The sequence below is a fragment of the Maylandia zebra genome, linkage group LG22 (genome assembly GCF_041146795.1).
Source record: "Maylandia zebra isolate NMK-2024a linkage group LG22, Mzebra_GT3a, whole genome shotgun sequence".
Lineage (NCBI taxonomy): Eukaryota > Metazoa > Chordata > Actinopteri > Cichliformes > Cichlidae > Maylandia > Maylandia zebra.
Window position 1 is genome coordinate 26,998,490 of NC_135187.1, and position 71,237 is coordinate 27,069,726.

General features: G+C 40.3%; 3 protein-coding genes, 1 long non-coding RNA gene and 4 other non-coding genes across 10 annotated transcripts; 4 read left to right on the forward strand and 4 right to left on the reverse strand.

Annotated features, from left to right (window-relative positions):
- The first annotated feature begins 11,685 nt into the window (after positions 1-11,685).
- Positions 11,686-21,671, forward strand: ctps1a (CTP synthase 1a). 2 transcript variants are annotated; one of them, XM_004564406.5, is made up of 18 exons: positions 11,686-11,879; positions 14,431-14,613; positions 14,692-14,862; positions 14,954-15,054; positions 16,325-16,441; positions 16,724-16,807; positions 17,723-17,803; positions 17,887-18,038; positions 18,138-18,270; positions 18,591-18,679; positions 18,783-18,877; positions 18,990-19,052; positions 19,928-19,971; positions 20,061-20,157; positions 20,237-20,292; positions 20,480-20,576; positions 20,675-20,819; positions 20,898-21,671. In XM_004564406.5, the coding sequence occupies exons 2-18, from the start codon at positions 14,445-14,447 to the stop codon at positions 20,980-20,982; spliced, it is 1,779 nt and encodes a 592-aa protein (XP_004564463.1). In that variant the 5' UTR covers positions 11,686-11,879; positions 14,431-14,444; the 3' UTR covers positions 20,983-21,671. The 2 variants fall into 2 exon arrangements, with proteins under 2 accessions (XP_004564463.1, XP_004564464.1); XM_004564407.6 differs by lacking the exon at positions 11,686-11,879 and adding an exon at positions 13,920-14,346.
- Positions 21,672-21,700: 29 nt separating this feature from the next.
- Positions 21,701-23,871, reverse strand: LOC105941216 (uncharacterized). Its single transcript, XR_001167841.5, has 6 exons — positions 23,762-23,871; positions 23,074-23,124; positions 22,768-22,826; positions 22,549-22,592; positions 22,222-22,290; positions 21,701-22,055 (listed from the first exon to the last, which is right to left on the reverse strand). It is a non-coding gene; the product is annotated as an uncharacterized LOC105941216 (long non-coding RNA).
- LOC111500805 (small nucleolar RNA SNORD99) lies at positions 22,118-22,189 on the reverse strand. Its single transcript, XR_002721256.1, has one exon. It is a non-coding gene; the product is annotated as a small nucleolar RNA SNORD99 (small nucleolar RNA).
- LOC111500803 (small nucleolar RNA SNORA44) lies at positions 22,363-22,493 on the reverse strand. Its single transcript, XR_002721254.1, has one exon. It is a non-coding gene; the product is annotated as a small nucleolar RNA SNORA44 (small nucleolar RNA).
- Positions 22,899-23,036, reverse strand: LOC111500802 (small nucleolar RNA SNORA16B/SNORA16A family). The gene has a single exon (XR_002721253.1). It is a non-coding gene; the product is annotated as a small nucleolar RNA SNORA16B/SNORA16A family (small nucleolar RNA).
- A 502-nt stretch (positions 23,872-24,373) lies between the features above and the next one.
- On the forward strand, positions 24,374-31,910 carry rab42a (RAB42, member RAS oncogene family a). The gene is made up of 2 exons (XM_004564405.5): positions 24,374-24,727; positions 26,581-31,910. The coding sequence occupies exons 1-2, from the start codon at positions 24,513-24,515 to the stop codon at positions 27,017-27,019; spliced, it is 654 nt and encodes a 217-aa protein (XP_004564462.2). The 5' UTR covers positions 24,374-24,512; the 3' UTR covers positions 27,020-31,910.
- Positions 31,911-32,787: 877 nt separating this feature from the next.
- LOC111500804 (U11 spliceosomal RNA) lies at positions 32,788-32,920 on the forward strand. The gene has a single exon (XR_002721255.2). It is a non-coding gene; the product is annotated as a U11 spliceosomal RNA (small nuclear RNA).
- Positions 32,921-33,156: 236 nt separating this feature from the next.
- Positions 33,157-49,745, forward strand: gmeb1 (glucocorticoid modulatory element binding protein 1). Of its 2 annotated transcripts, none has more exons than XM_004564404.6 (10): positions 33,157-33,300; positions 36,879-37,078; positions 37,218-37,270; positions 38,309-38,424; positions 39,166-39,269; positions 42,102-42,250; positions 43,468-43,593; positions 43,729-43,866; positions 44,146-44,283; positions 47,213-49,745. In XM_004564404.6, the coding sequence occupies exons 2-10, from the start codon at positions 36,939-36,941 to the stop codon at positions 48,067-48,069; spliced, it is 1,821 nt and encodes a 606-aa protein (XP_004564461.1). In that variant the 5' UTR covers positions 33,157-33,300; positions 36,879-36,938; the 3' UTR covers positions 48,070-49,745. The 2 variants fall into 2 exon arrangements, with proteins under 2 accessions (XP_004564461.1, XP_004564460.1); XM_004564403.5 differs by having other exon boundaries at positions 33,161-33,300; positions 43,462-43,593.
- The last annotated feature ends 21,492 nt before the right edge of the window (positions 49,746-71,237 follow it).

Sequence of the window (71,237 nt, forward strand, 5' to 3'; positions counted from 1 at the left end):
CATTATGACCCAAGCATTTTGGATTTATCTGAATTAGTTAGTATTGTTTCAATTCTTCTATTTTATTGTTTCTATTGTTATTATTGTATTACACTGTAGTTTTTAATTTTATTGTTATTGTTAAGCACTTTGTGCAGCATCGGCTGTTGGAAATGTGCTATATAAATAAATCTGACCTTGACCTTGACCTTGACCTTAACTATTCTCTCAATTTCTTTGAGGTCCTAAAATATAAGAAAAGATAACAAGAGGAGTGCTCACTTTTCCCTTCCCTGGGTCTTAGTTGATGGCAGCAGGAGAGGTTTTGATTTATGATTCCTAGGATTGGTGCTCTAGGAACAACCCCAGCTGTTTCATTGACACAGCTGAGGCCAGGAGAGAGATGAGTAATGTAATTAACAAGTGAATGAACGGAGGAAGATGGAGAAAGATCAGTCTGCATGAGAGGGGGGTATCGTTGCCCACTGATGTTCCCACACGACAGAGCTATATCTCAGTGTGTACTAATGTCCCACTCTGATGTCATCCTCTCAGCATAATTAAATGAGATAAATGTGAAAGAGAAGCAATAAGCCTTAAAGGGCAACAACCGCATCAGTGTGGTGCTGCTCTGTGGCTGGGCTTGTGTTTTCGTGGTACAAATATATTCTGTTACATCTCTGCTAGAGCAGCTCCACAGATTATGCGCATATTAAAGACAGGGATGGAGGAAGAAGAACATCTATATCTCCTTTTACCATGACTCTGGTCACCGTTTCATTTACAGTACTTAAATAAATTAAAGCTGACACAAACATGAAGGTGCAAGCTATGAGACGGACACTGCAAGCCCACGTGTAGCTACACCACAAAATAGCATAAATAAATCTAGTGGAATGACTGAATTTTATTCTCATAGACAGTATAGAATTATTGTGACTTTTAAGCTCAACGTTTCTAGGTTTAACTTTCACACTAGTTTAGATATAACAGTGGATTGTCTTCCAATTTGAAATAACCAGAATGAATAAACTCTGAGAACTTTAACAGCTGATAAATGTAATCACAACTGTTTCTTTACATAGCAATGAAACCGTGATTTTATATAGATAGATAGTAGGGGTGCAACGATACACAAAATTCACGGTTCGGTTCGGTTCGATACTCTGGTGTCACGGTTCGATATTTTTTCGATACAAAAAAAAATGTTCATGCCTTTTTAATTTGTCATTTATTAAATTTTCACGGCACATTCCGCACCACATCTCTGTGCGTTCATCATTTGTTTGAAGCCAGCTCACCTCCTGCAACTACTTTTCCGAGAATACGCGCTTCTTTTGTGGTTCGGACTCCTTCTAACATTTCTTTGGAGGTGGAGGAACACCAAAGTAATTGCTTAAAGGAGCTTCTTCGACATCTTTAAGAGTTCTAAACAAATGTCTGTCCTCCTCCTGAAAATCTTATGTACGCAAACACGCGTTGCAACTTCTTATCTTGTGCGCATTTTTTATTTTGACAGCGAATGCGCACCTGCGGACCACTTATGTGCAGCCCCGGTTATATAGCTCGTCATATTGCAGCCACAGAAATTCTTTTGTCCATGAAACCATAAAGATGCACTTTCTTTTTGCCTTATAGTCTGATTTGTCATAACTTTTCTGTTTTGTGGTAAGCTTTTCTTTGGCTGTCACTTCTTCACCCTGACCTGTCTTATTTGGCTCAGCAGAACTAAAATATATATCCTGCTGCTTTTACACACTCACTCACATAATGCTCAGCGATTCTCTGCGTGATCAACCTCTCACATGTTTAAGCTTGCTGTGGGAGATTTCACTTGTCATGTTTGCATAGTAAGCTAACGATTGATAAGACGATGTCAGAGGAATTGGTGCGCAAATGATCGTCACTCACCAATCAGTGCTGTCACTCTCTATACACAGTTCGCGCGATTGCAAAGTGAAAGCAAAAAAACAAGCGCAAATTCAAACGCGATTTCAATATGTCACATATTGACAGTGGCTCACCGATGCCAATGACATAATTACCCAGCTACATTTCTGAAAGAATGCAAAAGCATTGACATATATTTTTCCTTCCTACGATAGGCCGACGGGCAGGGAAGAGATAGATTTTGGTAGCCCGACTGGAAAAAATTTGCGAGCCCTGTATCTGATTGAGGAATCACTCATCTTTGGAAAAGAGAGTTTATTACAGAGAAATGTCCCTTTCCAAAATAAAAGCTATACTATCCGCTTATTCTGGGCTATATTCTCAGCAGCATATTAAACATATCAGGTCCCCATAAGGAGGATCATGTGCTAACAGCTGTCTAAATGACTCGGGTAAAGTTTGTAGCATGCGTGCTTGTTGTTTTTGTCGGCTTCCACTTGTCTTTGCACTAGGATGATGTCGGAGTAAATGTGCAGTCATATTCGTTGTGTTCCCACTAGTGCTGTCAGCGTAAATCTCGTTGAAATGACGTTAACGCCAAGAAAACAGTCCATAGCCAAGAAAACAGTCCTCATGAACTGGAAAAATAAAAACAATCTTAATTCTAACCAATATAGAAATTATCTATTAGATTACATTAGTCTTGATACAGCCTCTGCCACCACATCAGATCAATTGCTCTGGGCTCCTTTGATCAGCTCCATCACCTAGTGGGGGTGGGGGGTCATAGTTTGGTCCCGCCTTCACTGTTGTGATTGGTGTGGGGGTAGGGACAGGCTTAGGGCGTCGGGGGGTTCCCCGGAGGCATCTTCCTTGGGGGGCTCAACCCGGGGTAGCGGTCATGTCCGGTTAGGGGCTCTGTTGGCTCTCCGGTGACTGTTTCCTCGCGGCTGCGTGCAGCGGGGCTAGGGGAGGGTCTGTGCTGACGGACGTGGGTTACTGACCTGGTAGCCTGGCTGCCCCTGGGTGGGTCCGGGATGGGCGTGAGGTTCTGGGGGCGCTCCGTCTCTGGGCTGGGACCCGGACCGGGCCTCGGGGGCTTGGGTCCTGGTTGGTGTGTTGCCGGGGTTGTGGGCGGGTGGGTGCATGGGGGCCCAGCCCTGGAGCAGGGTGCCGCCGGTGCGTCGAGCCACCTGGGGGGCTCTTCAACTGGTGGGGGAGATTGTCACATCTTGCAGGAGCTTTCCTCTCCTCAGGAGCTGCCTCTGCAGGAGGGGGAGATACAGGAGAGGTGGAGGAAGATCTCAGCCTGGGTGTTTATTGTCTTATGTAGTCTGGAAGATGAGTGGATGGTGGGGTGGGTGCAGTTTTCTCTGTGGTGGGGTTGGGTGGACTGTCCCGGGCTCTGTGGGGCCGGGCGGCGCTGCTGCACTGGGCCCGGTCTGGATGGGCCTGGGCCCCCTTTCCCTGGCGGGTCGCGGAGTATGGGGGTGCCTACTGGGGTCAGCGGGGGAGCTGGCCCCAGGGAGGGGTCACTTGCCCCTCCCTTCCTTCCCTCCCCATCTCCAGCTGCCTCCCTCTTCCCGCTCCACCACAACCACCCACACATGCAGGGCCTTGGAGTAGGGGTATGTCACCAGGGTGCAGAGGAGGCTACCCCCCCCCCCCCCCCCCCCCCCCCCCCTCTGTCCCTTCTGGCTGCCTCTGCCTCAATTTTATCCCACAACTTAGACATTCACATTACTCACACTCTCATTACACATACATATAGGATCTTGGGGGTGGGCACGATACACGGAGTCCAAAGTACCATCAGGGTGTACACCTCACCCCTGGCATCGTTGCCCACCTCTCAATTTTAAATACACGTAGACATTGAGGGCTAGCAGGAGGGACCATGCACTTACCTGCTGCTCTCTGGCAGGTAGCTCCAAGCCCTCCTGGGTTTTAAATGCACCTTAGAACACACATGCATCAACATTACAATGAGCGGGTGGAGGGAGGTTCGGAGTCTTCTCTCACCCCCGTTCTCTGCGACCTGCTGGAGCAGGGGGGCCAGGACTAGGAGGAGGAGTTGGCCGTCCGACTGCGGTCTGGAGTGTGGAGCCTTCCTGCTGCTGCGGAGTCGGGGCGGTCTGCCTCCCCCCACCGCAGGGAAAAGGGAAACACCACCTGGGTCTGGGTGCAGTTCCCCCCTCCAGGGGCAAGGGTACCTAGACCCGGTTTGTAGAGTACGCTTGGGGAGTGTGATCGTGTGTACAACGTCTCTTTATGTCTGTCTCCACTTTGGTTGAGTGTGGAGTAAGTGCATATGAGAGCATGAGGGTGGGAATGGATGTTTGTATCTGTGTGTGCCTGTATGTCTGTGTCTATATGTCAGGTTGGGTGTCAGGCGCCACCTCTCTGGGGACATCTCAGGCCCTCCAAGGTTTGGAGGCCTATCTCCCCCTACCACCACTTCCCCTGCCAGTGGCGGACCCCCTCAGACATCGGTGCGTTGGTGGTTCTTTGTGTCCGGGGATGGGCGTCCAGGTACACACCGGCTCACTCCTTGGCGGCCGCTTATCGGGGCCTGGAGCCTGGGGCTCGCTCGGGCCACTTCGGAGGTGGGGTGCCCCCGGCCTCTCGGCCTGGGGCTCGGTCACTCAGGCGCAGCTGGCTGCCGGCGGAGCTCACGGGCGCGTCACTGCAACTCCCCCTGGCTTCTGCTCCGCGGCTGCTGAGTGAGCCCTCATCTGGGACTCTCCTCAGCTCTTTCCGGGACAGTGGCGCAGCTGCCCCTCTGTTGGTCTTCCTTGGTCTCTTGTGTTCTGGGGGCCTCTGGATGTCTGGAGTTTTGATCTCCTCCACACCTGCTTCACGCCCTGGAGGACGGGGCTGTGGCCCCCCCACACCCTCTAGCAGATTATTACATGAAGGAACCTTTTAAAAAAACAAAAAACAAGCGCGTCCATGCTCACAGGTGTACACACGGGTGATCACACCCACAAACTACACCCTTTTTGGCTCCTACCTCAAAGCACACTGTGTTCTGTTGATCTTATGTGCTGCACAATAATGTTTAACATTTAGTATTTACTGTCATATTCCCATATATCATTGTGATGTTGTTTATTCTATTACTCTTGTTCTCTTCTGCTTGCTTTCTTTTTTCTTTCTCAGCAGGTGATCCAGGTGATTGATATATGCATTTTTTTTTCTCTGCCCGTTCTGTTGGTTTTTGTCTTTTGCCCTTCTCCCCCGTCCCTCTTCTCAGCTGTTTCTCTTTCCCTCTTTCTTTCTCCCCTTCTTTCCCCCAGTCAAGTCTGTCCCGTATTCAGTAAGTGAAAATAAAATAAACAATAAAAGGTGAATCAAATGGACCATTACGGCAAGGCTGGGATGGTCAGTTTGGTAAAGTAAATCCGTTGGGCATCTTTCTTTGCCTTTAGACAACAATTCTGATGGCAAAAGAGCCAAACGGGACAGGCCAAAAAAAAAAGAAAAAAAAAAAAGAAAAAAAAAGAAATGACGTTAACGCCACAACACGGCAAATCTCCGTTAACGAGCTACCGCGGATCGCCCTGAGCGTGGGGCTGGACGGCCAACACGTTAACGAGCTAACTGCGCTAACACACTAGCTCCCACCCATGTAATTGAGCATTGCATGGCACATCCAACATACTGTTTTACTTTAGTCCATGACGCGCTTACCTTCAGGGTCATACGTCACATGAAAACCAAAATAATTCCAAACGCCAGATCTGAATGAGGATGGGGGAGGTTCAATTTGCCATGTTGCAAGGAGAGCTTAACTTCTGTCTCGCTATATATATATAGCGAGATATATATATATATATATATATATATATATATATATATATATATATATATATATCTTTGTTATCATCCGACTACATTTCTCCAGTCGGAATGACATCCCGACGTGCCTCAGGTATGGACAGCTTGCTGTATTTGTTATGCACCTTCTTTGTCGCACCTTTCTGCAACTCTGATAGATGGCTAACCTCCCTCCATGCTACTTTGATCTTGCCCTTATAACGAAATGTGCACAAAAATGTGAGGGCTGTACTAATTTTTGTGATATACTGTATCAGATTGATTGTACATATTTAAATTAGAAATCAGTTATGTGCAAACCCTAATAATAAGAGAGAAAAGTGTAGGACCAACAAGGAAAGTATCGATAGTATGTTAAAATATACACAATAAGTATTAAAAAATTTGCAGACAAAATGTTTTACATTAAACTCTTTGTTAAATTGACTCAAAGTAACTGGGTAATTGCTAAATATCAATTAACTGGTATGAAATTATAAGCTGTAAATGCAACCAAGACAGAACAACCACAGAAAACTGCTTAACCACTGCAAATAGCAGAATAGAAAAGGTTGGTCTTCATAGATAATTCAGAGACACTCCACAATATAACACAGTACAACACACAAAACATGTGATCAGTATTTTAAATTGGCGGTAAATATCTGATTAAATGTTATTGATTTTGTTATGAAAAAATGTTATGTTCTTTGTGCCTCAGTGGACAATGCCTGGGAAACAAGTCAGCAATCAATATACAGTTTAAAATTCAGTGTATTCTAATTGGCAACATGTCTTTGCAAACAATTCAAAACAGTACAATGGAACACTGATCTCTGCAGTGTACACAAACTGGCTTGGAAACAGCCTCCACAGCAAGTCTCCACTGCACCTAAAGCAGTAAATTATTTTGATAATTAATGTTTACTCAATGTGATGGTGACAAATTGCATTAAATAAATAAATACTGCAAATTTACTATTAGTCTTGTTAACCTTAATAAATCACTTTTTAAGTATACACTCACTTCATGGGCACAAGTTGCTAGTGCTGTGTTGGCCCCTATTTTGCCTTGAGAACTCCCTTAATTCCTCATGGCATAGATTCGGCAAGGTGCTGGAAAGCTTCCTCAGAGACACAGGTCCATATTGATATCATAGCATCGCGCAGTTGCTGTAGTTATGTTGGCTGCATATGAGGTGACTCTACTGTTCCACCACAAACTCAAAGTTGTTCTGATGGATTGAGAACTGATGATTGCAGAGGCCATTTGAATGCAATGAAGTTACTTTTGTTATGTTCCAGAAGCCAGTTTAAGATGACTGGAACTTGTGACAAGATACATTATCACCCTGGAAGCACACATCAGAAGATGTGTACACTGTAATAACAAAGGGATGGACACGGTCAGCAACAATACTCAGGTAGGTTGTGGTATTTAAAAGATGCGCAAAGCCTCGATTATACTAAAGCCTTGATTATGCTCCACTGCAGACATAGAAAGCTGGACTTACCTGATGACCAAATAATCATTCCTGTTAGACTGCCATCTGGAGTGCATGCTCAGTTGGTACACTGCAATGTAAATTCTTGGTGGACAAGTCTGGTCTGTGCAGTCAAAAAAAAAAAATGGCCAGATACATGGATGTCCGCACAGATCGTCACACTCACAGCCTGATGGCAAAATTTAAGCCACTCAGACATGGGCACATCCAAGCAGAGTTATCGATGCTGAAAGTATAGTTGAGGCTTAAACAGTTCAAAATGTCCCAAGAAAATATTTCCCACGCCATTACACCATCACTACCAGCTTGAACCATTGATACAAGGCAGGATCAGTCCATGTTTTCATGTTACCAAATTCTACCCCAACCATCCGAATGTTGCAGCAGAAATTTAAAGGACTGGCAACATTTTATAATTTTCTGTTATCTAATTTGATGAGGATGTGTGAATTATGGCCAATGTTTCCTGTTTTAGCTGACTGTTGTGTAGCCCATATGGTTTAATGTTCAATGTGTTTTGCATTATGAAATACATTTCTACATACTTTGTAACAAGTAGTTATTGGAGTTATTGTTGTCATTCTATCAGCTTGAAGTAGTTTGACCATACTCCTCTGACTCCTGACATCAACAATGCATTTTTCCCCCCAATTAACTGCTGTTTACTGAATATTTTCACTTTTTTGAACCACTCTCTGTAAGCCCTAAAGATGGTTGCGCAGGAAAAACCCAATACATCAGCAGTTTCTCAAATATTCAGTCCAGTCCAGCTGACATCAAAAAACAAGTCACTTAAATAAGAATTTTCCATTATTCTAAGGCTCGGATTGAATTTCAGCAGCTCATCTTGACCATGTCTATATTTCTAAAGGCTTGGAGTTGCTGCAATGTGACTGGCTGATCAGATATTTCCATTAACACGCAAATGATCTGGTGTACCCAATAAAGTGACCTGTAATTGGATATATTTGAGGTAATAATCTATTACACGCAAGTGTTTTTTATTTGTTACATCAGATTTTTTCCCCCCATTGTTGAACTAGTCATAGAATGGTTTTTAATTAGCATTTTAACTAATGATTCTTCTTTTCTGAAGTAAAACTGGTTGGAAGGCTCTTAAGATGCTCATGAGTTTCTTAAGCAAAGCAGGAAGCAGAGCAGCAGGAAGATATGAAGTAGGAGAAATATTCTTGTGTGCCGAAAAGCAGTAAGTTAATAAAACATGACAGATTTTGAAAGGATAATGATTACGGCTGACCTTATTTGAGATACCCGGTAATATTGCTATATGGAAGAAATGAAAGTGGACATGGAAAAATTCAGCAGTGGAGCAAAAATAAAGGTGTGTCAACCTTCTATGAAACAAAGTAGTATAGATTTTTATATTTTTTTTCACCACAGACCCTAGTTTTACAGCAGATTCAGTATGACTTAATACTTTTAGTGAAGAAATTTTGTCTAATATTCCCACACTCAAATTTGTCAGCAGAAGAAATATCCCTCTCAGGTATAAGTACACAGTTGTAGGAATCACAACTTTAAAATTAAAGGTCATACATAGCCACGTAGTTTTGACTAGACATCTGTTTAGGTCACACATGAAGGTTAAGCAAAGAAAACACACAGTAATTAGTGATCTTCAATGTGATATACATTTTCACTTTGCACAAAGCAAGGTTGCTTGCCCCTTCTTCTACTCTTTATGTTATGTAATTACTGCTTGTATAACATAAAAATATATATTTCCTTCTTGGTGCAAAATTGCTCCAAGAACGGATGGAAGTCACAAAAAATAGCAAGCTAAACCTTAATATCCACCATCATAGAATAAGTGTGACTATATACATGGAGCACTAAAGAGAGTACAGAGTTGGAGTTTGTGTTGAGGCTAGCCTAGAGAAATGTGAACAGCTAGTCTGACTATGTTGGACTACAAAATACAACTGAAAGCACATTTTAAATGCAATGCTTTGGGCTTTGGGCAAATCAGAGTAGCTGTTAGACATTAAGAATGTGAAACAAGAAGACACAGGTCAGCTCTCTTTCAGTAGAAACATGACCTCCTGGTCTTGGAGAAAAAAATCTAAATGGTTTTAAAATCTATGTATCTGTTCTGCCCTAATTATGTTACTGGTTGTATTTATTTAATTTCAACCACATTTAATTGTACCTGAGAGCAATAGCATGACGCTATTGAAGCTAATTCTGGTTAAGCTAACCTGGGCTAACCTGGGCAATATTTTGACAGAGGTTCAGTGATACATGTGGGGCGAACTAAATATTACAGCACTGTGCAAAAATCTTTAGCTATCTCTCATTTTGAGGTCTGGAGTCTCGAGGAGGCCAGTCCATGACTGATAGTCTCCCATTGTATGTTATGCTAGCTAGGTGTGGTTTTACTATATTTCCAGTGAGTTTTGGATCATTTTCATGCTGACAACTTAAGTTGTTGCCCATCACATTCTTTCCAGATGGTATTGCGTGGTGAATCAAACTCTGATGGTACTTCTCTATGCTCATAATTCCATCAGTTTTGGAAACATGTTTGGAAAGACAGAACTGACTGAAATACAACTCCAAACCATGCTAAGACATGCCAAGTTATAGGCTAACAGCTCTTTGACAGTAACTTTGTTGGTACAAAAATATTATTTTCTGCCTGTAAAAGAGTATAATCTTCAGTATTTTTGTGATTTGAAATGCAAATTATAAGGCATATTGAGAAAATATTAAAAGCTCAAAAAAGAGGGACAAAATTAAAATATTTAATCTTTTAAAAAATTACAAGATTAAAGATTAAAAGACCTTTAGAAAGCCCAGAGAACTATTGCTATTGTCAAACATGAAGATATGAGAGGTGGTTTTAGACTTTTGGACAGTATTGTATATTTAATATAATATTTGTGATGAAAACATTGGTCATTTCTTTTCCCGCATAATGAAAAGGTTCCTTAAAAATGTACAACAGAACACCATGCAGCTGCATCAACACATTAGCAGACCACAAGGTGAAGCTAGCAGCAGACACGTAAGCCCTGTTATATGTTTCCATAAAACACTACCCCCCAAAAAATACAGTCATATCAGACTGACCTGCCTCCCTGCCTGCTGCTTCTGTTACATCTCTAATAGGAGGAAATGGCTTGTGGTGAGGAGAGGATCCAGCCCTTCTGTGGGAGTTTAATTCAATCACAGCGCTGGTCAAAAATGAATTAAAACTCTCATTAAGCCCCCCTCCTGTGTTCCAGAGACTAAGCTGGCTGCTAAGGCTCACAAGTATGATTTGGGTGTTACACAGAAGCATCAGTCAGCTCTGGAGCTATCTGTCTGTGAGTCAGCCATCAGTCACTAAGTCCCTCATTTTTGTTATTTTAATTTGCAGCACTCACCCACACAGTGCACCCAATGAACCTAGTTGTGGATGATCCAAACAAGCTGTGGACATCTTGTTGTTCAACCTGAGTGAGTCACAGTGTGGCAAAATTGAGACTTCATATCTCATTGAGCACAATGAAGATTATACACCACGATTTACACCACAAGATCGTTGACCTTTCTGCAGCACACTGTAACTAACCACTTTGCACTCTGGTCATTTATTGTATAAAGTCTCATTCTGTGTCAGTGGGAGAAGGGGGAGCTGGTGTGCTGTAACCTCAACTCTGCCTCGAGCCATTTATGTGTTTCTGCTCCAGGACCAATTGAGCTTTGCTTTGTTGCTTCTGTGAAACATCCATTATCACTGGATTCACACTGATACACTGTTACGTCTATTGTCAGGACACCATAGCTTATTCTATTATTGAACAATGATTGTGCTGTACTTATTCTGGTGTAGTGTGCACTTAAAAGAATGAATGCGGTGTGAACAAATTTGTTTTCACATAAATTGTGCAAGACATTGAGATTCTCAGCTACTTAAAATATGCACAATGCAAGGGGACTCCAAGCAAGATGATATAAGGCAGATAGATGCCTGGTGTGTGTGAGGGGGGTGGGGGTGCCATCTTTTCCCTCTCCGCCCATTAACCATGAAACATGAGCTCCCCCTGCTGATCTAAAAATACAAACGGTGTTGCCTTCAAGGGCCAATGATATAAAACAACAACAAAGAACAAAAAGGTCATTGTAAATCTGAGGAATTGGACTTAATAAACATAAATACATTTTTTTAATCGCACAAAAAAAAACGACAAAAAAGTGGTTCTATAGACAATGTGATTAACAATTATTCTGTCTGGCCTCTCAGAAATAAAGTCCCCATTTTATTAATTAATTTGCATCAGGTAGGTTTTCTGTTTATTTTTCTTTTTTATTTAAGTATCAGCATTTTTCTATGATAATAGGTGTTTGTCTTTTGTCAGCTAGTCAGATTCCTCTGTGCTGAACTGCATACAGGGATGCATACAGGCTTTTATTTGGTCAACCTCGTGGAAACCAAAAACTCCCCCGAAGGCCGCAGTAGTTTCCGAGGCGTACCTGAAGGTAACATATCGTTGTCGTAAGTGTGTTGAATGACGTAGAACAGCCCTCAGTCGTGCTTCATACACGTGTGGGGCTAGTTTGTGGATAGATAGGATTTTAGGGAATCACAGTACCAAAATTCGAAATTTCGAAAGGTCCTGCTAACTGTTTGCGTCGCTGACGATCCTTTTACAGAGGAGTCTTTGGTTGCGGAATATTTCGGTGAGTTGAAATCTGATAGAGATACAGAGGTTGTGGTTGGCTAGGTAGAAAATTATGTCAAGGTAAACGAATACGTCTCGCTTCCGGTAAGAATAAAACAAAATAAAATTCTACTCGGAATTTCTTCTTAATATTATTGTAGAAATGATTGGTTATATTACGACTCACATTCTCGTAACAAGAAACATAGGGCTTAGTTTAGACTTGGATGGCAACGTTTAGAAATTTGAGAATATAAATTGTTATGTGCGCGTTTTTAAATACCCAACTTCGCTTTTATTTTGAAAGCCTTGTTGGGTATCGTAACAATTTGGCAGGCTTGATAGAAATGGAACATTAGCCACCCTTTGTAGTTAAAGAAACTAACGAAAATTGGTACCTTGTTTAGCAAATCTTAAGCATCTCCTTTGTCTATTTTAGATACTAACGACCGCCTTGGTCTGCTGTAGCTGAAAATAACTCCCGTAACGATGTTGACCATTAGCTAAAAGCTAGTTGTACCGGCTGGTTTTCTTCAATTTGCAACTGTGCCGCGCGGTCTGCTCGTGCTCCCTAAGAGCCATGCTTCATGTATTAAAAAAACCCAAGTTTTTCAGGGTTGTAATACGACACAGTATGTTTTTAGACATACTTTGAAACACATTTAGTTGTCGACCTTCGAGCCTATGTAACGTTACTTTTATTTTTACTTAAGTTCTATTTACCTGAAAACAACAAAAGTGTGTTAGTGTGGGGTCCATTTTTTTGTACAAGGAGGAGGACATACGTGGTCTGGTCTGTTAACTTTACTGAGTTTTTCTTTGCTGAATACTGATTTGTTCATATTTAGCTTTCCTGTTAAACATTTGCACATCATACGTATATTGCAATGTAACGCAGCTCAATAGGCAGTATGACAATGTATGATAATGGCCGCAAAACTTTCTAACTCGAGGTTCACCAAATTCCAAAGCTTTTAACTACTTCATTCTTTAGCAAGTTGGCCTTTCCTTCACAATAAAGTAGAGTTTGGTATGAAAATGAAGAAAATGTTTTAAAATAGTTCTTATTTTTAGCAATGTATCTTGTTTTGACCAGCCACATGTCCCACATGGTTAAAGTTTACCTAAAAAGACAAAACCTTTTTTTTCCACTAAATTATTAGAACACAGACACACAACTGGTCTTATATATCAAAAACATTAAAATGGTACCATTAGATTATTCACTGTCATATATCCCACTGTATTAAGACTCAAGTTGAGGAAGAAAACAAAAAGGATTTTGCCATTAACTTGCAATATGGAAGTGACATCAGTTATTTTCATCCATTTTGCTCTGCATGTGGTATGTAATGTAACAAGTGCTTCAGCGACTCCCAGTGGAGTCATTTGTTTACAATGGGGTTACAATTATAATACACCAGCTACTAGCATCCCAGACTTTGCTGCCTGGTTGCACTTTATGTGTGATTGATGATTTTGCTATACCAATAATTTTTCAATACAACATTGTTATATAGCATAAAAATTTGTACAATATGATACAACACAGCCCTAGGAGGAAGGTAGCAATTTGCTTCACTTTATTTGATATGCTAAAGTTATTCTACAAAGAAGCCACACAGACGCACGCACACAAGTGAAGACACTCAGTGATTTTTTTGTTTTTGGTCATAGACTGAACAAAGGAGAATTTGGCTTGGTCACATGATAACTGTTTAAGGGAAACAAGATTGTAGTCACTCATGCTCAAAAGTAATGGCTAACCGCAACTAGAGGTTGAAGCCAATATATGCTAATACGCTACATCAGAATCAGAATACTTTATTGATCCCTGGGGGAAATTATTTTTTGTTACAGTGCTCCATTTTAAACCAACATTAAGACAAGACAGACAATACGCTAACTAAGAATAGTACAATATATACATATATATACATACATACATACATAAGTCACTTATAAATAAATATTTGGAAAAGAAACATGTGTAGTTGTAGCAGCAAACAGTGTGTTAAGTGGATGCGTTGTACAGGGAGATGGCCACAGGCAGGAATGATTTCCTGTGTCGTTCAGTGGTGCTTTTCGGTAATCTCAGTCTCTCACTGAACGAGCTCCTGTGACTGACCAACATGTCATGGAGTGGGTGGGAGGTGTTATCCAACATTGTCTTTATCTTGGACAGCATCCGCCTCTCCGACACCACCTTGAGGGAGTCCAGCTCCATCCCATACATTGTTATAATCGTATCTTATCTTTGTTTTTGTCTGGCAATTCTGGTATTTCATCTTATCGCATGATATGATAATAGCCTATCTAGGAACCTTTACTTTGATAAGGTCTTAAGAGGAACAATGGTCAGTGAATGCATCAATAAGAACAAAGTGCCTGGAGAAAAGTGAACAGCAACTACAACTGAACAAATATGTTATCACAAACAAAGAATTATTAATTCACATTTAATGTGGGCCAATAAGTTACTGCAGGTAAGCTTCTGAAAATGACTATTTTAAATGTCTGACTAGTTATTAGTGGTTTCTGTTGCTTTCTAATCACTCATTTACCTCCAGGTATCAGAGCAACAATGATGAAGTACATCCTAGTAACTGGAGGAGTCATCTCAGGTATCGGCAAAGGCATCATTGCAAGCAGTGTGGGCACGATCCTCAAGTCATGTGGCCTGCATGTGACTGCAATTAAGATTGACCCTTACATCAACATAGATGCAGGCACTTTTTCGCCCTATGAGCACGGTATGTCAGCAGAGATATTCAGTATAAATGAACACGTGCAGGCTTGTCATCTAATTGTTTACCCCTCACTCTGTCCAGGTGAAGTATTTGTGCTGGATGATGGGGGCGAGGTTGATTTGGATCTGGGGAATTATGAACGCTTCCTCGACATCCGGCTGACAAGAGACAACAACCTAACCACGGGCAAGATCTACCAGTCAGTCATCAACAAGGAGAGGAGGGGAGACTACTTGGGCAAGACTGTGCAGGGTATGCAACGGTCAGGTCATTTAGAGAAGGATGGTAATGTCAAAGATGAGTCATTAACCGAACACGCATTTTATGCTTTGCTCTTTTCCAGTGGTGCCACACATCACAGATGCAATCCAGGAATGGGTTATGAAACAGGCACAAGTGCCAGTTGATGATGACGATATAGAACCTCAAGTGTGTGTAATTGAGGTAGGCTGGCTGCTCGAATGAAGTATGATTATATGAAAAAAGCATTTTTTTTCTATGCTGATTTGATTTCTTAATCCTAAAAACAGGTTTCTTTTCAATAACATGTATTATTACATTTGCATAATTACACGTTAGAATGGCGTGGTGGGTAATGCTAGCTAGCCAGGTAGGATAACCCGTGAAATACAGTGGCTTGCAAAAGTATTCGGCCCCCTTGAACTTTCCCACATTTTGTCACATTACAGCCATAAACATGAATCAATTTTATTGGAATTCCACGTGAAAGACCAATACAAAGTGGTGTTGGTCTTTCACGTTTGCACGTGAAAGCTAAACCAGTTCCACACCACTGAAGCTGCAGCATTTTTACAAACCAATTCTGGTTCATCCGTTTCATTCAACGATCCGCTTTCACTCTTCTCATTCTGCGTGCGTATGTAAACAAAGGCACTGCGCATGCGCATTTTACCCATATTCTATCGCGATATTTCATTTTCCTATCATTGCCCAAAATTACACCGGTATTACCGTGAACGGTATGATATAGCTCAGCCCTACTTCTGAGTATAAAACCACCACAACAACATCCAGTGTATTTTAGGGTTAACAGCTGGGAAGACCTCGTCTGCTACAGAACGTCCAAGAAGAGAAAATAGTAGCCGTGACGCATCAATCAGACTTTATGTTGCTTGGTGTTTGTTTACATAACTGTTTGGCTATACAGAGGGATGGATTGTGGGAATACAACTTGCTCAGGTGGTTGGGGGGGGTTTCAAATAGTTACGCAATCTCCCTCTGTATATCTCTGAGCTTCTGTTCTGGAATGTAAATTAAAATGGCAGTAAAAACTGGCATGATAATACATTCGTGTCTTCAGCCCAGCTACGACAGCTCCAGCCAAATGTGCCAGGTTTCAAAAATCGAGAGGTGCACGACATATGCGTCAGGGATCACACTGTGAGCATAAAAAAAACCACCCTTACTATTCAGTATTGAAAGCCAATTATAGTCCACACCATCAGTCTGCAGGAGGGAAAACTCATGAGTGTGGTAGGATAACCTGCTCTGTTATAGTGTCTCACTTGGTACATTTTCAGGAGTGTGGTATGCCATAAAGCGTAATATCAATAGGCTGTTAAGGGCTGAATAACTGTCATTGATCACCAGAGATTCCCTGTATTTTGATTAAATGTCATTAGGGTCTAGCTCTATTATTTTGTGTAACCCCCCCCCGCCTTGATGGTCACTGCCAGTGTTTGTGTGTTTGTAGCTGGGAGGGACTGTCGGAGACATAGAGAGCATGCCATTCATCGAGGCCTTCAGGCAGTTCCAGTTTAAAGTGAAGAGGGAGAATTTCTGTAACATTCATGTCAGTTTGATACCACAGGTAAGACAGCCATACTTTTATATCTCACCTTACATTTAACGAACATGTGAAACTGCTGCATACCTGAATGTGGCTTTAATGCAAATATGCACTCTTATTCAGCCCTGTTCAAAAAAGGTGAGTATTTAGTAAGAAAAATACTGAAAGTTGTGCCCAGATTTTTGTTCTGCTTTAATGAGGTGTTGCTTAGATACTTCTAAGAAATGAAACTAGCTTTTAGAGGGTGATTGTTGTAGACTGTCTCATTATGTACCGGTTTGTTGTTTGCATGGTTGTGTCCAGCCCAGTGCAACAGGAGAGCAAAAGACCAAACCGACACAGAACAGTGTGAGAGAGCTGAGAGGCCTAGGCTTGTCTCCTGATCTGGTGAGTGAGTTGCTATTACATAAACATGTTTGATGCCTCATTTGCATTTAAATTACATTTCTGAATTAAAATGGATTTTTGAGTGGCATATTTTACATGTTGAAACCCAGATGTTTTATGTGCAAAAGATTCTTTGACTCCTAATTCATAATTTCACTATAGGCAACCAGGGATTGGAGTGCCATGAAAGTATTTGCCCTCTTTCCTGATTATCTGGGGTTTTTTGTTTTGTTTTTTGCATATTTGACACACTTCAGGTGCCTGAACTTTAAATGCTGCTCCAATCTGCTTCTTCAAATGAAAAATGGATTAACCATTTATTACCGCTGTATGGAAAAATTGTGCAAACTCTTTGTACAGTCACCATCAACCAACCACGGACCCTTAACTGTGATTAGTAATTGGAGTGCTAGCATTCTGATAATATTGCAAGCAGTTTTGTGTTTGTACATGATGTATTTGCACTAAAACATGACCCCGTTAAAGGATAAAGCAAGACTATTAGATCACTGGTATAGTGGGGTGATGCGTTCATGCTGGTACTCTGTATTGATGATATGATGGTTTTAACTTCCTGGGAAGCTTTTCTGAAACAGAATGGACATGATCCTGCTGAAACATTAAATCAAGGAAAAATTAAAGCCTCTTTGCCTACAAGTCACAGTACAAAAAAGAGAAATTTAGTCAGAATGGAGATGGAGGCCATTGCCAGCTTGCACATAATCAGGACTGTAAGATTAAGAAAGGTGCTCACACAGATTTCTATAAATTTAAAAAGAGAAGTCATGCAAGAGGACACATATTTTCTTACTTGAACCCAGCCTCATGTGTGCTACATGTGGCGAAGTTCAAATTTGGACAAACTCGGAATTGGATCTTTAAAGGTTTTTCTGATTGTTTGTTTTTCACTGGCAGATCATGTGCCGCTGTACAACTGCGCTGGAGAACTCTGTCAAGGAAAAGATCTCAATGTTCTGCCACGTGGAGCCTCAGCAGGTAGGTGAAGCACCTGTCAGGCTCGATTAAGCCATAAAGCTCTCTCCATAAACATCTAAAATGGATTACCTGTCTTCTTCCAGGTCATCTGTGTGCACGATGTGTCATCTATCTACAGAGTGCCATTACTGCTGGAAGATCAGGGTGTGGTGAGCTACTTGAGCAGGAGACTGAATATGCCAATAGAGACCAGACCAAGGAAGATGCTGACTAAATGGAAGGAGATGTCTGACAGGTGAGTGAGCACCTTTGTGGGTTGAACCTTTCCCATGAGAAGTCATTGTCCTCCAGAGAAGACCGAGAAATAAATGGATGCCCATATTTTTCCTCACAGGTCAGACAGACTGCTAGAGCACTGCTCTATCGCACTGGTGGGGAAGTACACAAAGTTCTCAGACTCCTATGCTTCTGTTATAAAGGCTCTCGAACACTCTGCACTCGCCATCAGCCACAAGTTGGAGGTTAAGGTATGTACACAGAATCATAGTCTTTAGTCTCAAATGATCTAGACATGGTTCAAAGTGAAGCCAGCTCCTCCTAGATTTAGTCCTTCCTCATTGTATTCCATGGCTATGACAGTCTTTGCAGTACCCTGAAGTTTAAAGGTATTACGGCTCTAGAGTAGGGGAAAGTGTTGATAGTTATGATTAGTGATTAAATAGTTGATTTTAGTTTGGGGGTTTTGTTTGGTTGTTTGTTTGTTTTTGGGAGGGGGGGGGTTGTTTTAAACAACTTGACTTGTGCCTTTAGACCAATCATGTAAGCTGTGAACATCTCTTCTTCTCAGTATATAGACTCTGCTAATTTGGAGCCAAGCACTCTGCAGGAGGACCCAGTGAAATACCACGAGGCGTGGCAAAAACTCTGCAGCTCTGAGTGAGTGCCCTGTAGGAGCACAATGTCCTGTCTCACTAGATAATCTAGCCTGAATATTAAAATGGAACTTTTATCAACATGACAATGTTTCCACTGTCCTCAGTGGCATCCTGGTTCCTGGAGGTTTTGGTGTGAGGGGAACTGAAGGAAAGATTCATGCCATCAACTGGGCCAGGAAACAGAAAAAACCCTTCCTCGGTACAAGAGTTTCTGTGGATCACATTACATGTTTTATTATCTTACTCCATATTTAATGTCAGTAAGTAGCAGCATCAGAAACACTACTTGACTGGTGTTCATATTTCTGCAGGTGTGTGTCTTGGAATGCAGCTGGCTGTATGCGAGTTTGCCAGGAACGTGCTCGGCTGGACAGGTAATGTTTTTGATATTATCTTCACAGTAAAGAAGAAGAAACAAAGCAGCATTACCTTTTAATGTGAATGCTGAGTGATGTAGGTAATTAATAAATGATTGAAATTTCATAGATGAAAAGTGTATATTGTTCCATGTATACAATAATTTTGGATGGATAGGTAATGAACATAGGATCTATATCTATGCTAAGTTTCATCATTGAGATTGTTTGTGGGTACGTATAGGTAGATCCAAAGAGGACCATTATAATCTGATTGTGTGTCCTTGTGTGTGGAGGAATAAAAAAGAACCACATTGCCTACTTCGTTTTTCAGTCAAAAGTCCCGATTTTCCTGCAATACCCTCGATCTCAATTGTTAAGGTTCGCCTGGAATTGGGCAAATTTTTTGTGCCAGTTGTGCCTGGAAATGTATTTGGGGGGGGGAAACAAGTACTTGTTTCTTTAGCAGCTTAACCAGCAAAGGTTCAGATGTCTGTTCCCGCTGTGCATCAGTCCAGTTCTTGTACATTTAGTTCTGTAAAGGCGGTTCCTATAATACTTAAACCTAGCCTTCTGATCTTCAAAAACGTTACTGCTAACTTCAATAAATTAATAAACTCACGCCATAAACACTGGTTCCAGCCAGTGTCCGCCTTCTTGTCAACTTTGCAGCAGCCGTAATGCTAACATTGAACCTTGAAAATACAGAAGATAGTCTGTCAAAACGTGTTTGTTACAGCATAGTTATTTGAGAGAGGTGTGGGAATGGGAGCTTTCTTCAAAGCATAGTCAGTTTTCAGCTTGAAATGCATCTCCTACTCATAAAAGGTGGGCACTGGTGGCTGACTGTTGATTAAAATAACTAATGGCATATTGTTCCGTTTCATACTTAGATGCCAACTCGACTGAATTTGACCCGGAAACAAAGCATCCTGTGGTAAGTTTTATGCATTGCACAAACAACCTGACTCCTGCATGCACTGTAACTGTATATTAAAATCCATCCTTTCATTTTAATCTTTGCAGGTGATTGATATGCCAGAACACAACCCCGGACAGATGGGTGGCACCATGAGGCTTGGGAAAAGACGGACCATTTTCCAAACCACCAACAGCACACTGCGTAAGAAAAGCTTTTAGTTCAACCTGGACCAGCCGGTGATGAACTGTTGCTCTGTGCTTACAGCTCTTCTGTATTCCAGGAAAGCTCTATGGAGATGCAGAGTATGTGGATGAAAGGCACAGACATCGATTTGAGGTAATGCTGAACTAATATTTCATCATCATTAAGTGTTCAGTGCAGAAACAGGAAATTGGATAGAGAGTTAGTGGGGGACAGACGTATAAGCAAAGGGCCAATCCGGGGTTGAACCCAAAGCGCCGCATTTAATCTTGGTCACCTGCTCAACCTGTGATCCAAATGTATACCTTGTTTTTGTGAACAGGTCAACCCTGAGCTTAAGAGCCACTTTGATGAGAAGGGCTTCCGGTTCGTAGGTCAGGATGTGGAAGGAGAGAGGATGGAGGTCATTGAGCTTGATGGTACAGAAAAGCAAACAGAATTATTTTCAGTTTTAATATATCAACCTTTTCTGTGAAACCTTCAACAGACTGTTTAAAATTGTTTTCTCCACTTCCAGATCACCCATATTTTATTGGTGTGCAGTACCATCCCGAGTTCACTTCACGTCCCATCAAGCCATCACCCCCCTACCTTGGTTTGTTGCTTGCTGCTGCGGGGAAGCTGCAGAGCTACTTACAGAAAGGCTGCCGTCTATCTCCACGGTAAATAGAGTGTATGTCTCAGTTTACTCATTTTCTAAAGGTATGCATACTAATTGAGACTGCTTCTGTGCCACACAGGGACACATACAGCGATCGGAGCGGCAGCAGCACACCAGACTCCGAGATATCAGAACTGAAACTTCCTTCACTCTCCAATGAATGACCCATCTGTGGAAGATATCTTAAGTGTCCTACCATCAGTTGTCTCAAGTGTTGGAAAACTGTACTGTTCAGATAGGGCTGGCATTTCCTAGAGTACAGAAGTGACTACAGGCAGCTGCAGATTAAGTTATGGGACTTTCAGCTCTAAACTACGCTCATGAAACAAACACCACTGAAAACCATAGTGTTTAAATAAAATTTAAACTGTTACTATTCATTTTTGCTCTTCCTATAAATGTTACAGAACTATGAATTGGAGTGGTTAACTTCAGTTGTCACTCATTTCTACAACAGCACTTTAGAAACTGGTTTAACATGGGAGTTATGGGTTTCCAGATTATCTTGTAAGTTTAATTTACTTTAATGGATCATAGCTGAAGTTTAGCTTAACGTCGTCACATTTATTGCAACAAGTAAGCAATAATTGTGACTTTAGTCTACCTATTTTGCTTTTTGTACAACTCAAAGTCGAGAGGTCTCCAATTAGGTCACCTACTGCAGGCATACAACATGGTGTGTGATTAGCTTTCTACTCCTGCTTCATTGACTTTCACAGGGTTTGTCACCTGTGGCATACTGTTGTAAAGAAACTGCTACTTTTGTTTCTGATGCCACTCTACCACCACAGTACTGTTGTGGCCTTAATGTAAATAAATGTGCTACAAACGGTTTGTAGCATAGTTCAATGTCTCCATTCTTTTGATCATGTTACAGACAAGTTTCCAGAGGTAGTCAAGTCAGTTTTATTACAATCTGCAATTGTCACACACAGGGTTCATTTTCTTAGGTTCAGCCCTTAACCTCTTAGGACCTGGCGTCCACATGTGGATTTCACATTTTTGGCTTATTTAGACCATTTTAAAAAAAAAAAAAAAAAAAAAAAAAAAAAAGCATGCCATGGAAGAGTTCAGGTCTTAGGAGGTTAAAGAGCCAGGTCAACTCATTCATGCATTTCACAGCTGCAAGAAAGCTCCGATCCAAGTTGGTTTTCTTCAGTAGTGTTTGTGCCTAGCCGGAAAGTTGGCAGCAATTCTCTCATGGAAATGTCACGTCACTCCCAACGTAGCACCATACCTGAAAAATAAACACCTCAGGTTAGCCAAATTCAGAAACTTTTTGTAAACATTCTCATTATGCACTGATCTCAGTCCCATATCCGCAAGCTTCATCCAGAAGTCAACAATGTATTAAGGTCATCATAGATCAAAATAACCACTGACCAATTTCAGCATCAACATACCTGTAAATTACAGATGTGAATGTACTTTGTTACAGCTCTGCAACACCAAGAGGTCAAGCGGATAGACGCCTAAAATTTAATTTAAAAAAAAAAAGTGAGATCACAAGTTGCATGTTAGCTTAGTCTATTTTTCTAGCAGATGTCTGTTGGACAGCTGAGTGGCTGCTGATGGCACAGAGTGGCCACAGCAGTCAAAGACCACCCTGTTTTCTTGCATGCACTTGGAGAGCATGGAGCTACAAACAAGCACCGACCCTTAGGATAGCATGCTGGAACAGGGACATAAGTGGCCTTTTAATATTTTTTTAAAAAAAAGTGAACTCTTACCTGAATGAGCAGTTTTCATTTACAAATGACAGATCTCCATTCACCTAACAAGAAAATTTGGTTAGTCGTTTTGCCCCAACAAACATTGATTAAAGTCAGTCAATCTCATCAAGTTTTAATAAATGTGGCTCAGGAAGAATAAGTCTCAATCAAGACTAGATCAGTGAGGGCAAGTTTGTCATCACAGCCAGGATTGTCTGAATTATTTTGAAGAGTTACCTGCATGTTGTGTTCTCATTTGATGGTTTTGGTCTTGCACCTTTGGTGTCACCCAGTACCTATTGGAAGACAAGGCAAATCACTTACATTTCTTTGAAAGTTTGCATTTAATCCTGGGATAACTCACTGATCAATGTCCTTCCCCTAAATGTTGCTGTAGCAGTCATTTTCAAAACCGAACAGCGACCGTCGGTGAAAGTCTTCATGTCGGCTTCCTTTTGACCGTTCACTGCTACATGGGAGCATGAACGGCTTCGATAGGAGCCTTTTCACGATGGGACAGCTAGTTTTAATTTAAAGACTCACCTGCATTCTGCATATTGGGAAGCAAGGTTGAACTGCCATTTCAAATAGACCCTAGAGACAAAATAAAGAAGATTAAAGATTAGTTATGTTGAAAACAGTTGCCTGTGCCATCACCTTTTATAACAAACTGCATTTAGTCTAATTTTGATTCTAAAGGTAGTTTAAGTTTGTTACAATGACATCAATGCTATTAACGTCAGAGGCCTTAAAGGCTAATGTTTATTAAAATGAGCTAGCATAAATGGCTTTGATTTTACCACCTAGTCTGATTTCCATGCCACCCTAAGAAAATTTCTCAAGATCCACCCCTGGCCACGTGGTACAAACCCATTAGCGTCCAAGCTAAGCTATCAGCAAGCTAAGCTATAGCTAACCCTTAGCATGGTCACTAAAGCCTAGGTATATCTACTGTCGAGTTCCCAGTTATATGACAAGTCAGCAAGAAGTGTTGATTATAAAAACAAGACTATACTACATATCCCAAAGTATTAACTAGTCAAGCATTATGGCTGTAGATACAAGCTAACGTAAGGTCGTTCACTCACTTACGCTAAAAGCGCTATATTAATGTTATAACAAAAATAATGAGTTCTGTGTCAAGGTGGACTGGATTTAAAAGCTGCGCATAATTAATGTAAATACCTGGACACATGACCTTAGTAATCGACAACACCAGCATAAAGCTTACCATAGCTCTTTCTTGGGGACTTCTGCTCACATGGAAGACTGCAGGAAGAAGAGAGAAAGCGGCAAGGCCCGCTGTTCTTATATACTCACTCTGATGTCCGGCAGCGGTGCGCTGATTGGCTCGCGTTACTCACGCGGACCGGTTGAATAGTGGGATATGTAGTATCACACTCCTCCTCCTTCTTCTGTTTTTTTAAGCAATGCCTGCTGTATTTATTGAAGTTTACTGAGACTCAGGCAATAGGGTTTTACACTTAACTAGCCACGCATTTTTCACAGAGTACAACGGCACAGAATAAACGGTGTGCAATTAGAGAAATATGCTGTAAATCCAGACCATCGTCGGAAGTGAATATAGGCTACTTCAGAACCACGGACAGCAACACACTGCGTGTTTTAGGTTTTGTGATATCAATAAATAAATGGGGGTGGTTAAGGAAACTCTGTGCAAAACATGCCCAAGACGGACCTCATATAGATATATTGTTCTGTTTTTGCTGCTTTTAAACCCCCTATATGATTCTTTTACAACATACACAGGCCAGATGAGGTTGTAGCGGGTTTATTGGAGTGATATTCGACTAGTAGAGCATAGGTAAATCTATCACATGACTGCTGCGGCCGCTCTGTGCTCCGCGTCTCTTCCTGAACAGAAGGCAGTAGCAGCAGCTGGGGCTCCATGTAAACACGCCGCGCGCAGGGCTTTGTTTCACACACACTCACTCCGCAGGTATCTTCCCTCTAGTCATGCCATGGATATTTTGTGGCAATATCAGTTTCGAATCATTCTACTCGGGGATTCCACAGTGGGCAAGTCCTCGCTGTTGAAGCGTTTCACGGATGGAATTTACAGCGATGTGGCGGACCCGACGGTCGGGGTAGATTTTTATGCCCGCTCGCTTGACATCGAACCCGGGGTGAAAATAAAGCTCCAGCTCTGGGATACGGCTGGCCAGGAACGATTCAGGTATAGTGAGGTGAAATGTATCTTATATAGAATCTATCTGAGCTAAATATGTATACAACCATAGTCCTTCAAAGAGATTTTTAAATAAATAATTGCGAGCCCTCGGTTTAATGTCGTGTTTGGCTACTATTCTCAGTCCCTTTAAATTGAATATGGGCCATTTCCCCGTCTCGTTAGCATGTAATGAAATGAGTTTAGACAGCGGAGAAAGGAGGCCAATAGAAGATATTACGATGTCCTGACCTGTATAACAACAGGACACGGCGACTTACATCATGCTTTCATGGATGATGGGCAGCCTCCTCATATTTAGGCCCCAGTTTGATTCCCTCATATACAATTTCCAGGCCTTCGCGGGGATGACAAGTCCCGATCCAAATCTATTTGTTGTTGTTTTCATTCATCTATCCTGTTGCTTGCTCTGCTTTTCATGCCCACTGTCACGGATCATTTCCTTTAAAGAACTCCTGTGTCTGGAGAAGCTCTTAGATCTGCTTTCCCGTTTGAAGCCTCTGAGGGTGTTTTCCTCCAGGCTTCACTTCACTTGTCTTTCACTTCTGCCTATCTGCCTGTAGAATCTGTGGTTTTTAAAGCATCAAATGCAGAGATCAGAGTCTGTATGTGCATATATTTTTATAAATAGAATAGTATCATGCACCAGATGTTTTGACCCAAAGGATCCTTTGTGTTTTTGTATTTTATTTCACTTGATGGCATTGTTTAGTTTCCATTTAATTAAGCACATTAATGTATGAAACGTTAAAAAAAAAAAAAGCATTCGCATTGCAAGTTTTGACTTCATAAAATTACAGAAATTGTTTTAAGAAGCCAAGAGAGACAGACCTTCCATAGCAATATGACTTGAATATATTTATTAGACCTGTACATTTCACAGACTTTGATCACAAAAAAGTCCCAAATGTTGGGTGAGGTCCAACTTTATTATCAAATTATGTATTATGCCATTCAGTGATATATTACCATCATAAATGAGGTCCTGACACAATTCACTTAAGTACACAATTTACACAATTTATTAAGTATGCTTCAGTTTTAACATATTTAACTCCCCTCATATTGAGCACACTGTCTCAATAAGTAGTTTCATCTGAATGGCAAGGCCAGCTAAAGCACAGATGTAACTCCATGAGTCTTACTAATGTAAAACACCAGTAACACAGCTTTGAAAGGAAATTCTTGTGTCATTTAAGTGGTTAGCTTGCAAATAGACAGTTGAAAGACTTAAAAGAGAGCATGCAACCACATTCCTTGACTGACTTGGAAAACAGTGTGAAAATTGATTTGGGATTGTGTCAAATGGGACTTGATCTTATCTTAGTTTCCGCTGTCTTGACATTTGAGCTTCACTTTGGCTATAATATTTAAGTTTGTTTTCTATAAACTGATTAATGGGAACTATGACTACTCTTCTATTGTAACTGAGCACTCAAAGCGCTTTTTTATACATGTCCCATTCACCTACACACACTCACACACCGAAAAACGCATCAGGCAAGTTGGGTACAGTATCTTGCTCAACAATACTTTGACATGGAGACTGGAAGACCTGCTCTACCTCCTGAGCTACAGCCACCCCTTTTCTTCAAAGACTTGATTTGACTCAGGGTTTGACTTGACTTGCTTTGGCAGAGAGGACTTGGACTTACCTCAAGTGATATGAATTTTCCACCACAAAAATTAAACTCATATTGTGATGTTACAAACAGCAGTATAAGGGTAGTGAACTGGTAGGAACCATCCAAGTTCATAGAGCTGTCCAAGACATTTAGAAGTTATAAGTCTAGAGATGTTTGTCTTTGGTTTCTAACACCAGTAATGTGTCTTTCCACCAGGTCTATCACAACATCATATTACCGCAACTCTGTAGGTGGCCTGCTTGTCTTTGATCTCACCAATCGTAAAACCTTCGACCATGTGAGGGAATGGCACAAGGAGGTGAGTGAGCACATCCTGCCTCACCACATGGTCTACATCCTCATCGGCCATAAAAGTGATCTCAACAAGGACCGGAAGGTGAGCAGGGATGAGGCAGAGCAGCTGGCCGCTGAGCTGGGCATTCGCTATGTGGAGACATCAGCCAAGTGCAACAGCAATGTGGACCGGGCCTTTGAGCTGCTGACCAGGGACATCTACGAGCTGATGAAGATGGGGGAGATCGTCACCCGTGATGGGTGGGATGGCGTGAAGAGCGGCCTGACTGCCAAGGTTCTCTACTCTGCAGAGGATGAAGAGTTGGCCCCTCCATCAGCTGAAAAAAGCTGCCACTGCTGACTGAGAAGTCTTTGTGTTCCAACACTATCCTATCACACCAAGAGCTCACTTTGTCTCACAGCCGATCATCAAAACCAAATCACTGAGGCTTAGCACCCTGTGATATCACCATCCATCACTTCCTCACCTTGTGTTTTGTGACCTTTCTGTGTTGATTTTTCAGACCACTGGGATTATTTTCAATCAGGATGCGAGAGTAAATACCAATGTGTACCTGTTGGGAAAGTATTGTATTGTTAATTTGATATGATGTAGCATGAGTCGAGCTGTTTTGAGCCTCATCTTGCTCAAGAAAAAAAAAAGAAAGCATGCCAATGTGATCAGGTGTTGTTGCTTAAAGTGTAGCCAGTACTCCTTTTCATAGCAATGGAGCTAAAGGACTACTGAGCATACGAAAGTACAAATGGACTATTATGGTCTGGCATCATCCACATTTCATATGGTACTATTATGGGTTTCTACTTGTCAAAAGTTTGTGCAATGCTTTGCCTGCAGTCTTAAGTGGCTGTAACATTGTAAATAATAGTTAAATCTATAAAGATGAGAGCTAAAGGTGACTGAAAGCTATTTAATTCATAGTGTGAACAGTGCACTCTGCAATAAGTGTCACCATATTAAATCAATGTGCTCCTCCTGCTACTGTAAGCTGTGTGTGCACTTATGCCAAATTGACCTTTGACCATTCTGTGAATAGATTAATAATGTGTTTTTTTTTTGTAAAAAAGTAGAGATTATTTGTAGTAAAAGTGTATACATAAACATAGATTATTGTAATTAGACTAAGTGTAACATACAACATTCACAATAGCAGTAAGTGGCAATGTGAGAAAAGGAAGTTTAAGGTCTAAATATGCCCCATTGATATAGACATAGATGATATGCACAGCAAAACCTAATGAGCTTTGATATGTTTATTGCAGGCCTCTAAACTGGCTTTAATTCAGCTTATCCGGGCCATCAGCCCAACAAATGTCATGTCATGAAACCATGACAAAGGATTTAGCTGCATTTTCTGCCTTTTTTGCTTTCATTTTCTTTTTGCTGTACAAATGAACCTGATAAAATTCTTTGTAGGGCCTTAAAAGTGCTTAGAGAATTAGAGAAAAGCTCCAGCTTAGCTTAGCATAAAGAATTGAGAGTAGTAACATGTTTAAGCAAATTAATTTTATGTTTACATTCATGGTTGCCAAAGTGCGGCCTGTGGGACAGTGGTGGCCCTTGGTAATGTTCTGTAGCTGGATCAAAACAGAATCAAACAAAGGGAGCATTTGTTGTCTGTTTTTGTTCTGGACAGCTTTATAAAACACAGTTACAGTTGTCAAAAAATGTAACAGACAAAATTGCAATTAACAACTTATAACCCCTCCCTCTGAACACCAACTAAAAGGGTTTGTGTGTATTTTTCCTGTACCTGTATCACTTGCCTACTGGTTCCCTAAACTGGCACTTTCTTGTTTAAACCATGTCTGAAAAGCCACTAAAACCTGTAGTTACCAAGTTTATCTATTACTCTTCAACAGCTGGAGGCACTCAACCAGTTAAGTTGTTAATACGCAACTGTTTTCCAAAGTCACTAATGTAAGTGTTCTGTTGTTATTGTGTTTTTTATGATGTTTTTAGACCTGTTATATAAATGTGACAAAGGAATTTCCCATTATTAATTTTCTCACGCTGATTTTACGCACATAAATATAATTCTAAAACAACAGTTTGGAGCTGCAATATACCTACACCCAAAGTCACTAAAATCCCTTGTTAGCTAACAAATGTGATAAAATCTTTGTTGTGACTTTAGTTTTTCTTTGCTGGCTGGAGACACTCAAAAACTCTCTCCAGAATCCCTGCTGAATTATTAATAAGAAAAATGATTTAGACTTTTTTAAACCACAGATTCAACAAGGAAGATAAGCTGTGCATTTTAGAGGCGCTAGTATCGCTAGCTATTGTGATAGCTGTCACTCCTGCTTCCAGTCTTCATGCTGAGTTAGCCTAGTTTGCCTCTTTGGCCCCCACATATCAGTATCTTTTCAGCAAAATCCTAAAGAATATTAAATGTTTTTTGTTTTTTTTAAGGGCTACAGTAGTAGGCTATTGTATTTTAGACCTGTTAAGGTATAACAGAAGAAATCCCTTTTATCAGTGTTCAAAAGCAGAATTTTTACCAACCTATATATAGTTAAGAAGTGCAAGTTAATCTTGCTCACATTGTTTGTTAACTAACTAATGTACTGTAGATTTTATTCAGCTGTAATGGAGAATGATTGGGTGTCTGCACACATGACTTCCAAAACCTGCAGTGAATACCTTTAACAAAGAGGATCATGAATTCCTTTAAGGCTCTAGAGGCTAATAATTTGCTGCTTGCAAGCCTGGATCTTGTTGCGTACAGTTTGCTTTCCCTGGGGCTTCTACAACACACACTACACTGTAAACAGTAAGAAAATATGCATTCTAATGTTTTTACTTAGCATTCATGTGACCAGTCTGACACTTTTTTTTCATTTGTCTGAACCAGTTAATAAAATGTACATCATGTGGTTGCAGCTTAGTATTTGACAAGGAATGTATTCTAACTCATTTCTGCAATCCCTTTTCGTTTTTCATTTATTGTTTTGCACTAATTCAAACTGCATTTTTTCCCCTGGTGAAAGTCTGTGTTTGTTTGACAATCAAATGTTATCATTTTGAGTTCTTGGTATAGGTGAGGAATACAGTGTTGGGGTGGCAAGCCTTGAAAACGTGCTGAATGAAAACCAACAAGTCTGTACAACTACCTTTCTCACTTTTGCCTCTAAGGGTTACATTGTATTGTATGATACTGTGTGTTAGCACTGTGCTGTGAGCGTTACTGACGACTACAGACTCATGTAGTCGGGAGGAAAACACTGGAAAGACAGGAAGAAGTATTATTTTGAAAGATTGACTCTATGGGATAAAAAGACCAATTGAAAACTTATATATACATCAATCAACAACAGCACAAAAAATATGATTCATTTCCATCTTATTTGTAATCTTACAAGCTATACCAATACATCTGCAGTGACTGTAAGTAGTAATATTACTACAATGAAGGTGAATGACTAACTTTCAGTCCAACTCTAGCTTCTCTCTGTGTTCTTTGAAAACAATTTGTGGAAATATTCTTATTTGCTTTCTTTCCAATCTCTCTTTCCCAGTGAGATGACAAGACTGATGCGACATTATCTTCTAGTGTTCTGGAGTCAGGAGGCAGTTAGCATAGCTTAGGATAAGGACTGCCTCCATCTGACTTATTTCAACAAATGAACTGCAAAAACACCAAGCAGCGAACACTTCTGAGCAAACAGACTTCATAGTTTGAAGACATTAAGCTGAATCGTGTAGCAGACATGCACTTAGTTTACAAAATCTTAATTTTTGTCTTTGACTTTTTCCAAACCCCAAAAAATGATTTAAATATTGGACTTTTGGTGCCAACCTAACGTGTTCCAGGGGATACACATGTAGACAAATAATCTTTAATTATTCTATCTTCAAATAGATATATTTCATTCTGCCAGTTTTGTTGAACGTATGATTTAAATGTAGCTTTGCTGTAAAAAATATACTTCCTATCGTTCCTTAAGCATCACTAGTTTATTGGTTTAGTATCACTTTTTACTATATTACACTTGGATTCAGCTTCAGCATTATTTGTATGATATAATAAACCGAAATCCAAAGCTATTCTAGCATCTTTTTTAATGCAAAAAGGAAAACGGTAGCTCTATTCAGTTTATCAAAACCTGTGTTACTAGTTTGTCTTGCTTTACAAACTGTGCATACCCTTGGCTGTGCTGTTTAACTCCTGTTTACTTTCCACAAATTATTTTTATGTTTTAAACATATCACCAAAATTCTGTTTAATTTTTCTATATAGGAACATAAATAGTAGAAGATCATTATTCAATTCTGGCCCAATAATTTAGCTTCATAAAGTTCACCAATATGTAAATGTTTCAGTTTGTATATGTAAGTGGAGTTATCGTTCTGGAACTATTTTTTGGTCAATCAAGCCAAAACCTAACATTTTTATATTTTAGTTTGTGAGCAGCTTTTTGGAATACAATATAAAGAGTACCTTTTTGAGCTAACAGCATGGCAGTTCAATCTCTTTACTGACCACAGAGAATGTGTATATCTGTGCTTTAGATTTTAACACCTGTAGAAAGAAAAGGTAAAAAGAAAATAACCTTTTTTTCTCCAGTATACACTTTTTCTTCTAACTGACTTAACCACTGCTGCTTTCTCTCTCTCTCGTCCCTCAAACTGGGCTTTAGAATCTGTAACCAACTATTTCCGTGGAACATAATAAACAAACATCTATTGCCAAGAGGAGCCAGAGGTGATTAACAGCATGATATGCTCCAAATATTCTATTTAACCAATCAGAAATGTCCTGCTCTAAAAGCCCGACCCCCTTGTAGCCCACTGAAACTTTGAAAAGTACTACCAAAGCTTTTTACATGCCTCTGTGTATGGACTTTTTGGTCGGTCAAATAATTCTTCCCTTTTCCTTACTTTGACAGCATAGCGAGTCCATCCAAAGGTCATAGTCACTGTTGTTCCTGTTGTGGAAAAGCAGCTATTGATACCAATTATCTCTCATCAGTCTTAGAAAGAAAACAAATAAGAACATTTAAAAAAAGAAAGAAAAAAGAAACAAATCACCCATGTAATTAATAGTGTCATATCCAGTGAACTGATCAAAATAATCACAGGTAGGGTTTCTCTACCATGTAACATCAACAGTACAGCTTCTGATCCCCCGATGGTCATGTTCCACAGTATTACTGAATAAATGTTATTTATTTTTATGTTATGTATAAGGGATATTGGTTATTAAATGAATAAATAGATGTACGTTGAATATTGTTTGGACTGGATGGTCTTCTTAACAAAGATTTGGCGCCCTCTTCTGACAGATTTAAGAAACATAATCGTTGCCTGGATTTGATTGATTTATGGTAGTTAGGTAAAAATTTGGACAAATGTTGTTGGTGAGGCCGATCCAAACCAAGAATTAGGACCTGTATTACACTAGGTTAGCTTTAGAATATTACTGATTTTCTTCAGCTATGAGAACATCATAAAAGATCATTGCAATACTTAAATGTATATGATCGTATATGCTACTATTCAGATAACTTAGTAAATGTCCTCAAGTTGCGCCTGGGAATCTGAGCAACAGAGAACACGAACACCACACACACACACCACAGTATTATGATCTTTCTATTGATGTGTAATTCACTTTTAATTCAGCGTAAACAGTATATAATAAAATTAAATATAACAAAGTTTTATTTTTCAATTAAATTCGGTAATCTATGTAAGGCTCAGGGAGAGGTCGAAAAACTATCAAGATTCTGTAATCGCTCTTAAAGAATCTCACAGAATCTCACGATTACGATTGTAACCATGTAATCGACTTTCCCACATTGCCTGAATGCAACATTAATTCGAGTGCATGTAGCATCCAATGGCAGCATTCAATGTCAATTGCCCCGCCCTCTTTACCCATCATGCTTTTCGGTGTCCAAAACTAAATAGCCAAATACGGTCAAGTTTTTATTCCCGTTGACTATATAAATATATAAATGAAAGATAAAGGGTTGATTTGCCGTATTTAGTTATACAAAATATTGTGAAACTTTTCTGTGCCGACTTGAGGTTTATACATCATGAACCCTGAGTGAAGAACAGGTTACCTCTGGTCAGGTTGCAGGATGTCCGGCGTACATGGTAAAAAGGGCTTCTGCCATGCTTGGCACAGGAGAGGTGGGGTCTCTACTTCTCTTGCGGAATCGCCATCAAGAGATTTCGGAAGCATAATTTTTACTTCTTGGGCTGCCGATGATCACATATCTTGGCGCCCTAATTTCTATTGTCAACAAAAAGACCAGCCATGTCGGAATACACGTAACTCCTGCGTTGCAGAAATAAGCATTTGTCTTCTTAAGTTTAATGAAAGTATAATAGTACCAAAATGATCTATGTAGAGTACACACTGTCATAAATTAACATACAATTCTTTGAGATATGACCAGATAAAACATATATCAAGGTAATACCCACTTATTCTCGCCTGCATATATAGGTTCGCTAATAAGGAGTCACAGTGGTGGTTAAAAACCTGCGGTTTACACGAGAGTGAAAACAGGGCGAGCGCTGTTCAGCAGGAAGTCGAACTATAGCTACTGAGTGCGCATGCTCCGCAGCTCTCCTCTATCTAGGGATGCGTTTGGCTTCTTAAAACGGTAAGAACGAGCTATTTTTTTTACTGTGTGTTTTTAAATATACACAACTGTAAAATAGCGACCGCTCTCGCCACACAAGCTGTAGTTTTAGCGGGGTGGTTTGGGTACATTGCGGAGGGGGTTCAGTCAGCCAGGCTCGAACTGAATGGAGGGGCAACGCCGTCGCCGTGCCGTTGTTTGCTGTACGTGCCGCCGCACAGGGAGACGTCATTTTGAGGGGGAGCGGAGAGTTAAAATGCAGAGTTACGAAGGGACGTACGGTTCATAGACAAGCGGCACGTAGCCGTCACACTGTAAATGCAAAGCTTTACCCGTCTCGGGCAGTGGAGTTCACGCTATTGTTTGGATTCCCACACATCAAGTTACGCCCTTGTGTTAGCAGTAATGGCTACCGTCGAGCCTGGTCTGAGGAGCTCCGACAGCGAAAAGTAGTCAGCTGGCTACAGCGGTAGCGATAACCAAGCCAACTTAGTAAAAGTAATTTATCTGCAGCAAAACGTAAAGGTGTAGTTTTAATTGAGCTGCGAATGGTTTTGTAGCCACTTGTTGGTTAGTAGCCCCCAAAACACGTAAAACTGCGGTTTCTAATGCCTAATGCGCGTGGGAAAAACCCACTCTTGCTGTATTCTACTAAGAAAATGTATCCGTTAAAAAAAATAAAAGCTTGCTTTTCTGGCTATCGTGGTTTCACATTTCGGCAAAACACAGCTTCTGAAAATTTACTAGCCTATATAATCTCGCGTGTAACCCTTACGTGCACACTAGCAAACCGTTACGTAAAAATGACTTATATTAATCCAGTTAATATTAGTCTCAAACAAGTGGACCAGTCAGGCCATTTACAAAACGCGGCATTCTTTGGTTTGAATTAGCTAAGCTCACCTTACTTGGAAACAGCACCTCAACATTGAAATAAGATTTATATTTTAATCTTGGCAGATATTTTTCCAATCCAATTTAAAGTAACATGAGTTCAACTAATGTCAATAGCAGAGTTTCGCAAAGAGTGGGCCATGAAGCTAGGAGCTCTCCTTCAAGCAGTGGTCTCTAAGAAGTCACTAACAATGAAGTAAAAGGACACGAGTAGTTTTGTGTAATTTAGTTTTTAAATTGCATCAAATATTTACATTTAAACAAAGAGTTATTAATAATAATAATAACAGGATTTGAAAATTTCACATTACTCATCTTATGAGTATTCCTTGGGGCACAATTGTCAGATTTTGAAGCAGGCTACAATTGTCTGGATAATATATACAGGGTGAAACAAATAGTGTTAGGTTGTTTTTGTTGTTTATTTTTTAATCAGCTTGTATATAGCTGCAGAAATATTAGAGATGGCACGATACCACTTTTTTTTTATGTCCGATACTATACCCTAAATTTGGATATCTGCGATCCCGATATAAATCCGATATAGCATATTTTATAATCAATAAAATGTTTTTTTTAAATATCTTGTTGCATTTTGTATAAGTTCATACTCAAGTTTAAAAAAACAAAACAAAACTAAAGCTATTCTGTTATACCTGTATGCAAAAAATACACTGTACCCCAAATATGTCATAGATCAGCAATACTGATCAATCTAATAAACTTAAACCCACACCATCCTCCCTATTCTGGTATTTTAAAGAGTACTTAGTGGAAATATTAAGCAACCTAACTAATAAGGTTGCCAACTCCGAACAAAAAAGGAAAAAAAAAATAGGGAACCACCCCCCACCCTCTGCCCTATAATGCTTAATTGATATAATCAACTCTAATTTAATGCACATGTAAAAGAAAACGCACAGAAATCAATAATTTTTCTATAATAATTAAATAGATTCAACATCCTCCTTCAGCAGAATTGCAGACTGCACAGATGGTACCTTCCCAAAGGAAAAAGTACTATAGCTTAGTAGGTTATAAATTTGACTTTATAGTTAATAATGGATTTCTATACATTTTACATCAGATGAAAACTTTGGTTGTAAGATTCAGATAATTATTTATTAAAAGCTAGACATGACAATAAGAAAGAAAAGTATGTCTTTGTGCCCTCCTTTTCCCTGTTAATGCCCTACCTGGCCCCCCTGGCAAAACTTTGCTAGACCCGCCCCTGCACAGTTACCAGCCGTCAGCTACGTAGAAAAGGATCCTGGTGTAGAAAGTAATATTAAATAAATTCTAACAACAGCTTGTCTTTGTGGCGCAAAGTGGGCGATACACTAACAAGAGAGACGGACTCGCGACAGAAAAGCCGATCAGCTGATCATTGATCAGTTTCATGATTGAAGTAGCAGCAGGAGAGGGAGAGAATGAGAGGCAGTCGCTCCCAGCATTCGCTGGGAATGCTTCACAAACATTCAGAGATGAACTTACACACATGCTTTACTCATCTGGGATAACTTTCTCGGAGATTAAATTCTGGTTTGGTAGCGAGGCTCCAAATCCTCAGCCAGACCACCGACAGGTCTCGCATGCCAATGCCGCTCTATCACAACGCATACTCCTCCGACGTGCTAAGGTTATGAGCTGGGTTACGCTATGTCGCAGGTTTTGTGAGGTGCTTTTGAGTGGATCGGATTACATTTTTTATTTCTCTCCGATATCCGATCCAGTAATTTAGGTCAGTATCGGACCGATACGTAATATCGGATCAGTCCATCTCTAATAAATATTTGAAACTTACCAGGATTTCTTTTATCTAAGCCACTACAATACAAAAACACAGCTGAAAGTGATGACTGACAAAAGCTTATTAGGATCTGGCCTTACACAGTAGTCAGCCACAGTAAAGAAGTCGATTGTAGTAACTAAGAAAATCTTTTTAGTTGGGTCAAACTTCATCAGGCGTTTCCTGTTCTCCAAGCACAGTGGTAAAGTTTTATGGAAAGAACAATGAAGGCCCCACAGTTCCTGTCAAAATAAATAAAGGTAGTCCAAATCTTCAGGTACAACTTCTGCTGTTTTAGCCAATACAGCTGACTAAATCTGAGTAAATCCAGCTGATGCCAATAAATGTCACATAACTAGTCTTTATTTGTAGGCACGTGTGCACTTACATTCTTATCTCAGCTGGAACGCCTCAATGAATTGAATGTAATCAGTGCAGAGGCTCACTAAATATTCAGGCTTTTTCTTTGTCCTTTGAGGACAAAGTTCGCTAACTCATCAGTCATCTTGGGATGCCTAGAGATACTTCAAGATGGGTTATCAAAGTTTTCTGACTTTAGCTCAAAAAAAGCTTTAAAATATTTTTATCCCCTTGAGGTTATTTTGCTCCCACCCTCTTTGAGCTTTTTTTGGAATTCTGCTATAAATTGCATCTTAGTATTTTTGGAGTGTCATGTCTCTTTCTTATAATGTTATACAAGTCAGTTAGCTCACCCAATGTTAGCTAGCAGAAGTTAACTAATAATACCTATGGTGGGCTTTTAAAGATGAGTTAAGGGCTCAGATATTCAGCTATTTGTAGGTGAAGCATTTTTTTCTTAATTTCAGTTTGAACTGAAATGCAAACAATCAGAAAAATGTACAGCCTTTTATAACCATCATCTGCCTTTCTTTTTAATATATTTATGGCTTTTCAGATGAACAAACCCCTAGGTAGCTGTTGCACAGAAGTGGCCCCCTCCCTCTAGTCTACTTCAATGAGTGTGATGGCGACCACTGATGAGGTCACTGTACCTATGGGGGAAGTGGTGATGGTAAAGGACGACAGTGGTGAAGGTGACCCCGATGACCCTAATAAGACTCAGGTCATCCTCCAGCTCCAGCCAATCACCACTGGGTATGTACTGAGAAACTACAATTCACTTCAAAGTTGTATAACACCACAATCAGAGCTACAGAGATTCCAGATGGTCAGTCATTTCCCATGCTTACTCTGCTGTACCAGGAGAAAATGTCCCAACTATCTATCCTTTCAGAGACGAGTCTGCTGAAACAGATGCGGCTGTCATGGCTGTTGAATCTCATTCAGGTAAGTGGTTGTCACTAGAGCAGGGAGATGTGACCAAAAATATTTATCACAATATACATTTGAAAATTTGCGATAACGATATAACTGACGATATAATTGACACTAGACAAAATACTTTACAACTCCACAACTTTATTAGTGCAAAAAAAAACATCACTGTATTTTCACATAAACAAGCAGCTGTTTTTATGTGCATTAAAGTTATATAAAGACGTAACAGTGCAAATTCCTTGCTGACAGTTTAACCAAAAGACATTTCCAGTGGAAATTGGCCGACATATCCTCAGCATAACCATGTATAATATCCACAACACTTAAAAAGAGGTTATACACACACAATACGGTAATATTATGTTGAAGCACAGTACGTATCACTCCGCGAGGCGCCTGCCTACAATAGGTGTAATGCTCCGACAATCCATCAAGCGGTGCGGGTTCGTAGCTTAGCAAAGTCGTACTAAAACATTTGACAGATTTTCGAGCGCCGTGTACGACATAAAATCGTTTCGAGGTCGGTAAACAACCAGAATTCATACATAAGGCACACGGGATTATAAGGGGAACTGTCGATTTTCAGAAAAATCAAAGGATTGATTTCAAGTGTACCGTATTTTCCAACAAACACGGTAATAATGATGGCCCGCTAGCATGCTGTACCAAAAATAGTGCTTTGTTGTGTATCTGACGGACGAAAGCTAAACCTGTTCCACACCACTGAAGTTGCAGCATTTTTACAAACAAATTCTGGTTCATTTCCTTCAACGATCCGCTTTCGCCCTCCTCATTCTGCTTTTTCCTCCATGTGCGTATGAAAACAAAATCACTGCACATGCGCGTTTTACCCATATTCTATTGCGATATTTCATTTTCTTATCGTTGCCCAACATTATACCGGTGTTACCGTGAACGGTATGATATGTCCCAGCCCTAGTTGTCACAATGATTCAGACAACTTGAGGGATGTAACGATCCATGAGTTTTGCAGATTGCATTACATAAAGCTTGTTGGTAAATGTTGCATACATTTATTCCCTGTAGAGCAAACTGAGGGAGACGATGTTGAAATTGGCTGCCCTATAACGTGTGGTGACTGTAAAGCTGTGTTGCTAGTGAAAAAGTTTGTGTGCCCAGGAATCAATGTGAAATGTGTGAAGGTTAGTATCCCTTTTTTTCTTTTGGCTCACATGGAGTAAAATGACAAGTCATTAAAACATTGCCAAATATAGCAACGTGACAACTAGGTCATTCAATAGACTCTGAGCAGGAAATAAACATGTAGCACTGACAAGTGTCCCACTATATCTACAGAGTCATCCAGTTCATTTCTTCTCACTGCAAGTAGCAGGTTTCAAATAACCATGCTCCAAGCAGACATGGATGAAACGACCGAGCAGTTATGAGATAAATGTTCTCGTTCATGCTTTCACAACAATGCTCATTTTTTGATCGCAGTGTTATGAGTTGAATTACATAGGTCAGACTGTATTTGTAATGAACTACTAAGTCCATTCAATCTTCTGATCCACATGAAATTCTTTGTTGTCTTGTGAGCATCGAGCATACACTTCCATTAAATAGGAAGTGTAGCACTGAAAAAACAGAATTCAGTACATCACATGAAAATTATTATTTAAAGTTGAGAAAACTTATGCATATTTTATATTTTTTTCTCCTGATATAACACAGTAAAAAAATATTTCGCTATTCCACCTGCTACAATTGCTCATGGTTAGAAGTCTACCATGATTCTAGAACCACAGCATATCTATTACATTTTCATATTAAAGGCCAAAGACAAGACATATGATACTGTAATGTGTTGCTTTTAGTTATTTCTGTTGTTTCATCATTGCACTTATTGAACATATTTACTAAACTGGCAATCTCTCCACTAGTATGAAGACCAGTTGATCAGTCCCAAGCAGTTTGTGCACATTTCTGGAAAAGCTACTCTGAAAGACTGGAAGAGAGCCATCAGGATGGGGGGAGTCATGCTGAGGTGAGGGGATTTATTTTTGAGACAGAACACTGACATTCTATGGCCCTTAGATGAGCAAGTGCTGGTTGGTTGCGCTGCACCACATGGTAATGAGCTGAGATGTGACTCATCCATCTAGAATAAATATTCAAATGTTCTTCTGTGGCTCTGTGACAGGAAACTAACAAGCCACTGTTGCCTCACTTCTGAGTGTGAGTGAGATGATAACGATAAACCACGGGCCTTCCTGTCTCTTTGACTGGTCGAAATAGATTTTTCTATATCACGTTTAAGCTGCGCTAATCAGTATTACAATGAAATGTATGTTGCCTGTAGTGGAAAACCTGACTGTGATCATTGTGTCTTGCAGATAAATTCATGGATAATTATTTAGTTTCAGGGATACACTACCGTTTGGATGAGTAAAGTAGACTTATTTTATTAATGTAAAAAACCCTCTGTGTGTGCTGTGACTTAGCCGTATATTGCTTCAGTGATCACATGGCTTTTGGAAGACTGCACTGCAAATAATACAGTTTGCGTTATTATACACACTTTTCAGTTTCTTGGATTTATTTGACATCATTTGACAACAATATTTCATCTATGCTTTACATCTTGTGTAGTGATCAACTCAATTTGACAGATATTGAATCATTTTCATGCCTTTGACATTTGTGTCTGGACTTGGATAAAATTAGTTGTTGGTTTCTAGCAGTGAAAGAATGAGCAAAGTGGGGTTTTTTCACATTGAGTTTTCTATTTCAAATTGATGAATTGTGTCACAGCTATTTTCAATCTCTCTTGCAGTCTAAAGGTTACTAGTCTGTCACCAACAATGTGCAGGGTTAAGATTCTCTTTACTGGGTAGAACATCTGTATATGCGCCTCTAATTAAAAGCACAGGAGAAGCAGAGGATTTTGACTATCCAAAAAAAAAAAAACTGCATCTTTACATAGATGCAACAGTGTCTCCTTCTGACCAGTGACTCTTATATGGTTACTGGCAATGGCACAGCATCTCCTGTCATGTGGACGCACTGCAGGCAGTCAGAGCCAGAAGGTAGTAGCACTGGGTGATCCTAAGTCTCAAAAGCAAGAAAGCTGTGAGCCAACACATTCTTTTTTTTTTTTTTCTAGGTTTGAAGTGTTTGAGAAGTAATATAGCTTCTATAATATAGTTAATAATAAATTGTTTACTAAAAATAATCCCAAAATAGACATCCATAAAGAAATTACCCTTACTTTAAGCCCTGTACACATTTCAGGGGACCTGTTGTTTTCTGATCCAAACGAACTATTTGTCTCAACCTTGGTTCCAGAAATGGCAGATGTCCAAAGCTAAAGCTGTACATTATTTGCTGCATGTGAGAAGGCTAACTCTGAAGAACGTCTTAAACATTTAGGAGTGAAGATATTTTTCCTCATGTACCGGAGGAGAGCAGAAACAATCCAGATAAATGTTTCTACCTTCATCACAACAACAGCTTAGGCTAAAGTAACACGTGCCAGACGCTGAAGTGTATATGACAGTAAATATGTCATTTATAAGGATTTAAAATATGATTTTACATTTGACCTTTCGCCTCTGGTTCAAGAGCAAAATGTTAATCTGAAGGTCAAAGTGATAGTTACACTACATAGAGCTATTTAAACTCATTCTTACTGCCACTGTGTGTACTGACAAGATGTATGTATATAGGAAATATAAATATATGATATAAAACACATTATTTTATTATAACATTACAGTAACAGGTTAGATAACCACTGAAATATAAAAGATGTGTATAATATTCCTTGTTGAGTATTGTTTTGTTTTGTTTGTTTTTTTTGGGGGGGGGAGGATAAACTTGTGATCAAAACCTTTTTTTTTTATTTGGGTTTTTTTATTGAACATTTAAATAAATTTACTAAACAATGAAATGAAAGCTACACATTCGAAATAATACCAAAATAAGATTTCATTATATTAAGTAAATACAGAGAGTGAGCTGCCTTGGTAGAGGGTTGTGCTCTCGCAGTGCTTGTTGTTTTACAACTGTTTTGGCTGTAGATCAGTGAAATAATGCAGTCCAGCAAAACTGGCAACAATCAGCACTAAAACACAGCATTAAATTAACATGTGGAATAGCCCTGCAGCAATGTTAAAATAAGAAAGTGGAAATAAATGCAGGAATATGCACACACTTAAACCAAGACCAACATTTTTCATGTTCTTGTCTCATGTTCTTGTCTCATGTTCTTGGCATGAGACAAAATAGTTGGGACACATTTTATGAAGTGTCTTAAAGCAGTGGGCATAAAACTCCCTTTTTTTTTTTTTTTTTTTTGAACTGTTGTCGTTCAACCAGGAAATACTTTTGAGAGATACACAAAGACAGAGAGACTGTCACACTAAAAAGCAGCAGCTTTAAAACATGCACCTTCTAAAGCTTCTATCAGCTGCACAGTAACTCTAGAATACAGGTTTGCACAGAACACCAACTGTGGATTTTGCCCTGCCAGTATGGAAAGGACTGCTGTAAGCAAAACTTGATTTAAATGCATACAGATATTGCATGTATTGCAGACGCACTGCTTAAGTCTGTTGCACATTTTATGTAAACCTCTTCTAATATTCTCTCCAGGATATCTGTGTGGGCAACTCTCAGACACGACTTAGTTGTTGCACTTTACACAGTTGCTCCTGTGGTTATTAGTTCCAAACAGAATAAGTGTACTGAAAGAAAGGCACTGCACTGGATCTTCACTTCTAAAAGATGCAAATGTTTTTGACAACGATGATAGCATCTCTGGTCAAACAAACATGTTTTCCCCTTTTTTATATATTTCCTCATTTCTGTTCTCCAGAAAAATGATGGATTCCGGTCAGCTGGACTTCTACCAGCACAGCACTCTGTGCACTAACACATGTCGCAGCACCAAGTTTGACCTTTTAATAAACAACACACGCTTCCCTCCTGATGGCACCGGACTTACCACACCTACATCCTCTCAAGGTAAAAATCTGAATATAGTGTATTATTGTGCCTTACAATATAAAGCGCCTTGAGGCAACTGTTGTTGTGATTTCATGCTGTATAAATACATTTGAATTGAACTGACTAGAAGGTGCAGTGAGTCCAGATTTGCTCATTTAAACAGCAGTGATGTTATAGTCCATAACTGAGTATTTTGTTATATTTGTTGTGTTTTTCAGTCAAAAGATAGGTTTAACATAAGGGCCACTGACTGTTTCTACTAGGCACAGTTACAAGTTTACTTCTAAACCCTTATTTAAAAGTCTTTTATGCGGTCTGCGTTTTTACAGAAAAGAAACATATGAGCTTGCTGAAAGAATGTGGAGGTTTTTTAGTGTCATGGAAAACAAAGCAGGAGGATGATGCTGGTGGTGGAGCTCTCCACAATACAAGCGTTTCTCTAGACTGAAAATAAATGTGTGCAAACTGCACAATGTGTTTAGGTGCACCTGTGCTCATGTAAACTATTATAAGAGTCAACAAAAGCTGCTTCTGCTTTTCTAAACAAAAATCTGATAACACAACAACAGTGAAGATGACATTGTCATTAGTGGTGTAATTTACAGCGCAGCCTCTCCTCTCTGTCTGACACAAACAGCACAAAATCGAGACATTGAACCCAGCTGGAGAAAACGATAGCGTCCTTCTAGAGTTGATAGCAACGGGGCTCATTGCTGTTACCTTCATGGCTACAGAGCCAACAGCAGTATTATCAAACCACCTGTTCAACAAGCTTAGTGGTGAAGAAAAGCAATATTTTCACCTGCTTTCATCCAACACTGACATGTTTTACAGTGACAGCGCAGCTGAATGAAAGAATAATTAAAAAAAGAAAATCTGTCTGTCTGCAGACAAATTGCTTATTTAGTTTGGCTTGATCTTCTAAGTTTTTATAATTTCCTGCAAACTACTGCTGGGTGTTTAATACACTGCATATCATTTAATGCTTTAGGTGATAATTATTCAGCCCACACAGAGAAATGATATGATACAGAAAACTGCTAATTAACTGTGAGACATGATGAAAGCTGCCCAGCAGGATATAAGGTAAAATTAACAACAACAAAAAAAAGATCACTAAAGATAAAGAAGTGTGGTGGGGGAATGTGACACTGAAGTTTGGCTCCCTCTTAAATCCAGAATTGCATTTAAAATTCTTCTCCTCAGTCATGTCTGTTGTCTTGTACAAGTTACAGGTCAGGTGATCCTGGGTAATGGTGGGGCAGCTGCAGAAGACCGAGCAAAGGTCCTGAGCGGGAAGTTGGACTGGAGCTCAAGTTCATCGGAGTCTGCAGACAAAAAGGGATCAGCTGAGATCTCTGGTAACACTGAGCACACATCCAAACACAGATTAAGAGTATAATAACAGCACGGAGATGGAAATCATCTCCAACAGCATGGATATATGTAACACTGTGTGTGAGTAAGATTGCTCTGTGTTGTCTGTTTGTCCGCAGAGGACACACTGAACTTTTGGAAGGGCATTGCAGATGTGGGTTTGTTGGGTGAAGTGGTGACCAACATCAACACGGAGCTTGTGGAGCTGTTAAACAGCGTGCAGCAGCGCATGGATCCGGCCAGCCTACAGGACACAGGTGCAGAACGACGCCAACATGCACTGGGAAACTGCATCGCCAAAACAGAGGCGTTGTGTGGGACACACTCTGACCTATGTGAATAAGAAATGCATGGAAAGAAAGAGCAAATTCAGCTGCTGTTGGAAACTGAAAATGACTGTCCAACAGCAGAAAGCTTTTTAGAAAAGCTTCTTTTAGAGTAATACCACACTGATTTACTGTGCAAACAGCTGAATCTGTTCCTCCTTTCTGACTGACCAAGTAATTTTTTTTGATTGCTTGCTGCACTGATCCCAGATTCCTGTCTGGTAGAGGTGGCCGTGCTCAGTAACCTCGCCCAGGTCTTCGATCTGCTCGATGTGGTCAAGAAGATTGTGGAGAGGAGAAAGCAGCAGACGGATCCCAGTCAGGAGCAGGTGCTCAGCATGCTCACCAGTGAGTACAGAACACAAACAAGGCTCTACTTCAGGAGCTGCCACATAGAGCCGCTAAATTCATACGAATTTTATTTAAATCATTTTTATAGAGCCAATTGTTAAAAACAATCATGGCTTTACGTAATAAAGTAAAGGGAAATTGAATTAAACTGCAGTAATCATGTGAGTCTCAGTTAGCAAGCACTTTTGCAAGAGTGGGAAGGAAGATTTCTCTTTTAACAGGAAAGGAGGGGCAGCCTTCTGCTGATGGGGATTGAGGAGAGGAAGAAGGCAAAAAAAAAGAAAGAGCACAGAGAGTGACCCTGAATAGCTTATAGAAGACATGCTTAGCGGATCCTAGGAAATCCCCTAGCAGCCTGAGCCCAAAGTAGCATAACTAAGTGATGGTTAAGTGACAGTTGAGGTTTGAGGCTAAATTCAAAACCATCGAAAGATTGAATTTGTCTCCTGAATCCAAACTGGCAGCTGGTTCCACAGGGAGGGGCTTAACAGCTGAAGGCTCTGCCTTTCATTCTACTTTTGGAAATTAGGAAGTGTAAGTGTTGTACTGGGATAAATTGGTACTGTGAGGTCTTCGGGATATTTAAGGACAATCTTTTAGGACTTTGCACATGCCAATGAGAATGATCTTGAAGTAATTTCTGGTTGGAAGACATGTGGTCATATGGTACACTTGTGCTGGTGTCCTGGATGAATTGTAGCCTTTTCAGGGACCTTTTAGAGGACCCTGATAATCAGTAGTTACACTAGTCCAACCTCTATGTAACAAATGCATGAACTAGCATCCCTCTGAGTCAGGATGTTGTCATAGTGCAGAGATAAGTGAAGGTAATCCTAGATGTCTGTTTAATGTGTCAGTTAAAGAAAAACCCAATCAAAGATGACTCCAAGGCTCCTGACAGTGCTATTGAAGGTCAAGATAATGCCACTCATAGTAAATAGTTGTTTAGGCATGTTTCATGCATCAAATCTAGCAGCTTGGGTTTGAGTCCAACCTGCAGCCCCTTGCTGCATGTCTCCCCATGCGCACGCTCCCCATTTTTCCTGTCTACTCCTCAAAAAGGCAAAAAGCCAAAAGTCAATGGCTTTATTGTTACATATATGTGGGAAAACAAGTTACTTTTGTTTGTTATTGGTGAGAGACATGAGGTTTAAAAGAAAAAGACAAAAATAGAGAATCAAAATTTGGTTTCAGTCCATCTTGAGTTCCACTCTTTGATTAAGCAAAATTCTTCAGACAGTTGTTCTAATTTGCAATCTTTCAGTTCCTGATTGTGAGGCTTTTGCTCCCAAATGCACTACACCAGCGGTCCCCAACCCCCGGGCCCGTGAGTCGTTTGGTGCCGGGCCGCGAGAGTTGATGCTCAGGTGTGAAATGTATGGTTTTCAGGGTTTTTATCGGTTTTCAGCGTTATTTTATTATCCTTTTTATCGTTAACTCGGTTTTCCTGGGTCTTTTCACGTGTGTTATGAACAACTCTTCTATTTTTCAGTACCGGTACTAGTTTTATTTTGTTGTATTTTTCCGCGACACCTTAAAGGCCGGTCCGTGAAAATATTGTCGGGCATAAACCGGTCCGTGGCCCAAAAAAGGTTGGAGACCGCTGCACTACACCATTACCCAGCAATAATTAAAAGGTTGTGTGCTGCAGATCATCATTATTATCACTATATCATTTTAAAAAATAAAATGCAGCCACAGTCACACTATAACTGTTCTCTTTACACATTTTTCTGATAAAATGAGCAGTGACACAGGTCAGTGACAGCAGCTGTGCTTTGAGTCTGACTATATTGATAATGAAAAAGAGTGATGACTCCCACTGCTCCCATCCGAGGTAATAACAGTCAAGATCATTTTCCCAGATGGTGTACAGTCTTGCTTCCTCCATGACTGGATATCATTTTTGGGTTCTTATTTTTTTATTTATTTACCTCTGTGTCCAACCTCCCTCCAAGTCATTTTTTATTTGTCAATTATGGACCAAGTTTACGGAGAATTTAGGGGTATTTGTTTTAGTATTTTTTTTTTTTTTTTTTTTTTTTTTACAAACAAGGTAGGATCATCGCTGTATAGAAATTAAATTAGATTTATCATTTGCCTGAACCAAGACAGTGATGGTCTCGGTTGGCGCTCCTTGAACCCAGAGGGAAGCAAATGGAAGCTTTGCTTTTATGCTGAACACTGATGGAGAGTTAACTGGCTACATAGAAAATAAGGAAAAAATAATAATTACGTGAATGCAGAAAGACGCAGACACAGTTTTTATAAAGGATCCAGAGAACACATAAGAGGTTTGGATATCTGGTTAATATTAGTCACTTTAGAATCACCAGGTAACCCAACTCCATATGTTCTCTTTGGACTGTGTGAGGAAGCCAAAGTCCCAGCAGACATGGAGGGAACATCCACACAGAAAGTCCACGACTAGCTGGTGGATTAGAACCCAGTACCTTCATGCTGTGAGGCAACAGTGTTAACCACTACACCACTGTGTCACCCAATGTGACAAAGTTCACACTAAATACTTTCTGTTGCCAGTCAAAGTTAACAAATAACAGCTCTGGTGCGTAACGTCGTAAATCAATTCAGAATCCTAACAGATAGTTCATGACTTTTGACTCATAACAGTCAAAATTTCCGTGTGAATATATTTTTATTTCACTCACATCTATCATGTTACTCAAAACTGTTTTTGAATACTTAAAATGAAGAATGACGTTTTTATTGAGTTAGGGTTTTTGTTGTGAAATTAGATTTGACATTTGCTGGATTATACATGCCTAGCCTGTCTGACGAATATTGATATTAGAGATCAATATAAGAACGTGCACGTTGTAATCTTGTAAAAATCTGCCCGGCTGAAAATGAATGCATTCTTGTGGTTGACTCAGCCCTCACTGTCAGTCCTGTCATGTCTCTGCAGACCTGGAGGTGCAGCTGGAAGAACAGAAGAAGCAGCAGCAAGTACGAGCTCTTCTCACCTGCCCCCAGCCTGCCAAAAACAAAACTCCCACTAAACGCCCGACCAAGCGGCCTCGACTCCAGAGACCTGCCTCCACCACCACCCTCCTGACCACCCCTATAAACCAGCAAGCCACTCTGCAGCCTCAGCAGTTCACCGTTCTTTCACCCATCTCTCTGTCCTCAGTGGGGCAGCCATTCACCGTGGCAGGCCTACCTATTGCCTCGCTGTCCCAGTCCTCCAACACAGTCACATTACTCCCTGCCGGCTCGCAGGTCTTCACCCGCTACATGGTGGCTGGAGATGGTAAGACAGAAACCATCACCCTGCATCCGTCCTCAGGTTTGACACTGGTTGGCACCACCGCTTTGCAGGACTCCAGCCAACTGGGCACAGTAATGAGCCCCATGGAGCTGGTGCAGCTAAGCCAGCAGGCCAGCGGTGCAGAGGTGGTGCCCATAGAAGGCCAAGTGGTAGACGGCACCATGCTAGTGCAACAGGAGGTGATGCAGGGGGAAGTGGAGGGCAGCCAGGAACACACGGTCATTGAGATCAATCCAACTCCTGTGGAGCAGGCAGTGGGAGTGATGGAGCTCCAGCTGACCGGGGAGTCAGGCAGAGAAGGGGCCACCATGGTGGTCCAGAGTGGGGTGGAGATGACCATGTCGGCAGAGACGGAGGAGGAGACTCAGCACCAGCTGCAGGAGGCACACACTGAAAGGGTTCAGGAGGTGCAACTGGATGCTAGCGGACACCTGTCGCACGTACAGATAGTGGTGATAGGAGAAAACACTCAGGAAGAAAACAAGGTCAAATAAGACACAACCATCTTTATCCAGCACAGCAGGTATGAACTCATGGACTGAGCCATCACGGACTCGACAAACTGTAAATACACAGGATTTCCAAATCCACAAATTGCCTTGGACTAAAACCAAGCTTTAGGGTAGCCATTTTTCCTTTTTTGTGTCTTTGTACATGCTCCGCTAAGCTTGTTCATTTTTATTGAAGCAAAGAGGGATCTGCAATATATGAAATGCTTATGTTTGTTTTCCAGTTGAAGGTTCGAGCATATAATGACTTGGCTCTAAAATTTATAGTTTTGGCCATTATTTCTGTTCTTTTTTTTATTTTAACCCTGTACTCACCAAAGTAACTGCTACTGAAATCTGGGAACACTGGGACTGTGACTTCAAAGAAACTTGTACGCTTTAAAATCCACAAATTTTTGATGTGATAATTGTGAAGTTAAAGATAAATGTATTTAGAAGCTTAACACACACAGCAAAACATGACGCCTGCATGTGTTAGATGATGTTGAAGTGAAGCAAATGCTGTGCGAAATCCCCGCTTTTACTTTGATTACAATGTCTACATAGAGTTTGGGACAGCACATACTTTGATCTTAAATCGGTGCACATGTTTTGTTTATGAGCTGTTCCACACCATCAGTCCAGTTCACATCAAACTGTTTCACACAATGTCTTCATGTCTCTTTTTTCCCGATTAACCAGACAGGCACAGTAAAATATCCATCAAACATTGTTTTTCCTCAGTAAAAAGAAAAGTTAAATATTTCAAATCCTGACAGATAAGATAAGAGAATACTTGGATGTTTTACTTGAAAATGACCTGAATTATAAATATATTTATTCAATTTTCTGCTGATGGACTGATGGTCCCTGGGGGTCTAATAATAAGGAAAATAATGGCCAAAAGTATACAAATGGGATCATGTCTTTATGAACTATAATTTTACTTCAAGCCTCTGCGAACAACCTGAGGTCAGGAGAAAGCACTGTAACAGTAAAGTCAACATGGACGGCTTTAGAAAAGGTGCTGATGATCAGTCAGATTGGGCAGCGGCAGTCTGCAAGTCCCTTCTGTTCATCAGACTCGTTACCAGTAACAGTGTTGGTGTTACCTGAGGCTAGGAGGAATTGCACTCTGTTTTGCGTGGTAGTTTTGCAAACTGTTTTTGTTTTTGCACTGTGACATCCTCGTGGGACTATAGGAGGATGTTGGCAGTGATGCCTGCTCTCGCTCTCAACACTTCAGAGGAAACAGACTGAACTCCTTACTGGAGCGGTATCATTTATCCACATACTGTATTCTCATCAGTTTCATGCTGCCTGATAAATCTTCTCCACTCTTCATTTATTGTGAACACCTGTTGCTTTTTTTCCGTATCTTGGATAGTGTGAGCTACTGGACTGATTGTTCAACTGAGGATATAAAAGAACATAATATACTCAATGTCAGACTTGCCTGTATTTTACACTTGTCAAGTAGTATTTTATTTATTAGCTTTCAAAACTGAAGTTTAAGGAGCAGATATGGGTTCATTTGAGCTCTTGGTTAAAGCTCACATCAACAAAAACCTGTTCATGACTTGTGCTTTTTCCAATAATTTAATTTAAAAAGATAAGAGTATTTGCATACTGACTTTGTAATGTGTTTTAATATCAGATTAAAACAAACCAAAAAAAGATAAGTAGTATTTTTTTTTTTTTTATTTCACCACCAGAGTGCGCTGTTTGATCACTCCACTACGGGCTTTAGACGATCTGCATTAGTAGATGGTGGAAATGGTCTGCTGCTATAATCTCCAACTCCATGTGTCAGACTTATTGTGGAGCATGACTTAATCTGGGCTGCTATGGACTGATGTGCAGGCCTTCTGGAGGATGAGTCGTGCTGACAGGGCACAGGGCTTCACTGGTTATTACGTTTCGCTGCTCTTGTAGCCCTTAACGCTCTCCGACAGGCTACATAAGGGGAAGGCGTGAGGATTTTGGTTGAGCACAAAGACAGACAAATACACAACCACGAGGCTGAGAAAGACCTAGACGAACTTATTATATGTGGAGTACAAAAAGAGAAAAGGCATCAGTGGTTTGATTGTCGAGCAGCTGGGGGGCCCGGTTAATGCTAAAAGGCTGAGACACTGAAACAGTATAAACACTGTGTGGTGTGGAAAAGGAATAATCATGAAGTGTTCAACAGACTGCGTTGCATGTTTTGCACAAGACAAAGAAATCAGGCTGAGCGCAGGCATCAGTTGCATGTCTGAAATGTCTTAACGTCTCTGGAGGCGATAAAAGGTTGTTAAAAGAGAGGTTACCACGGCTGACATGTTGTCGGTATCACCTCGGCCTTAACAGCTTTAGCTGAGAATAAATCCTTGAACTTGACATCTGGTAGTCAGTGTGCCCTACAGGCAAGGTGGCTTCAAGCTATATCTATAACACCAGGGGAGGAAAAATCTGCCAGAACATATCGGACTTGGAATTTTGTAAAAATTTATTTATGTGTTCTTAGTCATGAACAGGAATTTGTAACAAATATGTAACTGATGTAATTCAATATATTTCACACCATCAGCACATATTTTGACCAGAAAAGGGGAAAGATACATTGAGATCTTGAAAAAAATACATTAATTCGTAAAGTATTGAAAAAGTGACTGAACTGAAGTGTGACATGTGTTATCCAAACCTGGGTCTCTGGGTTAAGTGGCAAATTGAATAACCCCACCACTAAACCGTCCTTCAGACCTCCAAATGTCAGCTTTCTCGCCCTGTAAAAGAAAATCTGAATTACATGGACACAAATCAGTACGCATGAGACCAGAGAGATGAAAAATCATGTTCCAGGATAAGAATCAATAGATCAGAGGTCATTACTGCCTTGAGCCTACGTTGCGCAGTCTGTGTTTACATGTTAAAAAGAAGCTGACACTCGAGAATGAGAATCAGTTATACTGGAAAAGTACACTTAAGCCATAATAGCCCCCCAAAAATCTGTAAGATTCTCACCAGGAAGCCTGTTTAAAAAAATGTTTTAAATAATTTTTTAGGAGAGTCCACAGAGTCAACAAAGTGGTAGTACTGTTTTGTAAGAAGCTAAAGCCTGGCCATTTAGTATGTTAATACAAGAATTCTAAAACTAAAATATATCGGGGGAAAATTATAACAAGTAGAAGTAGAAAATAGAAGTGATTTGAGCTCACTTGCTAGAATGTTTTAATTGTCTGGCTGCAGCATTTTCTATAGCTTAGAGGCGTAAAAGAGACGATTTGTCCAACACAGTAAATACAGCACTGCAATAATCTAGACGCAATGACACAAATGTATGAGTAATTTTTTCCAGTTCAGTTGAGGAGACCATATATCACAATATAGAAATGTTCCTTTAATAAAAGACACACAAGTGAGACCCAGAGAAATATCAAATATTACACCAAGTAACAATAGGTATTGCTAGAGAGCCAGTTACTAACTTGGGTGAAAATAGTGGGCTAGGGCAGATAACCTATCCGCCTGAGGCTTAAAAGACATATACAGCTGAATGTCTTCACCATAGAAATGATAAAAAATGGCATTCAAAGAAGGAATGATGCCAGATAAAGGAAGCATATAGAAAGAAAATAATAATGAACCCAAGACAGAACCTTGTGGAACCCCACAGGTTAAAGGGTTGGAGGCGAACTTGCTTGTTCTAACAGATAAAATCCTACCAGATAAGTAAGAAAACCAATCTAACGTAGAGCCAGCGATACCAGCTAAAACCGTAAGACTGTTAAGCACAATGTTATGTTCAATGGTATCAAAGGCTCCACTGAGATCAAGTATTTACCTATTTATTTAGGTAAATACAAGGTGAAACAAGTTTAATAGGCTGTAATTGTATCTAAACGTCTCTACCAGATTCTTTTCCAACAAGAGTTATTTTTTTTCCACAAGCAAAACTTGACCAACTAGAAATTTTAAGGTTACAAGGAAGTGTTTCCATTTCTCTTTCCACTGGATCTTTTCACAGTGTTGTAGTTATCTGGTCATCTTTGAAAAGCAAATTTCTGTTATTCCAAGGTTATGTGGGATTACTGGACAGCAAGTGCAGGCTAAATTGTGTTGCTAGCAGTACTGTAGTAAAGTTCACAGCAATGGAGTCTGCTGTACTGGTGTAGGACAAGCTGCAGTGATAATGGTCTCTAGTCTCACTTGCTATATTTATCATTGTACTAGCTTGCTAGCTACAGCAGGTTAACATACAGTAGAATGTAAACCCACAAAGAGAAGTCAACCTCAGAGCCAGCAACAGCAAATCTCAACAAAATATCTAACGGACAATCATTTTTCATTATTTTGTAAAAATATATTGTGACTTATTTCTAAACTAGTAATTTTCCAACACCGCATTGCTAGACAGGATCTTAGAACCCCCAAATTAGTAATTACCACTTTAACTATTGCTTACAAGTGACAAACATTTGAAGTCAATCCAGATCTGAACCAGAAATATTTATTCATTACCTTATTTAGATATGTTATATCTTGATTAAAACAAAACACATCACATTGGAAAAAGAACAAATGGGAGGCACTCTCTTGATGTTTTCAAAAATAAATATGACTAAATAATCCAGATGCAAATATTGTTTTGCATTCAGGCACCAATTTCATGTATGAAACCAATTTTCAGCATTTACAGAGGTATTCTGAGCCTTGTACCATCCCTCAGTGTCAAGATCCTCTGTTGGGTTGTTGTGATTGATATTTTATTGAATGCTATTTTATTTATCATACTTTATTGTTTATTTAGACAAAAAAGAAATAAGAAGACATCACCTAGGGCTGTGTGAACTTTCTGTGGGTATTTTTGCAGTTTGCTAATGTTTTAAAGAAAAACATTTACATGATTAATTGAAAACTAATCTTCAGAATTTAACAAAAATAATTAGTTGCAGCTCTCATTTAAAGCCTACAAATTGAGCATTGTGGCTCGCAGCCTCGGCCTTCTTAAGCAGCACTTTAAAGCTTAACTAAGCAGGATTTAAACCTCCCTTATCAGCCTCAAGTGGCAATTATGCAGACGAAGTGATGGCTGTTGCTGCTGCCAAAAGACTTGACAGAGCATCTTCACCCCTACTTTTGCTGCTTGTAGTATACAATTTGTTAATGTCACATTAGCTCTATGTTTTCTGAGTGACATATTTTAAAAAAATCCTCATGAGGATCGGCCTTTCAGGACAGCCAGGTACAGCTCTGGGGGTAAGGTGAGGCGAGTGTCACAAGAATCTCAAGAGTTAAAAATTCATATCTGAACCAAGCTTTAGATGATGAAGTGCTCTGTATTCTAAAACGAATCCTGATCAAGCATGCTGTACCCAAAATCTCCTTGCTATTGTCTTGGTTGATGCAGATTGCTGCAGTGTCTTGTAAATGCATTGCTTACACCAGGGGTGTCCAAACTTACATAAAAATATAGGAGGGGCTGGGCCACTTACTAGAAATTAGGTATATAACCTTAACTTTACTGTATTAAAGTTAGAAAAATCACTTAAAAGTGGTCAAATGTGTTATATTGTTGAATATAATTAAAGACAAAACTGCCTTCATCACAGCTTTCCATAAATGGATCTTTATTGATTTATTCAGAAAAAGCTTTGGTTGCTCATTCTCAGAACAGCAGCCTCAGATTTCTTCTTAGAAGATTTACAGAGAAAAAACAATAAAGGGGAAAATGGGACGAGTACATTTCAAGCTTGTTATTTAAGTTATTAGGCTTAGCAAAACATCTATTAACGTCCGTTTGAAACAATTATCAACATTAGACTCCACCACACCTCTCACCCCCTTTTCCTCCTCCCTGAAACTCAGAATACACACTGAGGATGTGAGCCGACTATTCCAGAAACAGAAGCCCAGGAAAAGCCCCCGGACCAGACGGCGTCTCACCCTCCTGCCTCAAAACCTGTGCTGAACAGCTGGCTCCCATCTTTACTCGCATCTTCAACAGATCCCTGGAGCTGTGTGAAGTTCCCTCCTGCTTCAAACGCTCCACCATCATCCCTGTTCCCAAGAAATCCACCATCAAAGGACTGAATGACTACAGACCTGTCGCCTTGACGTCTGTGGTCATGAAATCCTTCGAACGACTGGTGTTAGCCCATCTGAAAGACATTACAGGCCACCAGCTGGACCCTCTGCAGTTTGCCTACCGGGCAAACAGGTCAGTGGATGATGCAGTGAACATGGGGCTGCATTACATCCTGCAACACCTTGACCGCCCGGGAACGTATGCCAGGGTCCTGTTTGTGGACTTTAGTTCGGCTTTTAACACCATTGTGCCTGAACTTCTCTCCTCCAAACTCTCCCAGCTCAGCATGTCACCAGCTACCTGACAGATAGAAAGCAACAAGTGAGACTGGGGGAGAGCACCTCTGAAACTCGGTCCCTCAGTATTGGTGCCCCTCATGGATGTGTCCTCTCGCCACTACTGTTCTCCCCCTACACTAACGATTGCACCTCCAAGAACTCGGCTGTTAAACTCCTGAAGTTTGCAGATGACACCACTGTCATTGGCCTCATTCAAGATGGTGATGAGTCTGCAGGAAGTTGAGCGGCTGGTGCAGTCAGCACAATCTGGAGCTGAACACTCTTAAAACTGTAGAGATGACAGTGGACTTCAGGAGACATCCCTCAACTCTGCTCCCCCTCACAATATCAGATAGCCCTGTGTCGACTGTGAAGATCTTCAAGTTCCTTGGTACCACCATCTCCCAGAACCTGAAGTGGGAGACCAACATCAACTCCATCCTCAAAAAGACCCAGCAGAGGATGTACTTCCTGAGACAACTGGGGAAGTACAGTCTTCCACAGGAGCTGCTGATCCAGTTCTACACTGCGGTCATTGAGTCTGTCCTGTGCTCCTCCATCACAGTCTGGTATGGAGCAGCCACTAAACAGGACAGGAGCAGACTGCAGCGGACTGTACGGGCAGCAGAAAGGATCATCAGCGCCCCCCTGCCCTCCATCCAGGATCTGTACCTCTCAAGAACCAGGAAACGGGCAGGGAAAATCATCACAGACCCCTCACACCCTGGACACAGACTTTTTGATCTGCTGCCCTCTGGCAGACGGTACAGAAGCCTGCAGACCAGGACCACCCGACACAGGAATAGTTTCTTTCCCCTCGCCATCTCCCTCCTAAACAGTTGACCTGTCACACTGCTCCCACTGCCAGACTGCAGCTGCACCTTATGTACATTTTGTAGTATTCATTCCACCTCATTCATTTCTGTATTTTATGTATATAAGTTTAGATTCGTTATTTATAGTTGGTTTACACAACTTTGTGTATGTATGTGTAATGTGTGTATATAGACACGTGTGTGTGTGTGTGTGTGTGTGTGTGTGTGTGTGTGTGTGTGTGTGTGTGTGTGTGTGTGTGTGTGTGTGTGTGTGTGTGTGATTTACATTGCTGTGCTTGAGAGCCACCATCTACCGGAACCAAATTCCCTGTATGTGTCTGCACATATACTTGGCCAATAAACACGATTCTGATTCTGATTCTGATTAACAGCCTGAACTGGACTTAATAACAGGAGTCCATATAATTTTAGTAAATTATTCTGGTGAGTATCAGCTGCGCTGGGTATGTAAATCGGGCCATCCAGCTGCGGTGCTGATCGCCACTCGTGGCAAAAATCCAGACAAATGTCACTTGATCAAGGAGCAGATCTGCATCAGATGAGATCAGCTGACTACGTGTGCGTGCGCTGTGCATATAAAGAAAGTGGTGCGAAAAAGCAGGTTAGTGACATAATTGATGCGCATTATTGATATTTGAAGCATGTGTACCTGCACATGCATGCTTATTAACACATCGCATGCGATGGAGTAAAAATCGAAAGCACAGCTTTATCAGACAGTTGCAGTTTAATGTTGGCTGACAAGTCTTCAGTGCGTCGCACAACTGTATCTCTGGACATGCTGACCTTGTTGAAGTCCTGCACCGGGCACATTATTTCGGTGACTTTAACGAGGTCTCCATCTGAAAAAGGCTTGCCATGTCTTGCGATGAGTTGGGCGACCTCATAGCTGGCTATTGGAGCCTTTTCCTGGACAATTTGAGCACGAAAAAAATACTGTTGAAGAATGTAACCCGCCTTAGGAGAAAACAAAAGCTTAAAGGTACAGTCAGTCAGTTTTTATTGTACTCACAAATATACATTGATTAGTGTGTAATTATGTCGTCCCAGAAACTGATGCATTCTCATAAACTTCGATTTAATCTATTAGAAATACATAGGAGTGGGTGCGGGTCTGTGAAACCTGCCATCATAAATGTATTGTGGCCAAGATGGACATCACCGTTCTGCCTAATTACGTTTTATGTATTTGAACCAGTAACAAGTCTAGGTAGTGTTTACGTGCCATAGAGGCAAATTTAAATTATTCAAGAGTTCTAAAAATCTGATAAACAGTTTGATTATAGTCTCACATCTTATGACAGTTTATTTACTAAGCATCCAAGTCCTCCACTTCAAAGAAAATTTCACTAACAGTGATTATCAGCAGCAAAAATAGCAGCACTTACTGAAAGTTTAAGACATCCTCAACCACCATAACCCCCCCAAAGAAATATCTAAGTCCTGATGTAGGTCTTAAGCAGGTCCACTTTTTTTTACAGCTGGGATTTAAGTTTCAGCCATAGCCGCTCTGAATTCTCTTTATGTGTTACTGGAACATAAGAAACCTCGTCTGAATCTTTTTTTGGAGTCGGGGGAACTAATAAAACTGTGGCAGCCTGTTCTGCCACATCGTTTCACTCTGGTTGGCACACGCCTTCAGCACAGGGTGCGACTTCTCTTCTCTCGACGAGTAGACGGGTGAGACGGGAGGGCCCCGGTGAGCGATGATGGGTGCCCGGCTGATGGACAGAGGTGTTAACCCCGTGGTCAGGCAGGGAGAGATAGTGGCGTTCTTGTTTACACAAACTGAGGCCGGATTGTCACCTTGTCTGTCAGTGAAAGAGCCTATCTGCCTCCTCTTATCTCGCTGTGAGACAGCCAGCAACTCAGCTGCAGAGACCTGATGTAGCTTCATCACCATAAATTATTTCCCTTAGCCATACCATTGCTGTTTTTCCTGTTATTTTTCTGTCCAGTCCGCTCAGCTCCTTTCAGCTCGTGGATTGTTTTCACATTTGGTTCATTACCACATGTTTTAGCCGACCATGACCCTTTGTTCCCGTGTGCCCATTGTGCATTGTGAGATTACAAAAATAATCAACAGCAACGACATGAACGACAAAACTTGTGGGATCACAGATATTTGTCTGATTCAAAAATTCTATGGAGCATTTATTTCAATGTTGAACATCAGCAAAAGTGAAAGGACATTGACAGTATGCTTTTCTTGTCCAATTAACATATACAGCTATTTGTCAGATTCAACATGGCCACTCAGGAAGAGTGATATCATCTGCAAGAAGTACGCTGGGCAGGTTAAAATGAATGACAAATAAAGCTCTACAGGAAGGAAGCACAAGAGAGTAATGAAGCGCACACTGCATGAGAAGAGTTCAAAAAGCCTGAGGACATGAAGAGGCTGTGCGGATGTGCCATTTTAGTGATGGACAGCTACTCTAGATATAAATTTCAAGGACTGAGGGGGCGAGAGCAGCAGAGAGAGGAGAGAAGAGTAGTCCCAGGAGGTGAACATTTTCATAAATTGATGACTGCTATTGTAGGAAGCAAAAAGTAGAGGAGGAAAGTGTTGAGTAGAGAAAGATGAGGATTTTGCAAAGTTGCTGAGGATTTTCCCTCTTATTTGTCCATTAAAAGAAACACAAGAAAAAATGTTGTCAACCACAGAGTGGGACTTCCCATTTGAAATTGAAAAGCTGTGTGCGTGTTTGTGTGCACATAGTGTCAAAAGATAAGACAGCAACACCATGCAGAAAGCAGAGAACAAGAAGAGTGTGCAGTCGAGCTTTTTGTTCGTCTGTTCAGTTTTGTTTGCGTTTCACAGGTGCTGGTTCGTCACTATGAAACTACTCAAACAAATATCGCAGCTTGCCTGTATATCACTAACAGCATACACCTATTATTTTGCTGTCACTTAAAAAGAATTTAAAAACAGAAGCAAAGACTGAGTTAGATACATACCTTCGTATGTCTTACTGACTAAAACTCGGTAAAAATAAAAATAAAAAATCAATTTTATGTCTTTTTCAAACATGAAGAGAAGCTGTATTGATTCTCGTTAGGAAAGCAGGACACAAACAGCAAATCGTTCAGCATGTTGCATTCTGACAGATTCAGCAAAGCAGACAAATGTAATGTGCCAAACTCCAGGTGTTCAAACTCTAGAGACAGCAACGCTTGCACCTCTGAGATTGTACATGTGGCTTGGAGCGAATGCAAACAACAGCATGGTAAAACAAATTTGCTAAAAATGCTAACGTGGGATTTCTGGAGCCACATAATGCAAATTCTCATGACCATTGATCAACAACCACTGACCACTGGTTGTTGATCAATAGTCATGAGAATTTGCATAATTACGATTAAGGAACTGACCTCCCAGCCCATTGTTCCTTCAGTGGGCTGGTTTCAGTCATTATGCAAATGTACTGTTTATAAGATTGGGGAAACCTGCAGTCAGCTGAGACTGAAGAAGTCACTTGGATGAGTGACGAAACGTTTCTCCCACAAAACGCTACGTCCAGATGAACAGAATCAAGATTTACTTTCCTGGATGATTGAGAATGCATCAAGACGTGATGTTAGAGACAAACTTTTAAAGACAAATCTCTATTTCAAACCTACACAATGCATAAGCTCTCCATCCCCAACTCTGTGAACTACAGTGCTACAGTGCTATGATGAACACAAAAGTAGCAACCATGAGAGGCACCTACATAATTTATTTCTACTGGACATGGATTTAGAGTCTGAGTCAACAAAAAAGATGTATGCCTTTTACTACTTGTACTTATTTACGGATATAGTTTTCATTATGGCCTCCTACTAATATTTGGTGTTTCCCCATCGATGCTGTAACGCGGAATGGAACAAAAGGAAAGTTGATTTTGAGAAGGGAAACTGAGATTGAGAAGAACAATGGTCACACGGGTTGGATGCTTCTCTACCACTCTTCCATGTTTTCAAAAACTTCCACAGTGACTTTGAGCATGTCAGGTCTAAACCAGGTGCATCCATCAAAACCAACGTCAATGTCAGTCATTTGTCAGATACGTGAAATATAAAATGATGTGCTGTTTTAAGTGGAAAAGATATGATTTACTGCCTGACACCCTGATGTGCTGCCTGATGTTTGAGCACAATGAATGTTGTTGGGCCTGAAATAGAGAATCCCGTCCACTTTCATTTAGTGAAACATTGGTATGTGGTGATCAGTACGAAACGCTCTCCTCACACAGAACATGACAGTGACTTGAATGGAATTCCACCCGCTGTGGCTGACAATACACACCACGAACCAGCTTCCTACTGCTCCAGTCAAAGAACTCTACCTTCCAAAATAATTAAAATCAAATAAAACAGTGCCACTAGCTTAGAGGTAGGTATAATGTTAAAAGTCTGCCCCACCCCCCACTGATATAAACCTGTGCTGGTGGTAGTTTAAAATCTTCAAAGTGCAAGTGAATGTACCATAATTTTAGTATGGCATTTCAAAGCATGAATTAATCTAGCCTCAACTCAAGATTGAACTTTGACATGTAAAATATAAAAAACTGTTAATGTCTGGCTGACTTTAAAACAAGGATGTGACCTGTTGTTCAAGAACTATTGATTGTAAGGAAGGTACAGGGAGTTAACAATATCCTTGTATAAGAAACAAAAACGCTATAGTGGAGCTTACCAGGTACAGTATTGTCTTTATCAGCTTCTTTTCACAACTAGCAGAAGTAAAATTACCATTGCCAATTTCTCCGTAAAGTTGCTTTCAGTTACTATTACATTTGCCACCTGGTCAGTCAGTGTTCTCAATTTAAAATGGGTCTATAAAAATCCAGTCATGTGATCATGTTTTAAATGTGACATTTAGAACGTTTTTGCTCAGAATGATAGAAAATGCTATGACTGCAGACTACGGAAAATGTGATGGTGGTAAAAAGCTTGATTGGCCTGTAGTAGTCACTAATGATGCTGTAATTTGGCTCTTTTACAAACGAATTTACAAATATGTATAAAATTACTTTTCATGTTCCCAAGACCCTCAGAACATACCAACTCTGCTTTTTAAACTCTGCAACCTGAGTCTCGCTACTGAATACAGTAGGCCTAATATAGGAATTAGGTAATGGTTTAGCTAATTTAAATATGTAATTATATGGGCCAGATCATAAAGATCAGAATTTGTAAAGATGTGAAAAGTTTTGATCTGAAATATTGCGTGAGCAGAAAGTAACCTATCAAATAAGTAGGCTTTACAGTTTGAGATGAATAAATTATAGAAGTGCAAGCTTAAACCTTACATTAGTTTGATTAAAAAGAAAAAACAAGATAGGGATAATCAATTAAAGTTATGAGGAACTAAATGGAAGGCATTCTAAATAGAAAATAGAATGTGTTTGAATAGTGGGTCATATTAGAAAGGAGTAAAGCATCATAGGTCTGAAACCAAACATAGGATTCAAATGCAAAACTCACTCAGTTGAGTGCTTTTATTTACAGTGGAAAAACACTTCAAACAGAAGATCAACACTAGTGAAGGTCCTGGGATTTCTGCATGATAGAGTCATCCACAAATCCACACAGATCCAATGGTTCACTCCCAAGAACACAAAACAACTCAGTGTTCTTTGGTCAGGGTCTCTTCAGCAGAAGGAAACAACAGGTAAGACAAGAAGCACATACACAGAGATAAAAGAGCCACACTCACTGTTTTTAACCACAATGATCCAGGGAAGACTGAAGATCTGCCCGTAGTTACCACAAATGAGAATATCGGGAACAGGTGTGTGATTGCACAAAGTGCGTGGAAGCAGAAGATGGGAACCAGTGGAAGGCCCTGCTTCTGAACCAAAACCAACACACACACACATGGTAGAGGAGAGAGAGACTGCTGAGAGGAGTGAAACACACAGAAAACGGTGAGCCAGCATGCTGAGGACAGAGGGATGATGACAGGCTGCCTGAATGACTGGACAACCAATTAGTTAGAAGAGAGGTTTTTGACGGGAAACTAAAACGAGTGTCTTTGCACACTGTCTTCCAGAAAGTTTTTTTTTTCTTTTGGTCCATGGCTATGTCAAAATAAACCTCTCTCCTCTTGACCACTGCCCCGTCTCTCTACAGCCTAGCTGTGAGCAGTGCAACACTGCAAAACACACACAGATACTGTTTTTACCTGTGGGCCAATGTGCATCATGTTTTAGCTGAGATGGCATTTACCCAGGTCCACAGGGTACTTGTGTTCTTGTTGCATGCTTCATGCCATCTCCATCACAAAACACAAATGGGAGTTTTTCCCTGCTGCTCACCTGGGCACAACACTGGCCAATGAATACTTTCTGTCTTTGTCGACACTGCCCACTAAAGCCACAGGTGGGCAGTTAGACTCACCTTTTCCCAGCTGAGTGTCGAGGTGGCTGTTAATACATATGCCTCAAATGCCAACAAGTAGTATTTGGTGTATTATAGCTCTTAGTTTTAATCTTCAAAGTCTCCATCCAGTCCTTTTTTTTTGTTGTTGTTTATTGCCCACAAACTTCCTGGCAGTTTAATAGCAGAATTTTTATTTTTCTCCCATCTTATTTTATCTCAAAAGCATAACCTTACATTACTGGGTAGTGTGAAACAGTTTCACCTTGTTACCTTGTTTACTTAGAAACTGTTTCACACAAGACAGTTTCCTTTAGCTTCTTGATGTACTACCTATAGATTTTTAGTTATGAATTGGGCTCAGTCAGCTGAGGATATGTCGGCCAATTTCCACTGGAAACTTCTGGTTAAACTGTCAGCAAGGAATTTGCATTTGCACTGTAAAATTTTTACATAACTTTAATGCACATAAAAAATAGCTGCTTGTTTGTAAAGTTGTAAAGTAATTTGTCTAGTGTCAATTACATCATCAGTTATATCGTTATCGCAAATTTTCAAATGTATATCGTGCTAAATATTTTTGGTCATATCGCCCTGCTCTAATCTTGTGTACATTAGAAATAACTGCCAGTACCATTAACTCTGGGATTACACCAGACACAGAGCAGGAGATCTTTTGTACTGAAAATCGACCTGATTCTCTATAGTGTCCCTTTTCATTTGCTCTATAAAATCTGGTGTGGCTTCCAAAAAAATGTTATCCTGAGACATTTTAACAACACGAAATGCACAGACAATTCTGTGATGTATCTGTAAAAACCATGTGATGCATGCAGTTTTATGCCAGCTCCAGTTCTGCACTGGCATCTGAGGACAGCACAGCCATGTTTGGTGTATTCCTAAGAGAAGCATATTTAAGTCACACCAAGTCCATGACTGACAGATGGGCCACAAGCTGCAGCTTTAACAGTACTGCAGATTTAAAGGAGCTGCAGTATTTGTGATCTTGTTTTATATTTACCAGGAAAGTGTCAAACACTTCATCTTAAAATGAAAAATTGACAGAGATTTAAGGTGGAGGTGAAATTAAACAAATCACTTCAACCCCACAATATAATCCACATCTGTGTATTATGAGTGATTATTCGTGTACTATGTGAGAAAGACATACACCTGGTGTTCCCTCCACACACATACATACACATACACTGCCACAAGCAATTGATATTTTTAGTCGTGCTATTCGATCAGCTTGGCTGGCCACTATAATGAGGCGAGGGAGATGGAGACTGATTCCTTTCATAGGTCAGCAGACTGACAAAACCCAGTGTCCCGGTCTGGAACTGGGGAACTGTCTGCTTGCTGTGGCTTGTGTGGGCTGCCTCTGCCTGTCTGGAAGTGATCTGTATTCACCTCGACGTTGCTGTGGCCGCTTCTGTTTAATATGGGCCTGCTGTAGTCTCCCCGCCATCACCTGGCATTGTAGAGTTGATTCTCAGCGTGTGTTTTTATCAACACCCCGAGGGGGACACGTAATTGCTCAGTGCTGATGAGAACAGCCCTGGCTCAGAGAACCATCTCATACCACAATTATGCCCATGGAAGTGCAGCTAAAAAAACAAAAACAAAAAAACAGTGAATATAAAGAAACTAACAGTGCGACATGGTGGGAGAAAGTCTATGGCCTTACCTCCTCCTGCTGAGCTGAGCCACGGCTGAAAGACGACAAAGGCAAACTCTTAAAAACTCTTGGGGATAAAGAGTTTTTAAGCTGCTAATCCTCTGTCTGTGGATGATTGAGGTGAATATCTGACATTTGAAGCCTTTTATGTTAAAGTTACCAAAGCTTACAGTTGTATGTGCATGTGTTCTGTGGCAGTGTAGCATTAACAAGACAATAAAGGTAGCAAACTTTCAAAGTGGAACTTCCTGTGTCCCGTGTGTTTGTGTGAGAGCTTTACACACATAAGGAGAAATGCGAGGGGCGCTCTCGCCAGGACGGTGACAGCTTGGCGCTCCTCTGCTTATGAAAATAAATGCTGACGAGTGTTGAACTGGCTGAGACACTGGGATGTCGGGCAGGGAAGAGAGATAGCTCTCTGGGCTGACAGGCCGACGCGCCTGGTTTGCATTGAGATGCATGACGCAGCCCTACGTCTCAGCCTTCCTATTCAGCTTCAGTGTCCCCCCCCAAAAGTTGCTCCCTCCTGGGGGGAGGTGACTGGTTCTTGGATCAGAGCTGAGGCCAGGGCAGACGAGGCTCAGAGCCAAGGCAACATGTCCCTAGTATTCCACTTTGACAACTGCTGATTTTCGGCCTCATGGTGGCTTTGCCTCCCTGTGAAGCTTCAGTCCATCTTTGTTTTGGTCAGTAATAGCATTTTCATCTGACATCTGTCGCTTTTGCTTTAAGGCTGTCTTTGCATGAGAGTGATGTTTTTTTCTATGTGACCTCAGCATTTGAATATTATGGAATATTTTAAGCGGCACACTGCCTGCTAGCTTCCTTAACATTCCCTTGAAATTTTGTTGACCCCTGGTAGTATTTATGTAAAACATAAAGTTATGCTACTAGTTCACAATCCAATTCTGCTGTTAACCAGTGATACAGTAAATATCACATTTAAAAACAAGAACACTGTTTAGCCTTTGTATCAGCAGAAACTGAACTATTTTAACAAAATGCATTATCTTATGAAGTCAGATACAGAGAAGCACTGTACTTTACTTTTGATTTGTACTTTTGCTTATATTTATTTATGGTTTATCAAGATTGTTTCATTGAAAGTATGCTGACTTAGTTATTTGCGGTTCGTGTTAGTACATACACATGGGTGAATGAATACGTAGGTCAGTGGATTGCTTTAACATTATCATTATGATTATTATGATTATTATGATTATTTTTATTACTACTTGCAAGTTTATTTCCAATCAAAAGACACCATTTCATAGTTTGCTTTTTTTTTTAGACTTCTTTAAAGTAGCTGTTTTATGACGATTGTGTTTATGTGGTTAATCATTCAAAGTGAGATCAAATTCACTTATGTAGAGAAAATAGTGGGTTTAAAGTTACTGGTCACTACAAGGTCCTTTTCTTTGACAGCACTGCACTTCTTTCAGGACTCATGCTATCTTTGGATTGCTACCTGGTGCATTCCAGTATCTGTAATGAGTGCTGAATGTCAAAAAACTCCCAAACAAAATTTCCAGTATCTAAAATTGTGACGTAGGCATAACAAAAATGTATGTTTTATCATGTCTCATTATGAATCCTGGTTGGAAAATTTGCATTCTTCTTGGGAGTCTCTCCTGCTCGTTGCTAATGCAGTTAAATTGGACTGCTGAAGGGTATTATCCTGATTTTACTGCATATTGTGCTTAAATGTATCCTGACAATTGTTGCCAATTCCTCATTGCAATATGGTAAAACTTTTATCATACTTTAGTGCATGTATGATTGTATCTTTTTCCAATACCCCTGGTTTAACCTTTGCTTTTCTGTTACTGGTTGGTTGGTTTAGCATCTAGAAATATTTGTTTGGGTTTTAAATGTCATAATTACTTGACGAAAAGAACTAAAAATCAGGAAAAGAGTGCCTGGGATTTAGGTAAGTATAAGCTGTGAGGCTTTTCAGCACAGACACTGAACAGTGGGGCACCAGAGGACTGGTTGGTGCAGTTTCACTTGAGTACTTGGCCACATATAAGGAACCTAATTACCACCACAAGGGTGACAACAACCTGCCAAAGAATGGGGATTTTAAATCCTGAGAGGTGTTGAGCTAATGGATAACAGGTGAGCTGGCTGGACCAGGAGGCTGGACCAGGAGGCAGGAGCGACGCCACCTGTGGGTGGGCCAGAGAGCCAGAGTCCTCCCTACTGTGGGAGTGTACAAATGCAGCCAACAGAAAATGTGGGAACAGGGAAAAGCTTCTTAGTGTGAGGCAACAGTGTACCACATTTTTCACCATTGATTTAGCAACAATTAGACACCAGGATAGCGCACCCATGAGCTAACTGCAGAGATTAGGATAACAACTGTGCATGCAGTAAATATTTTATTGACTGGTTTTGTTCATTCTTTCAAAATGTGTCACTCAGATCACCCCTATACACCCTGACATGTGCAACGCCTGCTTTACTCAAGCACCAATAAGCATCAGTACTCTTCTCACAGTGACTGCCTTTAACGCGTCATTCCCACCGCGTTTGTTTCCTGGCACAGCAGTTCCTTTTTTTTTTTCTTGACACAGAATAAATTCCCCCTCAAATCTCTGTCAGGTTAATTGGAAAATTGATGCGTGGGAATAAAAAACGTTGTCCACCAAATGCTCCATAATTACAGTGTTGAATCAATACAACAGAGTAATGAGAGGCTTTTACTTTTACTTCTCACTAACTGAACTACACGACAAAAGGTTGGAATTGTGCCACACTCAAAAAAACCTCTACTACTTACTTTTAAATGTCCTCTTGACTTGGCCGTGATCTGAACTGAAGGCTGAGCGAAAGGTCAGCTCAGAGATGTCAGTTGTATTTGGAACTTTAAGAGCTTTGCTGGAGAAAAATCAAACATTTTTGGTGTAAAAGATCAAACTACAAGCATGTATTCTGAGGGCTACAGTAGACTGTGTTGAGTATGATAACACAGCTTTAGTGCAACAGCTATTGAACGTACACACTCTGCTACTATAAAAACATAAAAAACCAAAAATTATCTGTATAACATATTTCAGAATCTAACCAATGGATGTGACTTTTGACTTGTTTATGTAGGCCCGTTTACATCTGGACTCATGTGGTCATTTGCTATGACTTATATACACATTAAGGCTTAACAATTCACCAGACTGTTTATCCATTGAGACTTTGTACTGTTTAAAGAGTTTTGAGTCACCACATCCGTTTGGAATATGTAACTTGTGTATTTGTACTACCTGTATTCAAACACATACTGAGTGCAATCACTCTCAGACAGATTGACTAATGTTTGCAGGTAATTAGCGTCTAATTTAAAAATGCAGAGAGATTGCCAGTACGTTGTAATCAATGCCACTATGTGCAGATGCTCCCAAGTCATCTGCCGGGCCTCTGTTTACCGTCACTATTTGTGGAGATATTTCACAATTTCATTCAAATTTCTGAATTTATATTTAAAGTGTATTTTTGTGTGTGTTGACAGCAACGTATTTGCAAAAAACTGCACCAAATTAGCAATTTTTGCTAATACTGTATATCAACATTTTATCATAAACAGATTGTATACATTTGTCAACTTGATCCCATTCAATTCCAAACTCATAGCAGACTGATCACAGGCAGACTTCATCTTATTGGACTAAAGTCGCTTTGAAGACTTCAACTGACTGTAAGTAGTTGCAGACTTGTCCTGCAAAGAAACCATTTCAGAGGCAATGAGACCGAGACTGCAACTTTTTTGCACATAGCTGCAATAATTTTGGTTTTGCCAAAATCTGCAACCATTGTTTTTCCGTAGCGTGACTGTTGCAAAGCCAGCAAGGCAAAAGATTATAATAGCAAAACGCAATTTTTTTTCGTAAATCAATACTAACTTGGGTTTATTCATCTGAATTATTTTAACAGCAAACATGTTCCATCTTTTTGCGTCTTTGACAACAAAAGAAAAGCAAAGAACAAGCTGACTACCTTTAAAGCATGTTATGTTTAACTTGTTTTACTGTATCATTAGGATGATAATAGCATATAGTATAGATGCTGGATCCTCAGAGAAGTGTTGATCTTTAAACATGGCTGTTGTTTTAGTGTGTGTGTGTGTGTGTGTGTGTGTGTGTGTGTGTGTGTGTGTGTGTGTGTGTGTGTACATGTTTAGACATTTTTGTGAGGACAGAAAATTGGCATGTCACTATACTTGTGGGCACCAACAGTCACTCGTGGAGACAGACGTTTTGTCCCCACGAGTTTGTTTGTAGTCTAACTATAAAGATTTGTATGTTAAACAGAGGTTCTTTTAATGTATGCCAAGTTTGCCTTTGCCAGAATGCCGACTCTTCTATGTTGTTGTTGTTACAATTAAAAACGAGCAACAAGAGAAGTTACCAAATCACAGACTGAGAACATGAATGAGACATTTTGTAATTGGGTTCTATGGAAAATTCAACACATAAGAAACACTTTCACTGTTGTTGTTTTCAGGCACTGAAGGCTGATGCTAATGTAGCTGAAGGCCATGCTGCACAACACGACAAAGAAATAAGCTGTTTATATACGGGAAATCATGTGGGTCTCTTGACTGGTCATTGTTGCTCAGCTGGAGAAATGGAGGAGCCGGGTGACGCAGTGGCCATGAAAATGGAAAACAGATTATACTGTTTAATATCAAGCGCTAAACTCTATCAGCCCTTATTATTTGTGCTGGGTAAGTGCTACATTCAAAATAAATAAGTGGACGACTGTATTTTAAGGGTGTTTTGTTTTTGTTTTTTTTTACTGCAGGGAATATTAGGATTTTAAAGGCCTGTAAATTGGGCCTTGGAAACTGCTGCTTTTATTACAAAAGATAAATTGTGTCTGTCTGACACTAACTTGATGAAATTGTCAGAATGCTTGTAGTGATGAAAATGAATTCACTAGGACCAGTTTGTGGTTATTGACCTGCCTGATATGGGAAATTGAGAAACTGCTTTTGAAACTGTTTTTGGCATTTTTATGTTTTGTTTTGTTTTTAATTCTTATTTTTATATTTTACTTCTTTACTGTTGCCTTTTGATAGGCTCAACAAAATTTGTCATTGTGTTTATAGGTTTGTTTGCTGCCTTCATGTAGCCAAAGCTAATACTGCTCAACTAAGACTACACCTTTGAGGTTTCCTATTCTTTTCCTTAAGAATAAAAGATTTTGGAAACTGTTTTCAAAGCTTTTTCAACCACCTCAGTTTTTACAGCATGGATCAATTTTCTGTTGACTCTCTTTCTAACCTCTCTTGCTTTCTCTTTCCTGTCAGTTCTGACTGTAATAACTGAAAATAAAGAAAAATAAAAAATAAAGTTGGGGAAAGTAATAATTGGGGAAACTAAATTGCCCATAAGTGTGAATGTGAATGGTTGTCTGTGTCTGTGTTAGCCCTGCGATAGACTGGTGACCTGTCCAGCTATACTCTGCCTCCCCCCCCACTCCACTCTCCTCTGCAGCCTCTCGCGCACAGGGTAGGGTTTGCAGGTTTGCAGGGACAGATCCAGGAAAGATGCAGATTGCTCAATGATCCAGCGATGAGTAGCGTAGGACCGCTGTTTTAAGTAATGACAGCAAATTGTATCTATGAAGCACCTTGAGGCGACTTTTGTTGTGATTTGGTGCTATATAAATAAAATTGAATTAAATTGAATTGAAATTATTTCTCAAATCTCATCATGAGTCATAAGCATAACTCAAAACTCTTATTCAACACAGTGTCACAACTTACAGAGAGTAAGTCAACTCTCTGCTGCTCTAATTTGACAGCTCACGACTTTCTTATGTTTTTCAGAAACAGGGCTGAAACAGTTAGGACTCAGATTACTCCCTCCTCAAGCTGTTCGTCAGACTACTCAGCTGCTTTGCCTGTTGGTACTGATGAACTGTTCTCTGACTTCAAGGTTGTTTCCCTGTCCGTATTAACTAAGGTTGTAAAAGCAGCTCGATGTACAACCTGTTCTTTGGATCCTCTACCAGCCTGGGCTATAAAGAAGTTGTGGTCAGTATTGGGCACATCACCTGTTCTGAGATCTCTTCACTCAGGTTCGAGCAGATTTTAAGGTCCTGCTGCTCATCTACAAGGCTTTAAATGGATTGGCACCTTCATACCTCTCCGACCTTTTACACCTTTATGTTCCATCCCGTGCTCTACGATCTGAGGACTCTGGCCTTCTAGAGGTTCCTAGAGCCAGAAAAAAGACAGTTGGAGAGCGTGCTTTTTCTTTTCGTGCCCCATTCTTGTGGAACAACCTCCCTCAAAATATTAGGCAGGCATGTTCTGTGGAGGCTTTTAAAACTAAGTTGAAGACACATCTGTTCACCCTGTCTTACATGTCTTAATTCTACGTCTTTTAGTTTTCAAATTCTTTTTGTTTTTAACTTGTATTGTGTTTTTACTTGTACTGCTATTTATCCCTTTTATTTATTCCTCTTTTTAGTTTCAAATAGCTGTACAGCACTTTGTTTAAAAGCGCTTTATAAATAAAGTTATTATTATTATTAAGTAGGACTTAGGAGTACTGGGGATCATCAGCAGGTGTGGTGACTGAACAAAGGGGCTTGGGCCATGGGCGGGAGCCAGTAATGAGCACTGCCCCAGCAGAGGAGAGAGAGACAGGGAGCAGAAAACAAAACATGTCACCTAGCGTGGGGTCAGCCGGCGAGACACGGGGACCATGACACTCTTTCTCTCTCTCTTTTTTTTTTTATTGAGCACATTAACCAATGCGTAGAGAGTATTGCATACACATTTTGTAAATGTTGCAGGTGTTGCTTACATTCCATTAGCAGAACAGCGGTTAAAATGTCAACCCACTGTAGACACTGTGATGTGACTGCAGTTAACGCTCCAAACTTTACTTCCCTGCATACCACCCCAGGCATTTGCATTGGTATTTCCCGCCCACCCGCATTACTTGCTAAAAACAGGTGCATGCAGAACTGTGCTGAATACCCAGTGCTTACATAACTGAGCCTATAATTTGTCACCATGCACTATAATAACTGTGAAAAATGAGTGGTCAAACTTTTTAAATGCATGAAAGTAAGTACTGTTTTTGTGGTGTGTTCTGTACCAATTCAGATTTGTCAAGCAGGCCGCTCTAAATAAAAATCTGTTGGCTGTGGAGGAAAGCACAATCTGGTGTGAATATTTGACCACATGGCTGATTAAAAATAGGCCACCCTAACATTAAAAACAGGCTGTTTATACTAAAACGTTAGATGTAATTTATGCAGCGCAGTAACAAGTGGAAACACAGGCTATCTGCTCTGCTGCTCAGATAAATTATGAAACAGCCGAGACCTCATGTTGACCAGTGACTTATATCTACTGAGCTACTTGTATACAGAACATATTGTGAATAATAAGACCACAGCTAAAGGTCTGACTCAGGAAGCGTGTGATAAAAAGTGCTACCGCAGCAGCTTAGCATCCGCTTGCTCAAAAGCTTCCTCTGCAACCCTTCGTTTACCTTTCCATTCATATTAAATCACTTCAAATGTAACACAAACACCACAACAGCAGCAGCAGTGCACTCCTGGTAGGGTGTCCGTAGCTTTGTGCACCCAAACTAGAACACCATACACCAGGAGTGCACTGGTCTCGATGTACGATAGGATTTAATCTGTGTAATATAGTCCGGTGTTTAAGTAAAATTATAGGAAAACTGGCCAAGAATTCAGTATATACAGACGATCCTTGGTGTTTGTTTTGATTACTTATTATTTAGAACTAATTGACAAAAAACAGGATTTTAAAAGAATATTTTGCTCTGGCATAATAGTATGTAAGTGTTCTCCTGGGAGAATTTTCTATATCAACTTAAAATAATATTGCCACGATAACCAAAGTAGTAAATTGCATGCATATATGTTGCTGTGTGGTATTAAAGTCACCTTCCTTTTAT

Bases quoted from the DNA above. Each gene is read 5' to 3' on its own strand.
- ctps1a (XM_004564406.5), top strand. From the start codon at position 14,445: ATGATGAAGTACATCCTAGTAACTGGAGGAGTCATCTCAGGTATCGGC. The intron at 14,863-14,953 runs GTATGCAACGGT...GCTCTTTTCCAG, and splicing joins CTTGGGCAAGACTGTGCAGG to TGGTGCCACACATCACAGAT. The intron at 20,577-20,674 runs GTACAGAAAAGC...CTCCACTTCCAG, and splicing joins GGAGGTCATTGAGCTTGATG to ATCACCCATATTTTATTGGT.
- rab42a (XM_004564405.5), top strand. From the start codon at position 24,513: ATGGATATTTTGTGGCAATATCAGTTTCGAATCATTCTACTCGGGGAT. The intron at 24,728-26,580 runs GTATAGTGAGGT...TCTTTCCACCAG, and splicing joins GCTGGCCAGGAACGATTCAG to GTCTATCACAACATCATATT.
- gmeb1 (XM_004564403.5), top strand. From the start codon at position 36,939: ATGAGTGTGATGGCGACCACTGATGAGGTCACTGTACCTATGGGGGAA. The intron at 38,425-39,165 runs GTTAGTATCCCT...TCTCTCCACTAG, and splicing joins TCAATGTGAAATGTGTGAAG to TATGAAGACCAGTTGATCAG. The intron at 39,270-42,101 runs GTGAGGGGATTT...TCTGTTCTCCAG, and splicing joins ATGGGGGGAGTCATGCTGAG to AAAAATGATGGATTCCGGTC.